Source organism: Ipomoea triloba, chromosome 1, assembly GCF_003576645.1.
Source record: "Ipomoea triloba cultivar NCNSP0323 chromosome 1, ASM357664v1".
NCBI lineage: Eukaryota > Viridiplantae > Streptophyta > Magnoliopsida > Solanales > Convolvulaceae > Ipomoea > Ipomoea triloba.
This window is the reverse complement of record NC_044916.1, coordinates 26,646,406-26,718,494: the sequence shown is the minus strand read 5'-3', so window position 1 is coordinate 26,718,494 and position 72,089 is coordinate 26,646,406. Positions and strand designations below refer to the sequence as shown.

The following is a 72,089-nucleotide window of genomic DNA, read 5'->3' as shown; positions in this document are numbered from 1 at the left end:
GAATGAAAACTGAAAAATTGAAAAACAGAAAACAGAAAACAGTTTTCTGTTAGTAAACAGACCCTAAATCTTCCAATTATATACAATCTATCAATTGGGTACCAACCGAGCTGCCCAACATTTGAGGCAATAGTATTGGTATTGTTGACATCTTGACATTAATAATAATTTACAATAGTGATGTTAAGTGGGTTAGCTTGGTCTAGTTAGACTTGGTATTCTTGAGAGCAAATTGGTATATAAAAATAATACTGTAGGTTTATAAAAATAATATCAATTGATCAATTATTACTAAATATATTACTCTATTTTTTATAAATAAAATTAATATATAAAAAATTATGAAAAATATCTTGGTATCATTTTAATAATTTGTGACTAACCCACAATAATAAATTTACGTATCTGAAAATTTATTTTAAAAATAAATCAATATGAATTTCATTTAAAATATTTTATTTAGTTTTTAATAATATGATTTTTATACATCAATGTTATTTATACAAAAAGAAAAGGATAAAAGGATAAATAAATTTAAATTGAAAGAAATTAAAAAGAAAATATATGATTGCTTTCGGTATGTGTTGGCAAGTTTTACTGGTCTGTGTAGCAGCATGGACCATGAAGTATGTATCATTTTAATTACACTTCAATTTTATTTGATAATATTGTTTTGTTTTGTAATTTTATTTTTCACACACACTAGTTTCATTATAGCAATATATATTAAAGAGTCAATTCCTTTTTTGGTCCTAGACTTATAGTGGCAAAGACAATTTTAGTCATCCATAAAAAATTTTGCCATTTTTTGGACAGACTTATTGTGACGATGACAAATTTGGTCCTCCGTCTGATTTTCCATATTAACTGTTAAATATAAGGGTATTTTTGTCAATCCATGCTATCTTCTTCCCCAATTTTATCTTTTCAGAACTTTTAAAAAGTAAGTGCTCCCACCCTTCATCAACCTTTATGTTTATCTTTTCTCAACTTTATGTTCTACGAATTGAAGGGAAAAAATTAATCTAAAACCTAAATCTTTACAAAATAATTCAGTGGTTGTCCCACCCGGCTGTTGTTCTTGTTCAGCTACCACCCCCGCCATCGCCGCAACAGCAGAAGCAGTTAGAGGACTTCCTCGGCGGCGACATTGGTTCGCTACTCCGACAACCAGACGGAGACTCAAGACTCGTCACTCACCCACATCTCCACCTCTGCAGCCTACTTTAACAACAGGCAAGATCTGTAGTTCATACTTGGAATTCAGGCTTTCTCCACAAACTTCGGCTCCTATGTCGACGACTCCGCCTCAGTCCCCCCCGGACTCAAGTCATCGCCACCGCCAAGTTCACCGGCCGTTCCATCGACTCAAGAACGCCCCACTGAAGCTCTATCTCTGGCTGTTAACACCCAGACAACATAAAATGCTATTGTTTCCGTTGACTCCGACCTCTAAGAAAATCCCCAACAACTTCGAACAACGAACCTAAATCTACAGAGGCACTCGAAATTGGACTCCAATCCTACAAGTTGATGACAAAATTCGAAGAAAATCCAACCATTCGAAGACTTAATTTGTAGAGAAGACCCAATTCGTAGAGAAGAAAGTGAAACCCATTCAATTGAAACCAAATTTGAAGCAAACCCTACGCATTATGAGCGAAGAATAGTCTCGTGCAGTCTCCCAACTCTTTCTCCATGGATGTCAAGTGCCAAGGCTGCTTTAAGTCACTCCCAGACAGCTGTGGTGTGTGGGAACTGCTTGACAATGTTGTGCCAGCCGACTGGTGGGTGTGCTAGGCTCACTGAGGGATGCTCTTCCACGAGAAAGGAGGACTAAATTTTGGTTTAATGGGGAACTGATATGCCTAAATTCTGATAGATTATTTAAGACTCAAGTTTCAGAATTGTGGTGTTTTAAATTATGCATCTGATAGATTATGTTAATTGAATGAAAGATTCATACAGTGAAGTTGTGCTGAAGGAGAATAAGCTGAATTGACACAAATACCCCTCATTTAGACGGTCAATGAACGAGACAATAGACGGAGGACCAATTTTGTCATCGTCACAATAAGTCTGTCCAAAAAATGGCAAAATTTTGTATGAAGGCCTAAAATTGTCTTTGCCACTATAAGTCTAGGACCAAAAAAAGAATTGACTCTATATTAAAGTATCATTTTAATTCTACTACAACTTCATTTGATAAAATATATTATTTTAGTTTTATTTTTACACACACTGATTTCATTGTAACAATATTAAAATATCATTTTTATTCTACGATAATTTCATTTGATGATCATGATCTACACGTGTGGACCCAGTTGTTATACCGTGGACCACGGTCCACAATGCTGCATTGTGGACTGTGGTCACTGATACTATAGTGCATTTCAAAAGATAGTACCTTACATTTGTTTTTATATTATCGAATGAAACTGTAGTTATATCGAAATGTAACTGTAGTTGTGTTGAAATGTAACTGCAGTGTATATGAACTGATACTGAATAACAGTTTCACATTTGTGTTTTATATTATCGAATGAAACTGTAGTTATATTGAAATGTAATTGTAATTGTGTTGAAATGTAACTGCAGTGTATATGAACTGATACGGAATAACAGTTTCACATTTGTGTTTTTATATTATCGAATGAAACTGTAGTTATATCGAAATGTAACTGTAGTTGTGTTGAAATATAACGGCAGTGTATATGAATTGAAAGTGAATGGCGCGGAACGGAGTTAGTTTCATATGTCTGTTTTCATTAATCAAAACGACGTTGTTTTGATGCGCGGTCCACAATCCATTGTGGACCGCGGTCCACGATATAATTTGCGGTGTGGACCATCGTCCATTGTTATATAACAGCGGGTGTATGTTGCTACCCGTTACTATTGTATAGAGGCCCACCCAAAAGGCTGCAAGTTGGCCCACCATATTATTAATTTTTTTATTTTTTACTTTTTAATAAAGAATTACTCCGTACTATTTTGATTTTGTTTCCTATTTTTTTTAAAATCTTTTTGATATTCTAAGACCTTGTTGGTATAGGTAAACATATTTTTATTAGAAAAATCGCACTTTTGTTCCTTTAATTGTTGCCCCGATATGCAACGTGGTCCCTCATTGTCAATTTTATGTAATTGGGTTCCTAATAACCTTAAACCTTAATTAGTCAATGTTGCCCTCTGACTTGTGTGCATAATCCCTTCCAACTTCCCTTTCTCAATGGCAAGTTAGAAATATGGAAATGATTGGTCATGGTGAATCCTTATTCTCATACGTGAAACACCAACTCCATACATCTCTTAAAAGGTTGGATCATAACCAAACAAGAGTCAAAATATTTCCTATTTCCACGATCACATTCATAATAAAAGCAATGAAAAACCTAGATTTAACAATTCAATTCATATAAGCATTCATACATAGCAATTCAATCTAAATCCCTAAAGGATTTAACTACTCATAATGAAATTCAAGATTAAAACAATTGGAATAATAAGCAAGGAATTTAAAGACAAAAGGAAATCAAGAAATTGCAAAAATAAGAAATTGAAACCCTTACTTGAATGAATTTATGAAGGTTGAATCTGAAATTGTAATGAAATTTGCAATTACAAGTGATAAATCTTCTCTAAATCTTCCCTAAAATAATGAATTTGCAATTGATAGATGTCCTAAAGTGTTTGTGGAGAGAAAAACTAAAAGAGGACTTAGAGAATTTGAAAGATAAACTAAAAATAAAGCTTATGTCTATTTATACTTACAGATTTTGACCAGCATCGTGACCAAGGAACAACCTTACAGATTCCAAGAGTCACTCTGCTGGTCATGGCGTGACCAGCAGAATGAGAACTGGAATCCGCAAAGTGGTCAGGGAGGTCACTGTGGAGGTCACGGTGTCAAGTTGCTAGTCACACCGTGACCAACAACTTGACAACTAATCAGAATGTTGTCAACTCCTTGCTCTGTTGCTCCGTTGAACTTTCTTATGATTTTAGCCATTCATTCTTGCACCATTTTGCCTTGAAACCATCCCGATTCGCCTACATTTTACGCTTCAACATGCCTAAGTTCCGGTTTTCAATCCTTGAGCCATAAACACCAGAAATACGTTTTGTTCTTGCACAAACATCTGACATTCACTTAGAAATTAGTACAATTAAAGCATATTTATAAGTTAATTCACGGCTTATGAGTGATTTCGCATTCATAAGGTCATCTTCCGGATACCAGACTGCAAAACACAAGGGTGTAGAGATTCTGAGCAGTGATCTGATTCAATATTTCACTCGAGCTTGGAGTGAAGATGGCAAAACCCAGAAGATTGTTGCATTTCCTATTTATCTTAGGATTGGGAAAGTTGGGATTTTAGATTGAAAGGTTTTTGATCTATGAATTGTTTTCCTTTAACTTTGGCTTTGAATGGCCACATTCATCCTAAGTTTTGATTATTTAGCAATGTAATGTAACAGACTTAATTAGGTGAGATGTCACTGGAAGGATATAATAATAATAATAATAGTAATAAATTTATTATCAATTTCAATTTGCATAAACTTTTATTGAGAAAAATGTTTTGTGTTCTAATTGGCTAACTATCAAGATAAAGAATCCTTTAATTTGATAGTCAGCCAATTAGGCAATTATAATGTATTATACTATACATTTTATCATAATATTACTCTTTTATTGAAATCTAATGTATATAATATAGTTTATAGGGGAAAAGAATATAGTCATGGATCAACCAAGGTTAAGCATTCCTTTGGTTAAATTAGCAGTGTTTTTGTTACCGGGAGAATGCACAACAACAAAGTCGGGATGATTATGATTGGATTGGATTACAAGATTATCAAGTCTCCATTATTAAACAAACTGATTATTAATATATACTCCATTGAGTCTAGTGAAATATTATAATCCCAACTACCCATAATAACATCTTCTTAGATACTCATTTTGAAACATTGCACATTTCAAAATGTTTCATGACAACCATAATTGAGTTGCAAGCTAGGGTAGGGTGGGAACTGAAATACAATTTTTATTTAGGTAATTGAGGTATATATGAGGAGTATTATTATTATAAGTAGAGATTGTGAGGTAATATGGGTTTGACAAGTGCGACGAGTGGGTTTTCAAGAAAGAGATCATGTTTAGCCTCGGTTAAGGATATGCATGGCAAGGTAGGAGGGAGGCTCCAGGTGAAGCCTTGAAGAAGCCTAGCCATCAACATTGTAGTCATCAAAGAGCCTAGCTTAACAGCCGGACATCCTCGTCTCCCAGTACTAAAGGCTAACAAGTTCAACTCCGAATCATTTAAATCCACTTCTCCACCGTTGAGGTGGCGCTCCGGCTTAAACATGAGAGGCTCCTCCCAGGCTTTTGCATTCCGGCCAAGCCCGGCGCGGCTGAGCAGCACTTGACTCCCCTTGGGAATGGAGTAGCCACCCACTGCGGTGTCTGCTAGAGACACGTGGGGGAGGCGGAAGGCCTCTTTAATACACGCCTTGACGTAGTTTAGATTAGGCAAATCGGATTCCTCCACTAGCCTCTCCTTCCCAACCAGGGTGTCTATCTCTTTCACCGATTTTTCCAGTACTTTTGGTTGGTTTATCATCTCCGCCAGTGCCCATTCCACAGCGTTTGATGGATTATCCGTGGTTGCTAGCATCATTTCCTTTGACAAAAAAAAAAACATATTCTTTAGACCACCTCTAGAAAGAATAATAAGTTGGCTAGCATGAAAAATGGTTGCAATAGACTGGTTTTTCATGCATTGAGTGATTATCTCTGGGCCGGATTTTAGGACGTTCAAGATGTGTAACAGCACAAGGCCTCAAAATTTTGAGGGCCTCTAGTCTAACCCTAGTCAAATAGTTAGTATATGTATTTGTGATTATATGGGCTCAAAATTATGTTTTAATGACTTATCTAAATTCTACTACATATTGTTCAAAAAAAATTCTACTCTGTCCCTAATATTCATAGGAATAACTTTTCTTTAATTCACAGTTTATTTATATATACTTTGATAGAGCCTCACTTATTTACCAGCAGAAGACCAGGCCAATCAAAAAACCCGCTCTGATTCATTATCTAATTATATTCTACTTACCAGAACTTGTGTTTTGATCTCTGTATCACTCAACAATGGTTTTCCAGCATTATCCTTGAGCATAACAAGAACATCGAGGATGTCTTCTTCCACAGTTTTTATCCCATCTTTCCACATTTGCACCCTCGTGTCCACTTGGGTATCAAGGTGTTTCCTCATTACGGACATACCTTTCTTGATGATGCTTTTATAGCCGTCGATATCGAATACACTCAACCATGGGATATGATCAGAAACTCCCAATCCGTAGAGAGTTTGAAGAAGATCGAACATGGCCTTAAGGAGCTCTTCTTCTTCTCCGTTTCCAAAGAACCTCATGTTGAATACCATCTTGCTAATCACATTTCCACAGTACTGCCGCGAGACAATCCGCACGTTAACACCACGCATGCAGCATCGAGTGTAGATGTATTTAACGAGGTAATCGGCTTCTTCCGCCCTTTTATCGTGAAGCCAATGGAGTGTCGCCGGTGAAAGCACGTGAGACTGGAGAATTTTTCGCATTTTCGTCCATTTATCGCCGGGAGGGAGAAAGATGGAGGACTGGTATCCGTTGCTGATAAGATCGGCGGACATACAAACGGGCCTGGACGAGAACACCGTGCCTTGCTTCTTAAGGAACTCGCGAGCCAGCTCCGGGGAAGTCACCGGAATCACGTAAGTGGCCCCCAGACGGATGCATGCGATTTCGGTCTTCATTTCATCCATGAAGTTGTGTATCCACCGGAATGCAGGCTTTCCTGATCGGAGAATCTCCGGGAAAGATCCCACTAGGGGCCATGGTTTCGGCCCCGGAGGAATTGGCAGCTTTGACTTATTAGTTAGCCGCCTTTGACTTGTGATTCTAACAACAAGTAGTATTAATAATGGAAGAAAGATTGAACAAAATCTAATGTACTCCATAATACCATAGATGGGTGCCATTAATTAATTTGGTACTATACTGTAAAAGCATATGCAGCTTGCCCTATTTATAGATTCCATGTTGTTGATACGTAAACTTTATCACTCCTTTCTGTAATTATTGCACTTTGAAAATTGTAATACCTAGTAATCCCTCCCTCCGTCCCATTTTATGTGTCTGATTCGATAAAATAGGAAAGAGGGTATCTTTTAAACATCTTTCATATTAAATGTCGGGATTACGATTGATCAGAAAATTAATTATTCTATTAATGTCACCGATTATTATGTATATTGCACTTATGAAATTTTATAGTGATAATATTATGTAGCATTTAAAAATCTTTTACATTAAATGTCAGGGATTACGATTGATCCGAAAATTAATTATTATATTAATATCACCGATTATTATGTCTATTCATTGCACTTATGAAATTTTATAGTGATAATATTATGTAGCATTTAAAAATGATTCACATTAAATGTTATACGATAATTATTAATATTATTAGTTTTTCACGCGCATTGCGCGAATGAGATAATGTCCAATGTTTATTTTTAAATAAGTATTTCAAAGTATATCAATGCAAGATTATATAGGAGATGTTCATGCATATGTAATTGAAAGTTGAATTTGTTTATTTAAATAAAAAATTCAAAGTTTATGGATACAAGATAATATATGAGAGATTAATTATAATTGTCACTAAAATAAATGTTTGCAATTTTGTAAACTCATTGATCTAAATACTTAGTCTAAAAATAATAGTATAAATAAATACTACTTTTTCGTTTTAATTCTCTAAGTCTTTTTAATTCTCTTTCGGGTAGCATTGCCATTGTCGTTATCTTCGGTACTTATTTTTTTTTGTTTTGTTTTTTTTTTAAATTTATTTATTGGTATTTGGTAATGTGTCATGTGCAATTGAGTTATTGTAGTAGTATAGAGGGTAGTGTCATGCAATGAGATTAATTATGATGTAGGAAGTTGTTGATTTGTCTCGTTGTGTTTGTATATATTACTGAGATCTTAGTTGTACTACGAACTCTTGATCTTGCAAGTGCCTATTGCCCTATTGATATTTGACAGTGGTATAGTAGTTTTCCCCCCTATATGTTTCATGTGCTATGAGATGTGTGTCGTACATTCTCATGTGAAAGTATTGAACAAAATATTAATATTTATTATATTTGTAGAAGGCTAATGAGTAGTACATTCTGTTATAGTTTCATAACTTGTTTACTTGATAGTAACAACAATAACTTTGCAGGTAGTCCGAATACTGATGCTGCAATATGTCCAGTTTCATCAACAGTTTATACATCCATTTTGCACATGTTTATTTTGAAGTTCATATTTTTGGAATTAGTATGAATGAGTGTAGTACTTGATTTTTTTTGTGTGTGTCTTATTATTATTATTTTTTGTTGATTTGATACTAATCTTGGAGTACCCACTGATGCCTTTTCATCACAATGCATGCAGTTAAATAGTTTGTCACTTAGCTTTGTACATAAACATTTTTAAACAATGGCTACATCATATATACAAATTATATTTGTTGTCAAGATTGATGTTGATTTTGTCTTTAATCAAAGTAGCTTGATTGTAGAAAATGAAATGAATTGTAAATGTATATTAGTTCTAATATATTTAAAGTTTGCAAAATTAGAGTTGCAAAAATCCCGCCTAGGCGCTAGGCGCCGGTCGACCACCTAGCGTATCACTTTTAAATGGTTGTCTAGGCGGCTGACCGGCTAGGCAACCGACTAGGTCGCTTAAGCGCCGCCTAGACCGCTTAGGTGCTGACCGCCTAGATCTCTTAGGCACCGACTATGCCACCTCGTCAGCTGATTAGCTATTGTTCTTTTTTTTTAATGGATTATTTCACTCAAAACAACATCGTTTTGAGCGAAATAACCCTATATTGTACAAACTCTAGATATTTTTTAGGTTAATATTTAATATTTTAGTATTAACTATTAAAGTATTATATATAGTTTATAATTAAGGAAAATCGCATTTTTGGTCCCTCAATTGTTGCCCGATTTGCAATGTGGTCCCTCACTATCAAATTTATGTAATTGGGTCCCTAATAACCTTAAACTTTAGTCAATATTGCCCTCCGATCAAATTTGGCTCTAACTAGTGTTAAAACTATGGACATTTTGGTAATTTCCACTAAGTTTTACCCCTAATTTCCTCCTTCCTCCTTCATTGGAATAAGCCCTTCCCTTTCGTCCTCTGGTCAGCTTCGCCGACGCCGCAATGCCGAACACTATATGTTCCAACCCTATTTTCTCACTTCTTCATATCCCTATTTCTCTCCCCGTTCCTAATGCCGCATACAGCTCCACCGTGGAGTTGATTTACCGGCGGATAGGCAAGGCGGCGCTATGTCAGTGTGGGAAAACGTCGACATTGCAAGCTATGGAGCTAGAAACCAGCTTGAGAGTATACACCACGTAGGTAGTGGATACAAATAGAATGAGCCACACTATGAATTTGGCCATGGCTCGATTCTGTGACCCAGAAATTGAACGATGCATGCTGGAAGGAGGGTTCTTCATCTGATCCCATATTATTTTCTCAGAATCTTTATCTCTCTGTAACACCTTGATCGGCATTGTCTCAATATAATCGCTCAACCCAAAACCAGTTGGGTTGGAAACGATCGAACTTATAGAGTTACATCACCAATCGAAAACAATGATTTGTCCGGTGAAGATTACGGCAACGGCGGCAAAAATCAAAGCTTTCAAGAAAAAACACGGCAGATCTAAGGATAAGTTTAACACCTCGTTTTTAGGCATTATAGCCTAGAGTTGTAATAAGAACATTTTGTTTGGACCTTAGTTTTAAGATAGGACTGCTTCGGGAACGAAGCTTTCTTTTAAGGAGGGTAGATTGTAATAACCGAGATTTTCTGCTCCCGATGTTACTCCATTTGAACTCCCAATGTTATCTCTGTTCCTTCTTCAGTGTTCATTTGGTCCTTAAGCGATGTTCATTGATCCTATTCCCATGTTCATGTTCATTTGAGCCAAAAACCATATTCATTTGGACCTACTAATACGTATATATAAACATATTGTATACATATAGTATGTATTGTATGTATATGTACATTAGGTGTACGTATTTACATTATATAATTATATATACTTAAGATTTTTATGTATTACATATATGTGTATAATTATAGGTTGGATGTTGCATCTATTATATCATATATTAGGCAAAAACTTATGTGAGACGGGTCGGGTCGGGATGCAAATGTAATACTTATGTGCTCAAATGTAATACTAATTAGAAATAAATTTTTTGTTACTTATAAGGGTAAATGTAATACTTTTAAGAGAAAATACAATACTTTTACATTTCGATTTAAAAGTATTAAATTTTCCCTCAAAAGTATTATATTTTCCCTTATAAGTAAGGAATACTTGTCAACATTACTTATTATGAAAAATGTATTACTTTTTCTCTTATAAGTAACAAAAATTGTATTCTTGATTAGTATTATATTTGAGCATATAAGTATGACATTTGCACATATAAGTATGTCATTTGCATGTTGATTCGACCTGACCCGACCCGTCTCACGAATAAGAATCCATGAGACGGTCTCACACAAGTGTGACCCTATATATTATTATTATATTATTATTATTATTGTTATTAATTATGGAATTCAATTAACCATTCAAATTCTTGAAACCACCCTCACCCTTCATTTCCTTCATTAAGGCCACTAATGGCCATTTTAATGTATAACCTCCCCATCACTCCATCCTTAATCATTTTTAAAGTGGGAGATCAATTCCCCTCCAGCCTCCTTCCAGTTGGCCACCCCAGCGTGTTTTTTTTTCTTTTTAAAGTTTAATTTTTAAAATTTTACTTTTAAATTATATTATTAAAAATTATTTTAAATGTCAATTCATCGTCCACGTAAGCAGGTTACCTGATGAAATGGATGGTAACCTGCTATCAGGTGAAATTGTATGTATTTGGAGTGTTCAGTGGCTTAATTGCATTTTCAGGTTACATTCAGTGGCCAATTTGCACCTTATTCCAAAAAAAAACAAAAAACAAAAAACAAAAAAAAAAAAAACAAATGCCAGAGCATTCTTTTAAAGGTATGTATTGGATAAACTCCTCGGGACAACAAAAAACTCATTCCTTATGCAAATATAATTTCTCCTCTCTCCTCTCTCCTCTCTCTTCTCTCCTATATTCCAAATCACCATCTCTCACTTCCAACTCATCCTAAAAGCCATGAAAAAACTTCTAGTATGGATACTCTTATAGTGGCAAATAATTGTCCACGCTAGGCTCTTGAGTAATACTACACGTACTCCCATATACTATCATATTTTTTACTCGTTGCTTACATGTCACTCTTTGATTCATTCAAAAATATGTAGACCACAATTTTTATTAGTTTCTTTTCATCTTTTTCAATAAAATCAAGACACGTGACAAGAGTTTTACTCCATTGGAGTACCTATATCATTTTCCCTAGCCTCCTCCCGGACACAATGCACATGTCAGAGATTTAGGTGATGTGTATGCTTCTTCTGATCATTAGCTTTTTAAAAGGTTAATAAACCATTGATTCCACGCATGATTTGGGTATACGTACGGTATACTATATTCTTAATCAGATTACACAATCATAGTATGGTTTTGTCTGTGAGGAACAAAATTGTTGATCGGGTTCTTGATTTCATGTTGAAATTAGTGTTCATTTGCGAATTATTAATCTTCCATTTGTGTAAACTTCAATTCTTATCAAAAAATTACTTAAAGAAATCATGCTACACAAATGTTTAAATAACTTATTTTTATACAACAACGTCCTTATAAGAGTTGTTCCAGAAGAGGTTCCACTGAAACTCGTTTGAATTATTTTTATTATGCAAAATGTGAATATTGAAGTAATTTTTTTTAAAAAAAAATCAAAAATCTTTTAATTTTTTAAATCATTATAACTTTTACATAAATTTCAAAAATTAACATTGAACAATGTATTCTGTCTCAATATATTGTATAGATTAGGGATAATACAGTTCATTACTAAAATAATTAACATTTTTCATATTTAATTTAGCTTACTACTAATTGACAGAATATATAACAGAAAAGGTAGGGGCATATGAATCATGTGTTTAGTAAAGTATTGATGCATGGCAGCAACAAAATCATTAAATCAGGCTGATGTTGTGTTGCTCCAACCAAGATAATGACCACATGCCCACCATAAACGTTCAATCCTGGATATATATATATATATATATATATATATATATATATATATATATATATATATATATATATATTTATTTATTTATTTATTTATTTTTCTCCTTACCAATAATTACACAAGACTAATCGACTCATATATATTCTTTTCCAATAAAATTACTTTTTTTTTAAGAGAATAAAGTTACTTTTTAGTTTAATATATTCCAATAACAAAAGAATATAATAATCAGTCTGCAACGTAAGGTAATTTATTCTACGCTAATTTTTTTTTAACTAAATAGACTCATGAACTATTCATGAAAATGCATTTAACCCATCTACTACAAAAGTTTTAGTTAGGCTCTTGAACTTGAAAAAAATAATACAATTAAACCTTTTTATAGAATTTTCAAAAAAAAAAAAAAAAAAGCCTTTTTATAGATTACCCTCAAGTAACTAGTAAAAATTAGTTGACTTGACATGGACAGAAATCCTTAATGATGAAGTGTAATGTATTTAAATAAATACATAATAATATTGTTTTTAATTGTTGGTTGCAATGGCAGCGTTGTTAGTTAAGATGAAAGAGATTTCCCATGGAAGAGGTGATCGAGTGAGTGTGGATTATGATTCTCGTACATAAATAGTTAAAAGTTCAATTCTAATTAACATTCTCTCGAGGTCGAACTTATTGAATAGGGTGATTAGACTCTATCTAGTGCGATTAAACTCAGGAGGTTTACCTAGTGCATACCATTGGACTTATTTCATCTCATCCACACCTCTAAGTTGGTATATTATTATTTTTGCGCGTATTTGACTATTGCGTAAACTTGTTATTCACACATTTTGGTCTCAATCAGTACACATGTAATTAATAAATTAAAAATAAATAATTTCTATTTTTAAATTAAAGTCATATCAAGTAGCATTTTTGTTGGCAAAATAGTTAGTATCAAATGTAACTTTTTAATTTTAGTAAATAGCATCATGACATTTTTTTAGGGTGATAGCACATGTGTTTAATTAATTACATTGCGATGGTGAATCGAACATGCATATAATGAATGTAAAAGAATAAAAATAAAAAATTGTAGGATTTCTTATAAATCACGTAATTTGACAAAAAATTTAATACAAATTAAACACTTAGAGCAATCATCATTTTCCTAATAAGTGTAATTATCATTATGATGAAATCACGTACCCTCCGCATTTACTGTCACTATCAAGTATTCATCAAAAGCTACACGAAAAATCAATATTGCATTGATGGAAATTACGCGAAATTATAATATTTTATTGGCAAAGGTGTCAAATAGTCCCATGTATCACTCGTAAATGTTCAATTAACCTCTTGTTCTAAAATAAGATTTAATTTGGTCATATTATTTACTTTTAATTTACGGAAAAATTTGTAGTCACTATCTAAAAGTACGTTCTGAGTAAAGCTTGTCTTATAACATTAGTCGTTAAATGACTATAAAGAGGTAAACGAGTTTATGTTGTCCATTGGTGACTAGTCCAAATCGAGAAAACCAACATGCATTTTTAATAGAGAATTAAACTTGAAACCTTATAATTACTAAATCAATTGTGTCACTATCTCATTGGGGGTGCCCACCATTTTTGTCCTTACCCTATCAAAAAGTGAGAAGGGAATATACATTTAAAACATCACTGTTTATTGTCTCCTTGAAATAACATTATTTCATCCTTGAATTGTCTCATGCTCCCCATTATCACCTTATCCAAAAATTGAACTAAATGAACTTTTTCTTCCCAATTGCACAAATATGGCTCTCCATAAATAGAAAACAATCATCATTGCCTCCACTATGCGTCTATGCAGTGGCACAAATGTAAAAACACGTGAATTCTAGAATCTAGATACAGACACAAAACTTTAATACGGAGTATTAAAGAATAGAAAAAAAAAAAAAAACTATAAACGTGGCACACTGAATCTGTCTTGAATGGCTAAATAAATCAAATATTGGGAGAAAAATATAGAGTTAATTTCATTTTTAGTTCTAAATTTATAGGCGATAGTCTATTTTTAGTTTTTTTTTTTTTTAATTAGAACATTCATTTTTTGTCCTAATACTCTATAATAAAACAGTTTAATAGTGATTAAACACAATGGCGTTCCGGTCTTCAACTATGATTTTTTTAAAAAAATTAAACATAAAAAATATAGCCGGTCAAGTTTCTTTGTATAAAAACAGATCAAAATGCCATTATATTTAACATATTTCAACAATTTTGTTGTCAATGACCAAAATTGGTCATGTCACAATAATACTAGAACCAAATAAAGTTGTTTTTATTAAAAAAAAAAAGATTAAAAGTGGGCTGTCACCTATAAATTTATGACCAAAAATAGAATTAACTCAAAAATATATTACTTAACATAAAACATTAAAATAAGAAGTAGCAATTTTGATTGAGTAATGCTACACATAACACACCCTTCTTATATCTTAATTTCAATCTTTTCCTCTAGTAGTAACATAATGTAATTTAACTTTTTAATATTTGATGTACTCAAAAAAAAATTTTAATATTTGATTATTAACTAAATTCTTTTTTAACTAATCGTAAAGTTAGCCAATTCATATATATCCAATGGAAGCCAAATCATATATATCCAATTGTATGAAAAAACCAAATCCTCGTTCTAATTTTATTATGTGGCTTGCTATTTGACTCATAAAATAACAAAATTATAAATTTTTATTATTAATGAGAGAATTTTTTTTTGAATAATGAAAATTTAAGGAAAAGAAAATAGAATATATGTTTACTTGCATATTTGAAAAACATAATATAGAGATATAGAGAATGAAAAAGTGAAAAAAGGAAAAAAAAATGTTTACTTGTATATTTAGAAAACATAAAATGTAGAATAAATAATGAAAAATTGAAGAAGAACAAACTAAAAAAATAAAAATAAAAATAAAAATAATTGGAAGTAAATATAGCTAGCCTAAGCTTTAGGCTATCTAGTCTTTTGATAAATTTAGGAAGGGTGGTGGTGGTGATGTTGTGGTTGTATTGTGGTGTGGTGTGGTGGTATTGGTGGTCGTTTGGTGGTTGTGGTGGTAGTAATAATAATAATCCGGAAATTAATTTTAAAAATAAGAGAAGGAAGAGAGATGAAAAATAAACTCTGAAAAATGTCATCCTATTGAAAAATTATAAAGACATTTTCTGTCAAATTGAGCATTTTTTCCATTGACCATAATGCATATTTTTCTTTGGCTTCATTTTTTTTTTTTTTGAGTACCCAAACATTGAAAATTTTGGAAAGTGACTTCCGAAAGTCATTTTTCGGATTTCCAAACAAATCCTAAATTTTACACCCTTCCTAAATTGATCGCATAATATTTATTTAATTTTTGCATTTTGATTATTAAGTAGATTTTTTTATTGAAGAAATTGTTAAATAAGCCTCCAAAGTCGAATAAATAGTGTAATTAAACCTCTTAATTAACAAAAAGTTATGTGTAGACCCCTTGATTGCCAATAAAGTGCAATTGAATTATAATCTTACATGTTCAATAAGTTAATGCTGATTTGGCGATAATTGAACTTCTATATGTGCTTTTATTCAAATATAATGTTGATTTGATATATCCATTGAAAAAAATATTTATGGTATGGTTGGCTAGTTCATGGGTTACATGTGATTATAACAATATAACATGTTTTGATACTATATCTGGAGTTAAATATTAGAAGATAAGTTTAGAAGAAAAAAATAACATTTTCTTATAAAAATTAATATGGGTAAATCACATTTTTTTGTCCCCTAATTATTTTTGAGTCATAAATTTAATACATATGTTTTCATTTTTACAAATTTGATCCTTTTTTTAGTACTACACTCAACCTACTGAAGCACAACGAGTCAACAGTTGACTCCACTGAGGCTCAAACCCACTCCCATCATCCATGTGAAAGTCTTAATCGGGACACCGGATGCCACTTGACCACAAGGTCTTTGGCTACAAATTTGATCCTTTAATTGTTAAATTAGTTGTAAATTTAAACTTGAGCATCAAATTTCATTTGTATTTAAAGTTTTATGATTGCACATTTGTAATTTTCAATCTATTTCCCTTTTTTTAATTTTTTTTTAATAGAACTCAAGATACAAATGGAGTTTAACATTTTACTACTATAAAACAGGTGTTCACTGACATACCTTTTCGGCGTACCAATTATTTTTCGGTAACTAGTGATGTTTAACAATGTGTAGTGATTGAATTCTAGAGAAAAAAAAATCTAACATTATACAAAATACGCCATTAGTTCTTAAAAAAAAAAAGATGCAATATTGATATTAAAAAAAATTGACAAATCAATGTATGTGCTTAATTTAAAATTTATTTTCAAAATAATTGGCAACAATTTTTAAAAAATACCAATGTTTGGTGGTAGACATATCAAATGTCTATAAGATCAAATGTCAACCATGATATCAAATCATTAAAAGTCTATAGTGCTCATCACAAGTTTATAAGAAGAAGAAAAACTTCCATATGTAGTATAACATAAAAATAGAGAAAGTAAACAATGCAAAAAGAAAGAAGAAAAAGATCAAAGGAGATGGTAGGAGGAGAAGAGTTGAAGATTAGAGAAAACGATGAAGAGAATTATCAATTTTTTGGGGTTCGAAGTAAAACTAGGGTGTGTTTGGTTGGTGGGTTTAAGCATAAGGAATGCGTATAAAAGTTAGGGGTGGGCACTTCGGTTCGGTAAAACCGAATCGAACCAAACCGAACTGTACCGAAGTAGTTCGGTTCGGTTCGGTATAAACTGAAAGAACCAAATGGTACTTAATATAGAGAAACAGAACGGTTCGGTTCGGTTTTTTACCGAACCGAAAACCGTTCGGTTTTTTAAATATATATAATAAATAATAATAATTAATATTGATCCATGATGAGGGGATGATGGATGAACAAGATATTACTTTACAACTTGGATTGGTGTGTTAATTTTGTGTTTGAATTGTTTTGTTTTTTTATGTAATATTTATATTTTAGACTTTGGATTATGCGAATATGTATTGTTTGGCAGTGTGTTATTTGGAAAATTAGTAAATGTTGAAAATTGAACATCCTAAACCGAACCGAATTCCGAACCGAAACCGAACCGAACTTTATTGTAAAACCAAATGGTATCATTTTTTGTAATACCGAAATACCGAAACCAAAACCGAAACCGAAAAAAAAAAAAATCGAACCGAATCTCGAAGTGCCCACCCCTAATAAAAGTGATTGTTAGTGGTTGGTTGATAGGTTTTGAAAATGCTACTATGGGTTTGGAATACCCCATAAATGAGAAAACTCATACCCTTATTAAATAAGGGTATCATTTCCCTTCCTCATTTCTTCCCCAACTATTAAAAATCATTCTCATTCCACCCAACTATCAAACATGCTAAATAATTTCATCAAAACTCATTACCCTTACCAAGTATTTGATACACAATTCCGATTCCGATTCCCATGTGCGAACCAAACGCACCCTAAGAGATTTATTTTTGCTAGTGCTCATCACAAGTTTAGCGATGTAATATTTTTTTAACATCGTCAAAACGTCAATAAGTATGTTGATAATGTAATCAGTGACAAAAAATCAAGTTTAGGGCTTATTTCAGTACGTTGGTGATAATTTAATTAGTTGAAGGATTGCATTTATAACTTGTTGAAAAATTAACGACTATATTTATAAAAGTTGTAGAAGAGGCACTAAATTTAAAATTTAGAAAGAATAGAAGTACTAAAAATGCAATTTTTACCTTTTATTAGACTATATATATATTTGGTCTTTGGTCCTTTTCCTATCATGAACTTTACTATTTAATAAACATTTAATTCAATTTACTTTAACTGTCATTTAGTTTCCATTAATGATTATTATGTAATCTAGTGTGTGTATATCTATACTATTCAGAATTATTAATTAATAAATAATATAATATTTGGAGTTTTTTTTTTTTTTTTTGAAAACGAATTTGGAGTTAAATTTAAGAAGAAGAAGAAGAAAAGAAAAACTGGTATAGCTACCTGTGCTGCACACCACTCAAAGAAGACGCTAACGATCCTTACGACTTGCCTACTTTCTCTCTCACCTACGTATGTAGTACACAGAATACAATACGCAAATTGCACGCACTTTCTCTCTAAAACGACAAGGGGAAATGAAGAAAAAGATGTCAATAAAGGGGAGTAGAGAAAAAGGGCAAAGGCCACTGCCTCTTTGTTTTTTCTCAAACTAGGCACCAAAATCCACCAACACCTCTGATCATTTTTGTTACCAAAACCCTAAAGTTTCCATCTTTCTTCTTCTTCTTCTTCATATATACCCTCACTCTCTCTCATCCTTCTCATTTCTTCCCTAGATTGTGTTGTGTGTGTTTATTGTAGCCTTCCTTCTGTATACATTTGGTGTGTGAGAATCCGCATCCGTTTATATTTACTAGCTTCAGGGATCACCCAATTGATCTTTGGTGTCTGTATAGGGTGATAAAGATTGAGTCTTTGGAGGAATTCAGGAGAGGGTGTTTGTCTTGACTGATAAGATATATAGAATTCTTGAATTTTAGAGTCTTTTTTGCATTTTGGGTTTGGTTCAATGGCTGCTGGTGCGGAGGTTTCTGATGAGACAGCACTGGCTAAGGCCCCTGCTGTTGAGAATTCTTCTCCATTGCCCAACACTGCTGCTGATTCCAACAAAATTTCTGATGCTGCTTCTGATCTTAGCACCAATGCCAAATCTGAATCTGTGATGAATGGTGATAAGGAGTCTGATTCTGATACCAACTCCAATTCAGGGTACCAAATGCAGGATATTGTTGATATGCTCAAGACATTGAAGTTGAATCCACTGGCAAAGGAGTTCTTCCCTTCTTCCTATAACCAAGAACAGAAGCTGGTCAATAATTTTGTGGGAGTTAATAAGCGTCAGGGGGCTGATGGTTTGCCTAATAACCGAAGGGTATAAATTCAGTTCTCCATACTGATTGGTTTTCCTTTTCTGTTGGTTGTTGAAATCAGTCATTATTTATTCATTTTTCTTTATTTTTGGCTTTTCTTCCTAGCTTAAAAAATCTCATTTCATTTTTTTTTATCTGTTTAGATTTCCAGGTCTGATACAATTTATTCCTTATAGTTTTATGTGATTAGATTTCCATTTTGATACTTTTAGCAATGAGAACTGAAATTACACTGCATTTTGTACAAAGGATTGGATGCTTTTTGTGAATTTTGTTCATATGCTTTTATGTCTTGTCAGCAACTTCATATTGCTCTTATAAGTGTTGGTTTACATGTAAATTTAACCATTTTTAAAGTGTGGATAATTGAAGAAACTCTGTTTTATGTTCTTTTTTGGTGGGATGGGGAGCGTGATTGTAATTGCATATAATACTTTATCTGATGAATTGTAGTTCTATTGTGTTTGGCTTAGCTGTTTTTATTTTCATGGAAATGATAATTATTCTGAATTTAGCTATCCAACATTGGTCATTTCTATCACAGCAGTATAAATTTTTGTAGCCGAAGTGAATAATAAATTTTTGTAGCTGAAGTGAATAATAAATTTTAGTTATGATATCTTTACTGATATTAAGATTGTATGGATAGGGAAACCTGATTATTGTTGGATTCAGGTTTAGTCTTTTTTGTAATTGTTTTTATATTGCAGACAACCCTTTCTTTGAATTCAGTTTATGGCTATTACTTTTGGTCATCTTTCGTTTCACAATTGCTTTGCTTATACAGAGAGGAAACAACCAGAACCAGGGCAGAAGGAGAATGAATAACAGAGCTTTCAATGCTCAAAGAGAAGATAGCATCAGGCGAACAATTTATGTATCTGACATTGATCAAAATGTAAGTAAGCACGAGGTTTTCCGTTTAACTTTACATGAATATTGCAGTTTGTACTAGTTCTTACGCCTTTTTGACTGTTATTTAGATCACTGAAGAGCAACTGGCTGCACTGTTTAGTGCCTATGGACAAGTAAGTTACTTTGCTCATATAGTGTCAATCTTCTTCATATATAACATTGTAACGTATTAACTTGTGTTATTTTGAACTGTCCCTTTTTTTTTTTTGTCTTAAATAAATATTTTGCCGTTAGTTTTGAAGACTACATGTAAATTGTGGGGAGACACCAATTTGACGGGACTGGGGATGTGAGGCCCTATTTGTATTGTTTTTAAGAAACTTGAGAATACTACAGGTAGAGGTGGCTTAGGTCTTATTTCCCAAAATTGGAACTGAGATTTAAACTGAGGTGGCTAAGACCAGACTCTTATAGAATTGAATATATTTCTATTGAAGGTATTTTGCTTAATATTCTTTAATAGTAATACTTATTTTAAGTTATACTAGTGAAGAAACTTTTCGACCGTGCCTTCTTTTCAGGTTGTTGACTGCCGCATTTGTGGCGATCCTCACTCCCGTCTTCGCTTTGCTTTTGTCGAGTTTGCTGATGAATGTAAGTTGGCTCTACTTTCTCTATCGTCCACTGCTAGAACTTTCCGTCCATTTTTTTTTTTTTTACTCACATCTGTGCCCTCTGAAATAAATTTCAACAGACTCTGCAAGAGGAGCGCTTAATCTCTCTGGTACGATTTTAGGTTTCTCGCCACTGAAGGTCCTGCCTTCGAAAACTGCCATCTTACCTGTGAACCCCACATTCCTTCCGAGGGTATGTGATAGGATTAGTATATAGAGGATTGTGGAAAATATTGGTTTCATTTATTTGTCACCTTTTATTTATGTGGAATTGTTGTTCATTTGAATAATTTATTTTACCTTTTCTTTGTTTTGCTTGTTCCTTGATCGATAGTCTGAGGATGAACGTGAGATGTGTGCTAGGACAGTTTACTGTACCAACATAGATAAAAAGGTATTGGCTTCTATCTTTATGGTGGACCTTTCTGTACTTTACTCGATCATGCTTTTAGTGTAAATGGAAGTCGTAACAGATTAATGCACTCGGTTGAGCAGGTTACTCAAGCTGATGTCAAGAATTTCTTTGAAACAAGATGTGGTGCGGTCAGTATGACGTTTTGATGCTCCGAAATTCAGTGCGTATATGATCTATTTTGCGTATACGCAATGTTCGTTGACATTGAATTTGTATTCAGGTTTCTCGTCTAAGGCTTTTGGGGGATCAGGTGCACTCAACCCGCATTGCTTTTGTTGAGTTTGTCCTGGTATGCTTACTCATATGTCTCCCTACTACTATTTCCGTTGGTTCATGCGTTTTTTTGTTTCTTTCTTCTCCCAAAAGGTTGAATTCTCAACCCCAAGGCATCCCGGCCTGACAAAGTATGTGGGAGGAGATAAATCACGGTAACTCAGTGGCTTAGTAGACGGGGACAAGGCTCCCACACTGTCTGCTGATTTTCGAACCTTGATTTCTTCTCCCAAATACTGCCCCTACTGAACCAGTGAGCTAAGCCCGTGTGGGCTTTTTTGTTTCTTTCTCTCTCACTCAAACATCGCTCCCGTGATTTGTTGGTTGAAAATATAAATCACGAGGCATGTGAGGTATGCTGATAGGCCCTTGATACTAACTAACGTGCAGGCTGATAGTGCGATTCTGGCCTTGGATTGTTGTGGCGAAATATTGGGATCCCAACGCATCAGGTTTCTTGATTCTTTTTCACTTAGAATAATTTTCTCCATATATATGCAACAAGCCCCTAAGCCTTCCAACCGAGCATATGCAAATTTTCTTCTGAAGTGAGTAAAACTTAGCTTGCTAATTAAAACTGTAGGGTGAGTCCTTCGAAGACACCAGTGAGGCCACGGGCACCTCGAGCTGTTATGGCTTAGCGATCTGCAAATGCTCGAGGTCTAGATGAGATATGGCGCAAGCCAGGCAGCCAGCCAGCCCCGCATGGTAGATACTTCTTCAGTACGTTATGGAGGATGGTGATCGAACTTTTGTTCTGTAATTCCCATGTTTTCTTTTTCTGCTAGAAGCACATTCGCTTTTGCAACTGAACTATGACCAGTTTACCTGCTTTAGCTTCACTGCTGAAGTTTCAATGAGAATCTTTCAACTTTTTACTATACTTCTTTTGCCTCATCAATCAATCATTTCCATATACAAATGTATGAATCATATATGGCTTTCGCTAACACTGCCCTTTTACCACTGTTCTCATACTTGTGCTGCTTAATTAATGGTCAGTGGCACAATTCTTATGTTTGATGTTTGTGAAATTTTGTAGTGCCACTGACCAAACTTGTATTAGCCATACTAATTCAGTTAGTGCTGCAGTATGGTCGGGAGGAGGGAATTAGGGTGGAAAAGAATTGTAATTCGGTGAAAAAAGAATAAAGTGTAAATTTAAATTACTTGTTTGGTAGACATGAATATAATGATGGGGAGTTGAAAGGGAATAAGTGAATAAAGACTAAAATGTCCTTATATAATAATATAATAATAATAATAAAAATAAAAATAAGGGTAAAATATTACTTTACCATTGAATTACAATTTCACAAAGTGTGGAATTGCAATTCCTAGGGGAGACCACATGAATTACAATTCCATGAAGTTTGATAGGAATGGAATTATAATTCTATCCTACCAAACACCCTAGAGGAGAGTGTGGCTGATTATGTTTTTGTTTTGTTTTTTGTTTTGTTTTTTTTTGTTTTGTTTTTTTTTTTTTTAGGGAGGGGAAGCCCTGCTAGACCAATTTTGTTTAATTTAATCATGTTTAAATTTTGATTAATTTTTTTAATTGATAAAATTGAGAATGCTTACAAACTCTGTTAGGTAGAGCCATAAAAACATGCTGGGGTTAATGACATGACATTAATTACTTGTCAAAATTTGATCAAAATTCAATTTTATCCATTCTAATAAAAAGTACACATAAAGAATTGATCAAAATTCAAATATAGAGATTAAAGAAAACAAAATTGTAGTGTAGAGATTTTCGGATGTTTTGACCAAATGAAGTTTGTTCCCATGACCACTTGTTTGTGTTAATGATCCTTTCCATACTAGTCATATATTTTGATAATGTCACTTACACATTATGACAACCATATCAATGTATTAAAAAATAAATAAAAAAAATAAAAAGTAGAAAATAAAGGCTTGGTTCCATGTAAGAGGAATTGGTTTTTCACGATTTTGATAACTAAAAAATTGTGTGATTAACTCGTGAAAAATTAATATTTGTTTTCTGTTTTGATTTTTTCGCCTCCCTCTCTGATGGAATGGCATGGGCATGTTTGCTTAGGGCCCACAATTTTTGGGGGCCTAACTGGAAAAAAAAAAAGTAATATATATTAGATGTTGTAGGAAACTAGGAATTGGTAATTTGTGTACAGAATTTTAATTTTGTAATGCAATAAGACAATAATACGTCGAAGATAGTGCAGGAGGAATTTTTATACCTCTTGGAATAATTACATTGAATGATAGTGATTTACAGTAAAATTGATAGTTTGATTTTCTCTTTTACTATTTATTCAACAACATCAATAGCATTTTCAATAGCAACATTAATTCGTACCTAATTTGAAAAATTCATTATGAAAGAAACTCAAGTAGATGAACAAAAAGATGATGTCAATGAAAAATTATTAAATGCTAATGTTTATATAAAAGATCAAGATGACTGTGATGATGAACAAATAAATAAATAATTTTTTATATTAAAATTATTTGTAAGCTAGAGGGTCCAAATAAAAGGTATTGTACATGACCCATATTTTGATTGGAACGGTCCTTATGGCGACCAAAAATATTTTTCAAAAACTCAATTGATGACCTTACTTTTAGTAGAGAAAAATGGTTAATTTATAATGTTGATTATTGTTTTTAATTTTATTAATTAAGATGAAATGGGAAAAAATGACACTTTAGTTCCTGTTTATCTTCATAGTATATAATTTAGTTTATCAGTTATTTCTAGTATATATGGAGTTTCTAAATTTTTAAGGAAGTAACAAATTTAGTAACTCAAGATTTTTTTTTTTTTTTAGTTCTACTGACTGAGGCTCGAACCCACTCCCTTCCAAATGAGAGTGTACACTGGATGCCGCTTGACCACAAGGTCTTTGGCTAGTAACTCAAGATTTAATCAAGTTGAATACAAATAATTGGGTCAAATTAATCAAAATTTTGAGTTGAAAAAGTAAATTAAATAATTGAAATGGTGTGGACATAGAAAAGTCCACGTTGCATGTGTTGGTAGGACTATGCTTAATCTTGTCGTAGAAGCAATGATTGGATTTGAATCCATGTGTATTTTGACTCATAAATTCGTGCCCACAAATGTGACGATTTCAATTTTATGGATTTTCCATTTTTCCAACATATAAGTTTAGGTGGACTGGGTGGAGATTGTAATGTAAAGTATTGATAAATGTTTATTTTTAATATTAAAAATAAATTTTAAATAAATAGTTTTAGTATATACGGAGTAAAAATAAATATCATCAGTGGTTCACATTACAATGTTGATTATAATACATAATATAATACTATAGTGATTGGTAATTAGACTCTTTTGAATTATAATCACTTGGATCAACACGATCATTAACTAAAAAAAATTCACATGTGAACCACATTGTAAAGCTACAATATATATATATATATATATATATATATATATATATATATAGTCCCGTTTAGGTGCGAACTCGAGTTTTCATGCAAACTTATTCAGTAATGCACGGTAAGTTCTACCTACATGAATGCACAATAACTACTCCAATCCATGATTACTAGCGATTACTGCACAAATGCACCACATCTATTACATGAATGCACGGTAAGTTCTACATGAATGTACGGATATTACTACACGTATGCACGGCACAAACCCACACGCGCCATCTAGGCATGTTTGGGAGTTGTATTGTGTATTCATGTAGACCTTATCGTGCATTACTGGAAAAGTTCGCATGGAAACTTGAGTTTGCATTTGAACGCAACTATATATACATATATATATATATATATTCGAAGGTCCCAACACTCCTCCTTCCTTTGTCTTTGGCGAAGCCAGGGGAGAGGGATACTTTGGATTTAATTGTGCAAAATAACATGTTAAGGGAGCTAATTAAATTTTTAAAAAATTTGATGGCATAATTGCATATCTGTGTATAGTTCACTAACTAATTTGACCCTTATTCAACGAAAAACAATACAAAACAAAAATAACCTTAAAACAAGACAAAATAATACTAGCAATTAAAAAAATTATAAGACATAAAATTGTGATTGCTAGCAAAACAAAACTTATAAAATTATTTTGAGGTGAACAAAATTGATATGTAAACATGATTACATCTACCTACCTTGCTAACATTGACTATTCAATGAACTGGAAAATGAACAAGTTTTAGGGGCATTATTGACTAGATGGTCCATTTTGTGTTGACCAAGCAAAGCTTCGATTCACATTAAAATTAAATGACACAACGAATTGAACAAACCACATGATGCAACTTGCCATAGTTTTCGTAGGTTTGTTTTGCTAAATGCCATTTTTGCATGGTGGGTAGCAGTAACTACGAAAGGGAGACGTGGTTGCTGTGCAGCCAAACACCAAAGGTGGATTGATGTGACCGTAACCTTTTTTAGAATTGAATTCAAACATTTTTCTTTGGTCGTGATTCAAAATTGTCCTCATCGTATTTATCGAAGTTTTCATTAATAAACAGCTTCTGATCTTAGAATCTCAGTTGATATTCAAATGTTACTGTTACACACTACATTATTACTTCAGTGCTTTCTAGTTTGCGTGTAAAAGTTTAGATATAAAATGTGTAGTCTTCAAAAACTGTGCGCTAGCTGGTTCAATATTAGAATTGAATTGGTAGTATATCGCCTATTGCGTATGCATGCATGGTACTAATTGCCTAACCAAATAGAATATTAGAGTTAATTCTATTCTTGGTTTTAGTCTACTTTTAATTATTTTTTAAAACATATTTCATTTTAGTTCTAGTATTATTGTGCCATTATCATTTTTTAAAACTCATTTTTTTACTAAAATTTTTGAATATTAATGAATCATAATAGGCGACGGTTGAGATCAAATTTTTTACTTTTTACCCCAGACATATTCTAAATTAAACCAAAAAAAAAAATTCACTGGAGATGGCAACTAGTTTGGTCACCTTCTCCAGCCGGGAGTGACCGGCGCCGACCCGACTCAATCGGCGCCAATGGTTGTAGTTTTGATTTGGTCACCAGAATTTGATCGGAGGTTTGCCGGAATTTTGATTGACCTGCAATCACAGGTCACAAATGAGTTAAATGGTTTATTTGCTCCAAAATAACAGGTTTGAAGACATAATTGTAGTTTTTTGAAGTTGAATGACCTAATTGCACAATACCATATAGTTTGAGGGTCTATTTGACCTTTATCCCTAGAAAAAATGTAATATTCATTTTGTAAATACTTAAAACTTAAAAGTTTAAAACAATTATAAAATTAATCTATTTTTTCTTTTTACTAAAATTTTGAACTAACTATTGACGAATCATGATAAGGGACTGAGATCCATTTTTCACTTTTTACGTAATATCCTGTTCTAAGTATTTTTATAAAAAAAGAAAAACAAATTGATTTCCACGTGGAGGCCTAATCAAACCAATCCAATGCAGTTTCCTATGGCTCGCAAAACCGTGGTCTGACTACATCAACATCTAACAGCCTTTCTAGACTCCTTGTTTGATTCTTAACGCTGGTCAACTCAACTTTTTTTCACTCTCAACTTTCCTGCACGCCACACATCTCTCTCTCTCTCTCTATATATATATCCCCGCCCATACATACAACAACCTGGTAGTTCCTCAACTATATATTTTCCAATCCAAAACACAAGAAAAAACAAAATTATTAAAGGAACATAGTCATTTTCTTGACCCTTTTTAGCAGAAAACTAAAAAATTCTGTGTTTCCGATATAACATTTGATTTGATCGAGGATGTCTAGAGGTGGAAGTAACAATGGCGGCGCAGGAAGGCCTCTGAAGGTGGTGATAATCAACACACAGTACGTGGAGACGGACGCCCGGAGTTTCAAATCCGTGGTTCAGAGGCTAACCGGGAAGGACTCCACGGCGGCCGACATAAAAAAGGAGCACCATTACAGTGGAGGAATGGCGGCGGCGAGTAATCCGCCTCTGTCGAGGGGCCTGTCGTTTAAGGATTTCGATAAGTTGTTTAAGGAGTTGCCTCCTGTTGATGAGCTTTACCGAGCTATATACTGAATACTATATTATATTATATATAAATTATTTCATTCCTGTAAATGTTTATTCTCATCCTTTATTATGTAGTAACTAGCTAGCTAGCATTCATTGATTCTTTACATTTTTTTCGTCATGTATAATGTACCAGCAGAATCAATTTATAAATACAAAATTTATCTTATATTTTGATGCAAATTAAAATAAAGTTTGATGTTGTACGTTCTACTATATTACATACATGGCCTCATGCAAAATATATAACATTTTTTAAAAAATATGTAAGTGCATAATATATATATATATATATATATATATATATATATATATTGTATGTATGTATGTATGTTCATATGCATATATGATACTCCCTCCGCCCATTAAAAAATTAAATAATAAGTAAAGACGAAAGCGTTGTTTTATTAATTAATAATAAACCTGACATGTAAAACGAGACGGGAAGAGCATTTTTTAGTCAAAAACGTTCATCACATCTAATAACTATATTGAGTTATTTATATATACACCATAAGCAAAGCATATCTATTAATATTTACATTTTGATATAATACTATTTAATTAGCTCTTTTTTTCTTATAAATTTATGAGAAGAAAATATATAGTAATTTTATTTTCATTTTAAAGTTTCCAAATTTTAATTTAAACGCATAAAAAATTACATTTTGAGTTGAGGAAAATATGAAAGAATAAAGAGAGGTACAAGTCAATAAAATTAAAAGTTAATTTTCCAAAGGATAAAGGGCACGTTGGCATTGTTGAAATTAAAGTAATGCGTCATTATCTTCAGCGCAAAGATGTAAGAGTTTCAAATATATACACTACTTTGAAAATGATTTAGTTTATTTGAAACTTACTTCCTAAGATATTGTTTGTTAATATATCCGATAATGGATATGAAAGAATTTGTTATTATAAAAAAAATAAAATGGTTAGAATTAAGAATAGCGGTTGCCAAAAAAGGGTTGAATGTAGAAGTTGTTGGGAAATTCATCAGAAGTATCTTCGCGTGAACAATCGGAATATACAATAAAGTAGAGGAAGACATCAATTTTTTATTAATCATTCTTCATTATAATATATACAAAATATACAAAATTATAATATAGCTACAATACTATAAAGGATTAGAGAGGTATAATCATAGTCAAGGTCTGTTTTTAGACTTTTGTGATTTCGTTCTTATAAATAAATAAATGAGATCTTACCAAAAGTATAAGCGCAATCTTTAAAATCAATACTTAAAATATATGATTTTTACTTCAAGTTATCCCTACAGATTCAGGTCGGGCTTGAGACATCATCTGCGCCATGAGGAAATAGAATGATTTTGTCATGCTTAATTAATTAGGTCCTAATTATTAAGAGAGATAAGTGATTTAGGATAAACCTAATTAGGATTAATTGTAGATTTTTTTAAAAAAATAATTAAGTAGTTAGGTCAAAAATAAATATTGTACCCTCTAAAAATTGAGGCTCTATGTTGTTGCCCATCTTGCACGCCCTAAAATCCGGTCAAGATCATAGTATAATACCTTTAGTAATGTCCACATATATTTATTCAAACACTCCCCTTGAACAATACTATATCATAATCATGTCTCGTTAAAAATCTCACTAGAAAAATTCAGTGGGAAAAACATATTTAGTTGAAAAAAAAAAAGAAGAGTACATGATATATGTGTATTCATGTGTTGCATTAGCTGCCTCATTAAAAACATTTAATTAAAAAAATAATATCAAAATTCAATCAAAAGAAAAAGAGTACATATGTTGGTCTTCAGGACCCTTCAAATCCTACACATAAAGACATCTTTCCAAAAATAAGTGTAGCAAGGGGCTTTAAGAACAAATATGCTAGATTGTTTATAGAGCAAATGTTCTGAATAATCTTCTGACTCTTCTAGTCTTCTGGAGCTCATGTAGGTTCAATATTGACTCTATATATGTTTTGTCAAATATTTCATTGCACGCACATTTCTCATTTGTGCTGCACAACCTTTATTGTTCTCATTCAGAACATTGTGGGTAATTCATAGCATAACCGGTTTGGTACTTGACATCATGGGGATCAAACAAAATAACCAACACCCAAGTAGCCCATTAAAATCATATCCTAGGGTGCGTTTGGTTCGCACATGGGAATCGGAATCGGAATGGGTATCAAATACTTGGTAAGGGTAATGGGTTTTGGTGAAAGTATTTAGCATGTTTGGTAGTTGGGTGGAATGAGAATGATTATTAATAGTTAGGGAAGAAATGATGAAGGAAGATGAAACCCTTATTTAATAAGGGTATGGGTTTTGCCATTAATGGGGTATTCCAAACCCATAGTAGCATTCACAAAACCTATCAACCAAACACTAACAATCACTTTGATACCCATACCTTATGCCTAAACCCCCCAACCAAACACACCCCTAGTTTTTTTTTTTTTTTTTTTTGCAAAAAAGGTCAAAACCTTTTGTATGAGTATGAGTTTTATACTTGAAACAAATTAGTAATTGTGTCTTATATTACGAATTTATGTGTCTTGTGTTATGAAATTCTGTGACTTTGTGAAAGTATTTGTGTCTTGTATTGTGATATTTTATGTTTTGTGTTATGAAATTTTGTTGAATTATGTAGCTCGTCATTTTAATAATATTTTAATGTAATTTTTAAATACATAAATTTTGGTAAAAACTTGTGTGAGACCGTCTCACCATGAGTCGGGTCGGGTCAAGATGCAAATGTAACACTTATATGCACAAATGTCATACTTATATGTTCAAATGTAATACTAATCAGGAATAAAATTTTTGTTATATGTTCAAATGTAATACTAATCAGGAATAAAATTTTTGTTACTTATAAGGGTAAATGTAATACTTTGAATAAAATTTTTGTTACTTATAAGGGTAAATGTAATACTTTGAAGGGAAAATACAATACTTTTACATTTCGATTTAAAAGTATTACATTTTTTCTCAAAAGTATTATATTTGTCCTTATAAGTAAGGGGCACTTGTCAACATTACTTATTATGAAAAATGTATTACTTTTTCTCTTATAAGTAACACAAATTGTATTCTTGATTAGTGTTATATTTGAGCATATAAGTATGACATTTGCACATATAAGTATGACATTTACATGGTGTTTTGACCCGACCTGATCCGTCTCACGAATAAAGATCCGTGAGACGGTATCACACAATTGTCACCCATAAATTTTATATTCTAATACTAAATGAAAATTGATTAAAAATAATTTCAATAAAATTTCATTAATCAAATCAGACACATAAAAATGAGACCGAGAGAGGGAGTATACAAAGTTTCAGGGCATTGACCGGAGGACGATTCGTGTTGACCACCTCCCAATAAGCTGAAAGTAACATTTCAGATTTCAGAAGCCACTTGCCAACTTGCCCAACAATAATTTAATGCTTTTTTTTAACAATAATTTAATGCTAGTACATGTCATTCTACCTAACGTTGGTGGGTTTTTTTTTTTTTTTTTTAATACGTAGTAATAATTATTGATTACATGCAAGAGTATTAAAGTATTCTGATAAGGTAATTTATAGGAGAAATAACCTGCATTCATTATTTGATGATATGCATTAGATAAACTCATTCATGTATATAATAGTTCGCAAACCACATTATGAATATCCAAATGATAGGTTCAATCGAGTTAGTGTTGACGAGAATTATGTTCTACTCACTCAACACTAGAAATAATTATTTTCTACCTCTAAATTTCCTCAACTCTGTTTTCCAAATTATAAAATTTAAATGTACAAGTAGACGCATTTTTTTGTTTAATTCTCTTTTCTTTTTTTCTTAAAGAAATTTTTGTAGTTAATTTATAAATTAAACACCAGCCCTAAATATCCTTAAAAAGATTTGACTTAAATGTACACTATACCACACTTGAAAGGATTTTTAGTGAACATAATTAAACTTCTAACTTACGACTTATATAGTTTATTGAAAACAAAATCTATATCTAAAAACATAATAAGTCCCAATCAAGGTTATATCCTTAATTTATGTCTATCTTTTTGGATGCTAATAAATGTGTACATTTTACTTTAAATGGTGTACACTTCAATGTTATTAGACAAAATTGTCCTTACTATATTCTTGCTATACAAAATTACCCTTACACTGTTATAACACCGTTACTTTTAACTCCACCATTATTACCATACACCTATATCTATCATATCTTTTTCCTATTCTTTAATTGTCATTTTATTAAAATTATTATATAATTAATTTAATTGTTGATTATATTTTAATTAAATTTTTATGAATGGTAAATCATATGTGTGTATAAAATACATATATTATTTGTGTATATATAATTTGAATTATACATTTTAATTATTTGTATTTATTAATATTTTAATATTGAGCATACGTTTTCGTGCATCGCGCGTATAAAATACTAATAATATTAATACGAGTAAGAATGCTCCCAAAAAAATTAATACGAGTAACAATTTACTAGGAAGCAATGCTAAATTAAAGTACTAGATGATGTTTTAAGGGGTGTATTCAATCATGACTTTCATAGAATTTTAAAGTTAATCTCTTGTCACATCAAGATTTATCTCGTCCATTAAATCTCTAACGCATGAGCGGTGGATGTTTCGAGGTTGAAATACAATCATTAATATTCTAAAAAGTTCCCTTTCAAAAAAAAAATATTCTAAAAAGTTTGTNGTAATACTAATCAGGAATAAAATTTTTGTTACTTATAAGGGTAAATGTAATACTTTGAAGGGAAAATACAATACTTTTACATTTCGATTTAAAAGTATTACATTTTTTCTCAAAAGTATTATATTTGTCCTTATAAGTAAGGGGCACTTGTCAACATTACTTATTATGAAAAATGTATTACTTTTTCTCTTATAAGTAACACAAATTGTATTCTTGATTAGTGTTATATTTGAGCATATAAGTATGACATTTGCACATATAAGTATGACATTTACATGGTGTTTTGACCCGACCTGATCCGTCTCACGAATAAAGATCCGTGAGACGGTATCACACAATTGTCACCCATAAATTTTATATTCTAATACTAAATGAAAATTGATTAAAAATAATTTCAATAAAATTTCATTAATCAAATCAGACACATAAAAATGAGACCGAGAGAGGGAGTATACAAAGTTTCAGGGCATTGACCGGAGGACGATTCGTGTTGACCACCTCCCAATAAGCTGAAAGTAACATTTCAGATTTCAGAAGCCACTTGCCAACTTGCCCAACAATAATTTAATGCTTTTTTTTAACAATAATTTAATGCTAGTACATGTCATTCTACCTAACGTTGGTGGGTTTTTTTTTTTTTTTTTTAATACGTAGTAATAATTATTGATTACATGCAAGAGTATTAAAGTATTCTGATAAGGTAATTTATAGGAGAAATAACCTGCATTCATTATTTGATGATATGCATTAGATAAACTCATTCATGTATATAATAGTTCGCAAACCACATTATGAATATCCAAATGATAGGTTCAATCGAGTTAGTGTTGACGAGAATTATGTTCTACTCACTCAACACTAGAAATAATTATTTTCTACCTCTAAATTTCCTCAACTCTGTTTTCCAAATTATAAAATTTAAATGTACAAGTAGACGCATTTTTTTGTTTAATTCTCTTTTCTTTTTTTCTTAAAGAAATTTTTGTAGTTAATTTATAAATTAAACACCAGCCCTAAATATCCTTAAAAAGATTTGACTTAAATGTACACTATACCACACTTGAAAGGATTTTTAGTGAACATAATTAAACTTCTAACTTACGACTTATATAGTTTATTGAAAACAAAATCTATATCTAAAAACATAATAAGTCCCAATCAAGGTTATATCCTTAATTTATGTCTATCTTTTTGGATGCTAATAAATGTGTACATTTTACTTTAAATGGTGTACACTTCAATGTTATTAGACAAAATTGTCCTTACTATATTCTTGCTATACAAAATTACCCTTACACTGTTATAACACCGTTACTTTTAACTCCACCATTATTACCATACACCTATATCTATCATATCTTTTTCCTATTCTTTAATTGTCATTTTATTAAAATTATTATATAATTAATTTAATTGTTGATTATATTTTAATTAAATTTTTATGAATGGTAAATCATATGTGTGTATAAAATACATATATTATTTGTGTATATATAATTTGAATTATACATTTTAATTATTTGTATTTATTAATATTTTAATATTGAGCATACGTTTTCGTGCATCGCGCGTATAAAATACTAATAATATTAATACGAGTAAGAATGCTCCCAAAAAAATTAATACGAGTAACAATTTACTAGGAAGCAATGCTAAATTAAAGTACTAGATGATGTTTTAAGGGGTGTATTCAATCATGACTTTCATAGAATTTTAAAGTTAATCTCTTGTCACATCAAGATTTATCTCGTCCATTAAATCTCTAACGCATGAGCGGTGGATGTTTCGAGGTTGAAATACAATCATTAATATTCTAAAAAGTTCCCTTTCAAAAAAAAAATATTCTAAAAAGTTTGTAACCATAAATAACTAGATTGTGACAAGCTGTAGTATGTTTGGTCCATGTCACTGATTGGAATCCAATGACGCGTCATCTAAGAGTCTAAAACTTTCTATTTTTTCTTGAAAAGTACTACAAAGTATGAAAATGACTTAAATATGCTTCCTACAGTTAGAATTTACTCAGGACACCTTTTCTTGGCCTAGCTAAAAAAAAATTCTTATTTCTTTGAGTCAACCTAATAGTCTACGTACCTTGACTGTTGCTAGCTTCATCAATCATCATCCCATTGCTACAGTCAACTCAACTTTGAGTTGCCATTTCTATGCCCTCAAGTTTCCAGCTCACAAACCTCACCTTCCTCTCCTCTCTCCCTATAAATAGGAAACTGGGTTTTCCCATTTCCCTACAAACCCCACTCTCTCTCCTCAACATATTCTGAAAACACCTTTACTTGTCATCAAGTAGTGTGTCTTTTTGGTAGATTATTATCAGTGGGGTTATTGAGAAATTAAAAAAAAAAAAAAAGTATAGAACATTATGTCTGGAGGGTGCTACAGAGAGTGTGTGAAGGTGGTGGTAATCAACACTCAATACATAGAGACAGACGCCCGGAGCTTCAAATCAGTGGTTCAGAGCCTCACCGGCAAGGATTCTCCGGCGGAGTCCACTGTGGCGCCGCCGGGTCTCAACGGTAGTGGTGGTGGTGAAGGAACGGCGGAGATTAGTTCGACTTTGTCGAGGGGTCTGTCGTTTAAGGATTTTGAGAATTTGTTCATGAATTTGCCTCCCTTGGAAGAGCTTTATCAAGCTTTATACTGAATTCCATATATTATTCCAAACATCTATATATGTTATTAATTAATTAGCTTGTTCAGGATGGTTATTCCTTTAATTAAAATTAACATTGGTTTACTCGGAATAAATTAAGCAACTTGTATAACAGGACAACCTCATTGCTTCGTACATGGGGTTGGTGATTAACGCATGCAATAAATTAAAGGCTCTTGCACATGCATGTGGGCAAATTAAATTTAAGTTTGTGAGGCATGTGGGCAATGAGACTGCTTATACAATGGTAGGAGTGTTATTCTGAAGAACCTGAGTGAGTATTCGAGCTATGCTACATCAAGTTGTATTCGTTTTTCTCCAATTAATGAATTTTGTCTATTTTTTATTTTTTATTTTTTAAATAAAGTGTATGTATAACAGGACAACCTCATTACTCACTTCTACCTAGCGGATGCACTTAGGATAATAAGGTTTGATCAAGTCTAATAAACTGCACTCTTGATTGGGAACTAGCTCAAAGTGGATTGTTTCTACTTTGACAATACATTTATATATTTACATTATATTAGCTACATATAATTGTATGATTTGTTCAATATCAACTAAAATTACAATTTAGTACCAAACTAAATAAGTTACTTTTTGTAAAAGGTCTTGTGGTCAAGCGGCATAGCTGTGACCCTCCTAAGTGAGAGGTCACAAGTTCATGCTTTAGTAGGTTGAAAAAGTATGTATGAACGGATACTACATTGTGACAGAGTCAATAGTACTCCAATCCCTATGTGGCGGACATTGGTAACTTAGTTTTTCATGTAAGTCCCAATACAAGTGTCTACCCATAGTATTTTTCTTATTTGAGTTAATAACAATGGGACCCACTTAAATTATTTATTTAACTAATAAACTCAATTACCCTTTGATTTATTAATTAAGTTCCCTATTCCGCCAAAAGCCTTGTGGTCAAGCGGCATGAAGTGATTCTCCCAAGTGGGAAGTCATGGGCTTCAGTAGGTTGAGAAAGTATATGGACAGACCCTGCTAAAAATAAATATTGAAAGTAAACTATTCAAATTATTTGAATTCATCATAATTCAGTGGTTTAATTGTTGTTTTTTGTGTAAAGTTTAAATGTTTATTTGACATTTCTTTTCAATAATATATAATGTTAGAGTATGATTAAAAAAAAAAAGGACAACTTAATTAAACATGATTTTTGGCTTAGATGGTAACAAGTTTAATTATTGCCAACACTTTATTGATCTTTATATATATATTTTTTTTAAGATAACGTAGTAATAAGTTATATTAGAATGGAGAGAGACATAAAGGGCTTGTTTGGTTATCAGCGGTTAGCAGTACAGTTAGCGGTAGCGGATTGTGTTAGCGGTTATCAAATAGCGGATTGTATTAGCAGGTTTGACCAGCGGAATGTATTAGCGACTTGTAAAAAGATGTTTGGTAAAATTAGCTGTTTATATTAGCGGTTAACATGTAAAATGACCAAAAGGGTATATATAATAATAATAATAATAGTGATAATAATAATAATAATAATATATAATAATAATAATATAATAATAATAATAATAATAACAAAAAAAAAAAAAAGAAGCTGTAAAGATGTGGGATCTTTTGATCCCACATCGTCAGTTTTAAAAAAAAAAAGGGCGTTGAGCTCCCTTAAAAGGGAGCTCAACGCCCACATTCTTCTCTTGCCCATCCCACATCGGATGGGCAAGAGAAAGAGAAGCCTCAGGCCTCTCTATTAAAGAAGCCTCAAGCTTCTAAATAGTTTAAATTTTTTTTTTATAATTAATATTAATAAAGGGAGGGTGTTTTGGGGAAGAATACTTTCTTCCCCAAAACGCCAACCCCAAACGCTGTTACTAGCAGTGTTTGGGATTTCAGCGGTTTGGAGCCAATCGCTGTTAATCAAACACTTACTTTGGCGTTTTGACCTGGTCAAAATGTCAAAGTTAGTGGATTCGCCAAAGATTGGTGGATCCGCTATTAACCAAACATGCCCAAAATGTTAAAAGATAATGCCGCACAAGAAAATAATATCCGTGGCAAATTTGTGGACACAAATATAGTGTATGGATATATACAGCCGGTGGTGTTATAGGTAGGAAGTCAAATTTCTGCAATTGAATATTTGAATGTTTGTCTTTAGGAACGTGTCTTTTGAGATGATGATTATTTTCTTTTTCGAAAACCAAAGAACAACGGTAAAGCTGAGAAGAGATTCACGAACCACAGACATACTAGGAATCAGTTGTCCTTGCAAGAGCATGAGTCACTTAATTCGTTGACCTTCTGATATGGCGAACGATTACGTTCTCAATATCTCTAGCACTAACATACGAAAGATCCAAAGTCACCGAATTAAAAGCAAGACAAAAATATTAGGCTTGATCTGCACATTATTATTATTATTATTATGTAGTTAACCCCCCCTCCCCCCCCACACACACATATTATATATATTATTATTATGTAGTTAACCCCCCCCCCTCCACACATATATATATAATATGATAAATTAAGCTTCTATTTCATACTAACTCAACATCTTATAAAAGTTGATAGTATATTTTATATAGTATAAAATGAAATTGATATTAAATTAAAATGAATATAGTTTTGAGAAAATGATCCTTTAATTATAGATATAGGAATCAAATGAGTGGAATAGCCTGAAGCTCTGTTCAAGTCTAATTAGAAGGATACGAAGTATGATAATTTAGAGGCACGTAAATTGGACCCAGGTAGATAATGGGTAGTCCACAAACCCAAACCTATAAACCAGTACATCTAAACTATATTCTTGGGAGGACCATGGCCCAACAAGTCCAATATAATATTGTTTGAGTTCCAAAAAGTAAGGCAAACAAACATAAATATCTTTGTATTACAATTGAAATTTTCTTGATATTGTGGTTGTGGTCTTCAATAGGCTCCAGCTGAACTAATCAAGCACTTGAGCAAAGCAGAAGAAACCTCAATCCTGGATTACAATACAAAACATGTACCTTAAGTAGAAGCATATATAAAATTTAAATATGATTAAGAATGAAGCAAATTAAACTAAGCATAAATCTCAATGTTCCATGAGTTGTTTGTGAAATGGCTAGCTGGTCATGTCTTCTTGTACATTATCTTGAGATCTTCTGAAGCTGAGAATGATGACAGTGTGTTGGTGACTTTGGTCCCAAAATAGTGTTGGAAATGGATGCAACTCTACAAACCCACAACTAATTCATTATATGAAAACCAAAATCTTACTCCACCCCATATATCTAATTTATAAGAAAATTCTAGCCGCACTGATCCAGTCCGCTAGGGTCACATGATGAGGTTTACCTAGTGTACACTTTTAAATATTGACTGTGAATTTCTCTGGTCATTAAAATAAAAGAAGAAAAATGAAAATTCTACAATGTCAATAGTGCTCTAACGGGAAATAAAATTAAAGGTTAAAATGTGTACATACATAAAAGTATTGATTTTTTTTTTCTCTAAAAGTAATATAATCTAATACTTTAATACCTATAGCAAAATCATATTGGAAGTAAATGTGACAATATTGCCCTCCCAATCCAAAAAGGAAACAAAAAATCAAATAAATATATAAAAAGAAGTCTTAAGCAATATGAACCAAACATTCCCTATCTTAAACTCAAACCTGAGATGAAACCATCACCCACAGTTTTGGGTACAAAGTCACCAACAAACTGCCATCTTCTTCACTTTTGCCCTCTCTCTATATAAAATGCTGAATTCATTCTTGCTTTTCTGTGATGTCCCAGCCACAATAGCCCTGAGGTTTTTATACAAAGTTTCTTGGGGTTACATATTTAAATTTTCCTTTTAATCTAGTACACAATTGTAGTACTGCTACCAAGCCTAGTTGTTGTTCTCCATTGTTATCTAAGTCTCCCCGAAGTACTACCTTAGTACTTTGTATAATTTTGCTTTGAGGTTGGAGGATGTACTTCTGTACTACTATTTGTAGTACAAAGGTTTTGGAGTGCCCAATCAATGCAAGCGATGAGTGCAATCATGTGCTTTCGCTTTGGGAAAATTAAACAATATATAATTTGAGTTGAAAAGTCTTGACGCTCCACTAATTTTGGACCAGAATTTTTTTAAATTGTTGGTTACTCAGCCAAGTTCGCTCAAATTTAGTGGATTCATGCATCAAAACGACGCCGTTTTGATTAATAAAAAAAACGACAGAAACGGCTCCGTTTTGCGTCGTTAACTGTGTGTGTTCGGAAAGTATGAGGTGGGGCGGAGGCGGGTTGTGGACGTGGAAATGGATTCACATACAGTTGATTTATTATGCTTTACGTTCAATTTCTTTTAATTCAGCATTTGGATTTATTATTGACAATGTTAAAAAAGTTGCATCCACGATTGATGGTGTACACTTCCATTTTGTTAAGCGATCTGCGAATCGTGTTGCCCACACTGTTGCTTGGGAAGCCGTTTCTTTGTTAGGTTGCGCGGAGTGGTTTGATAACCCTCTTCCTTATCTTGTCAATTGTCTTCTTGATTATTTAATGAATTAAGCCTTTTTCTCCAAAAAAAAAAAAAAAAAACTACTTATATTCATGTTAAATTAATCTATACTATTAATTAAAACAATATCCTTAACTTTAACTTCACGCCCAAAACACTCTGTTAAGGTTTGCGTAATATTTTAAAATATGGTAATACAATTGCTATTCGTAATACAATTGTGAATTAAAATATAGTAATACAATTGCTAATAAAATATATTCTTCCCTATGTTCCTATTCGTAATACAATTCTAAATTAAAATTATTAAATGTAATAATACGATACATATATTTCCCTGGAGTGCAATCTATACTATTAATAAAAACAATATCCTTAAATTTAATTTCACGCCCAAAACACTCTTATACTGTTAAGGTTTGCGTAATATTTTAAAATATAGTAATACAATTGCTATTCATAATACAATTGTGCATTAAAATATGGTAATACAATTGCTTATAAAATATATTCTTCTCTACGTTCCTATTCGTAATACAATTCTGAATTAAAATTACTAAACGTAATAATACAATACATATATTTCCCTACAGTGCAATCTATACTATTAATAAAAACAATATTCTCAATTTTAACTTCCTGCCCAAAACACTCCGATACTGTTAAGGTTTGCGTAATATTTTAAAATATGGTAATACAATTCCTATCCTTTATACAAAGGTATTGTACATTAAAAAATAGTAATACAAGTCCTAATAAAATATATTCTTGTACATTAAAAAATATATTCGTAATACAAGTCCTTTCTCCATTCACATCAGTGTCCTCATGCTTAAGGAACAAGGTGCTGAAGCACCGCGCCAACCATGTTAGTTCTACAAAAAGGTTTTCAATAATATGTAAATACAACCGGTGATATTATGTTTTTTTTTTCAAGATGGAAAATTTGCTATATAGCAATTGTATTACTATATGAATTAGAATAGCAATTGATCCTATAACGGACTACTAGAGAACGAGCATATTTGCCCAATTTATAAAAATCCTAAACAATGATATATAAAATCTCTAAAGTTCAAGCACCGCATGCGTACATTTACACATTAGCTATTAATTAAGCAATTATTTGTCGGAATTCAAACAAGGATAACATCAGAAAACATAATCGATCCAAAACATATTTTCACTTGCACTATATAATATTTGATCTTATAATTTATATAATTATATATCGATCCAAATATTCTTAATATATTATAACAAATTCATTCTGCGCATCCGTGCATCGCACGGGTGAAAATACTAGTTCATAATAATAAAAATAGCCACGAGTTCAATTTTGCTAATTCTTTCTCATTTGAAGCCATTACACCAAGTCTTCTTAATGCGATTTACAAAATTTACATAGTAGACACTATCATGTAGTGTTTGCGATTTCTCTTGTCACATAAAAAACATTAATTATTCAACTATAATAATTCTTGTAAGTTATGGTTTGATAGTTGTACATTGCTTTTAAATTAAATTAATATCACTTAGCACGTTTATTCTGTCATCCAATTTTTTTCCTTTTTGTTTTTCATGAAGAAAAAAGAATTGATGATGGTGGGGTGTTTGAAAAATATATTATCAACCAAAACTTGACTTGTTTAATCAACTTTAACAATATGAAAGGTGAATTACACATTTTTGTATAAATATTACATTTTTAATCTTGACCCGAAATATTTCACAAACAAAAATTCAAAAAACAGTTTCAGACAAAATTTTACCTTTTAAAAATTGGCTAGGAAGAATTAAAAAAAAAAAAAAGGATTACTCTCGCAACGGATTAATTTATCCGTTAAGAGAGAGAGTCCGTGTTCAAAATTTTATACTCTCTCCCTTAAGTCTGCGCCACCGCAGTCACCGCCGATCTCCCTTAAGTCGGTGAGTTCAAAATTTTATATACGGCCTGTCTCTCTAAAACCCCCTCTTCTCAAATTATCACCGTCTCTCTCCCCCAAAACTCCCTCGTATAACAGATACTGTCTTCAATTGTCTTAAGAAGAAGATTTTTTTTTTCGAGGCATATCTGAAAGAATGGCTTCAAGACCCGTGGTTCAACGGCAAAATAGAGGAGGTAATCATAATTTCAAAGATTTTCTTATTACTATGATTCTGTAATCTCGCTCGATTGATGGGTTGATAAAGGTTAATTGGGCGTCTTGATTTTCTTGCTTTTCCAAATTTTGGACTCATTTCACCTAATCCAGGGCTGGGGAGTTGTGTTCTTGAATGCTCATGAACTGTTTGATTTATTTCATACTGGTCTCTTGATTGCGTTTTTTCAATCTTTCTTTTCATGAGTTACTAATATGTTTCTGAGTTGATGTACGGAATTGGTATTAGTTTGGTAATGGTTGGAGCAGCAAACTCGGATTCGGCAAGAATCTCATTTTTTGGTAGTACGAAGGGAAACTAAGATTGTTAGAAGTCAAATTTTATGTAAATTTATTTGATTTGGTGTAATTAGATAAAATTCATAAGAGACTCTTGTCCTTATAGATCAGAAACATTCTGTGTTAAAAGGCTTTTTTTTTGGGTGTTTGTTACTTAATGGAATGCGTTTCTTTCAATTTTTCTTATTTGATGTATGAAAACAAGGAGTGTTAAAAGCCATTTAGTCTGTAAATTTATTTGATTTGGAGTAATTTATAGATCATAACAGAACTATTCTTTGCTAAAAATTCAGATTTTTTGGGTGTTTTTTACTCGTAATGGAATACATTTCTTTTGATTTTTGTCTTCATGATTTACTAAAGTGTTTCTGATTTGATGTATGAAAAAGAGTCTTTCAATTTATTTGATGGAGTAATTAAGATGAAATTTTATAAGAGACATTAGTCTTTGTAGATAAGAAATATTGGGTGTTTTCTTGCCTAAAGTAAATGAATTGAGATTTGCAGTTGAGGGAGTCATTGCTGGGGGAATAAAGCAAATGAACATGGCGACAGAGGGAAGGAACCGCCGGGTACTTGGGGATATTCGCAATATGGTTACCCTTCGAGGGGCTGAAGGCAAGCAGCAGCTTCCTCAGGTGTCTCGCCCCCCTCACAAGGGGTTTTTGTGCACAACTGCTGGCTAATGCACAAGCTGCAGCAGCTGACAAGAACAAGGTTGGTAGCTATAATTTCCATATTCTATAGTGTTAAATGATGCTTAGGACCCATTATTAATTATTGTATGCCATGCCTCCCACCTCATCATCATGCTTTGTTGCTGTAAATCTGAAGTTCTAAAGAACTTGTCCCCTGCCTTATCTCTTTATTTGCTGCAGAAATGTATTGGTGTTGTGAATGTGGATGGAGTTGCTGCTGCAAATGGAGGTGCCTAGAAAGCCTCATTCTCAGAAGAGAGCTACTGTGAAGCCAATCAAGCCTGAAGCTGTGATTATAATCAGCCTTGACACTAAAGAAGAGGTGAAGGAAAAGAACGGCCTCCGCAAAAAGGCAGCAGCTAAAGATTCATCTAGAAAGACTTGGGGGTTGTTTATCAAAATGGAGAAATGGAGGAGTGTGAGAAAACACGGGTGAACAGTGGCATAGTACAGAACGGTCTGCGTTCGAATCTTGCTGTGCACAGTGGTCTGTTATTCTTTTTCTTTGCCTTTTCCTTTCATTGGTCTGTTATTCTTTCTCTTTGCCTTTTCCTTTTCCTCTTCTATTGTCATTGTCATTATCTTTATCATCATTATTATTATTATTATTATTATTATTATTATTATTGTTATTATTTTTCTTTTCCTTCTCTTTGCTTGTTCTTCTCCTTTGCTTTTATTATTATTATTATTATTATCTTTATCTTTATCTTTATTACGGAGTATCTTTATTATTATTAATATTAATAATAATAATAATAATATTATTATTATTATTCTCATCTTTTTTTTTTTTTCTTTTTCCTTTTTCCTTTTATTATTATTATTATTATTATTATTATCTTTATTATTATTATTATTATTATTTTCATTTTCTTTGCTTGTTCTTCTCCTTTTCTTTCGTTCTTATTATTATTATTATTATTATTATCTTTATTAATATTACTATTATTATTATTATCATTATCTTTATTAATATTAATATATTAATATTAATATTTTTTTTCTCATCTTTTTTTTTTTCTGTTTTCCTTATTATTATTATTATTGTTTTTCTTTTCATTTTCTTTGCTTGTTCTTCTCCTTTTCTTTCGTTCTTATTATTATTATTATTATTATTACTACTACTACTACTACTACTACTACTATTATCTTTATTATTATTAATATTAATATTTTTTTTCTTTTTCCCTTTTTTCGTTTATTATTATTACTACTACTACTACTACTATTATATATGGGATGATTGTATTTAATGAATTTTTTTTTTTTTTTGGAGGGGGGGGGGGGGGGGTCTGTTAGTATTCTCTTTAGTTTATTTTATTTTTTATCCACATTTGAATTCCTAAATATGTGATCCCTCTATATGTTTTTCCCTTTCTGAAGGTTTAAGTTAACAGATGCATGCTTTCAAAAAAAAAAAAAGAAGTTAACAAATGCATGAAATCAATGTATTTCGGAATGGTGTCGCATGATTCACAAAAAGCTAACATTTACTATTTTAATGCAATAGTGTACAAGGTGCACTCATATAACCGTAATGGCTTATGTGCATTGGGTTTTATGGATGATCCCTACCCGGTTCGGAATGTTTTTTTCACTGCTAAATCAGGTAATATATTTTCTATTGCTGCTTTTGTAATTTTTGTGAGAGAGGTTTCATTTCATCAAGTGCTGATTTTTATGTGCACTTTTTATATTTATAGGTCGTGGATGAGTACCAAAAAAATTTTGGTGAGACATGGAGATTTGCTCAATCTGATAGTACTCAACAATGGCCTTATTTATTTGAATCTCTAAATAAATTTCAGGTATTCTTATTACCAGATTAATGTCATCAGTGATAACTATTTCATCTTGAACCCTTTGCTTGATTAATTTAGATCACTTGCTGATAAGCTTAAGTTCCTTTCCTTTCTTAAATTTTCAGGATCCTGCAGAAGCTGACAAGCTGTTGAAAATTCAAAGGGAGTTGGATGAAACAAAAATTATTCTTGTAAGTAATGTGCTGTAATTTTACTTTCTTTCTCATTTACAATCTATGTCCTAGTTGATCTGTAATGCTTTCTGTTGGTTTCTTACAAGCTAACTGTTAACCTATCAGTTCTCTGTGATGCTAGGAAGGGCTGACATTAGTTACATTGTGTTCTTTTCTGATTGCCACAGTTATTGTTATTAGAGTGAATTCATGTTACAGAACAACTAGAAATGCTTTTGGTATTTATTAGTTTTCATGGTTATCTAAGTGACTCATATACCAGATCCATGGTTAACTCAGAAAGTTATGGCACCATTATCAAATTACCTAGATTTTTTTTTAATATTAGTTTCCATGGTATGTAAGTGACTCATATACCTTGAGGGAGTTGAGGATTGAGAGTGTGCCTTTTCTTTCTTATGTTTAATTTTGATCTTTTTCTCCCTCTACCTCTCTGTGTGCTTGTATATAATATGTTATGGAGTTTTTCCCTGTTTTCTTTGTAAAAGCCGCCGCCTACTGAAAATCAATGCCAATTCAACAGTGTGTTGCAAAAGAAGAAGAAGAAGAAATAACAGTAACTTTATTACTCAAAAATATTTCCCTGATTTATTGTAACTTTGTGGTATGAATTTCTTGCTGGCAGTGGAGTGTTCTCCATCGATTCCCACAGTTATAATTGGAATGAATGTTTCCCATGGTATTTTCAGGAATTCATTCTTTTCACACAAAAAGTATAAAGTATAACCAGCCTAACACAGTAAGCCACTATTCACTAACTGATTTATTTGAAAAGCTTTTTAATGAGAGAGTTATTTTATTAATTTCAGCTATCTGTTTACCTTTGTGAATTTGTCTCTTTTCTTTTATGCTTTGGAATAAATCTTGAATGCCTGCATGTATATATAGGATTTCACAATTGTTCTGCTTCTTAATTCTGTAATATGGGCACCAATGCACTGGAATTTGCATAATATTTGATTTTTTTGCTTTCTATCTCTTATCCTCATCCACCTTCTTCTTTTTCTTTACTTTATTCTTTTCATTAAGTGTAATGTTAATCTCTCTCTCCGTTTTGACCCTCATTCTTCATATTTTTCTTCTTGCTCTTTCTCCTCGTTTTTTTTAAATCTACTGCTACTCTCATTTTCTTCTCCTTCTTGTCATCATATTCATTCTTCTTCTTCTTCTTCATCATCATCATCCTTCTTTTATCTTCTTTTACTTCATTCCTTATTGCTATCTACCCATCCTTTTCATGTACTTTGATTTTGACAAACTGGCAGAGGCTTAACTTGTTCCATAAGTAATTGCTTCATATCTTTCTTGATGTTATAATTTATAAATTTGACTGTAATGTGTTCCTTCTTATTAGTACAGGTTACTGCAATAGTTACAACGAACCTGAAGAAAATTATTGATGTTAACTTTTATCCCGTCGATACTGCAAAGAACTCTAATTTGTGTCACTGGCCCATTGGGATTGGTGTACAAGGTCTTGCTGACACATTCATTTTACTCGGCATGGCTTTTGATTCACCAGAGGTGAACTACCTAGATGCAACAGTAATTCCTTCTTGTTGATGCATTATTTCTTTTGTTCTGATACATCATCTGATGTGCAGGCCCAGGATCTAAACAAAGAAATATTTGAAACAATATACTACCATGCTCTGAAAGCTTCTTCTGATTTGGCTGCAAAGGAAGGCCCTCTATGAAACCTATGAGGGTCAGGGTAGTCCCATAAGCAAGGTGTATGCTTAGACATTTAAGTGACTAGTACTCTGCAATTTTTTTGCTTTAATCAGAGTAGTCATTGCTAGTTAAATTTGTCAGAGTTTATATATGATTTTGTAATGGTTACACCTATAGATAGGTTTCTGATTAAATTGATTGATTTTATTGTTCAGGGTACCCTCCAGCCAGATATGTGGGTAGTCACCCCCTCAAATCAATGGGATTGGGTTGCTCTTCGAGCAATGATAGAAAAGAATGAAGTAAGGAATTCCCTTCTTGTAGCCAAATTCTTGGAAATAATGAATGCTTTGAGCCATAGACTTCCAACATTTACACCTGCAGAGTTCTAAGGTTTCTTTGCCCACCAGATTCTGATTTCACATTTTAGTTTGCTACCTATCCAATTCTAACAAACATTTACAACTGTTGTATTTTGGCAGTGTTGAATTTGTTGTGGTAAACAAACATCTTCTTCATGACTTAACTGGGATGGGTCTTTGGTCACCACTTAAGTAATGTGCTGTAATTTTACTTTCTTTCTCATTTACAATCTATGTCCTAGTTGATTTGTAATGCTTTCTGTTGGTTTCTTACAAGCTAACTGTTAACCTATAAGTTCTCTGTGATGCTAGGAAGGGCTGACATTAGTTACATTGTGTTCTTTTCTGATTGCCATTAGAGTGAATTCATGTTACAGAACAACTAGTCATGCTTTTGGTATTTATTAGTTTTCATGGTTATCTAAGTGAACTCAGAAAGTTGTGGCACCATTATTAAATTACCTAGATTTTTTTTTAATATTAGTTTCCATGGTTATGTAAGTGACTCATATACCTTGAGGGAGTTGAGGATTGAGAGTGTGCCTTTTCTTTCTTTTGTTTAATTTTGATCTTTTTCTCCCTCTCTCTGTGTGCTTGTATATAATATGTTAATGGAGTTTTTCCCTGTTTTCTTTGTAGCGGCCCAATGGCGAAAATCAATGCCAATTCAACAGTGTATTGCAAAAAAAAAAGAAGAAGAAGAAATAACAGTAACTTTATTACTCAAAAATATTTCCCTGATTTACTGTAACTTGGTGGTATGAATTTCTTGCTGGCAGTGGAGTGTTCTCCATCGATTCCCACAGTTATAATTGGAATGGATGTTTCCCATGGTATTTTCAGGAATTCATTCTTTTCACACAAAAAAGTATAACCAGCCTGTCACAGTAAGCCACTATTCACTAACTGATTTATTTGAAAAGTTTTTTAATGGATAGATAGTTATTTTATTAATTTCAGCTTTCTGTTTACCTTTGTGAATTTGTCTCTTTTCTTTTATGCTTTGAAATAAATCTTGAATGCCTGTATATATAGGATTTCACAATTGTTCTGCTTCTTAATTCTGTAATATGGGCACCAATGCACTGGAATTTGCATAATATTTGATTTTTTTGCTTTCTATCTCTTATCCTCATCCACCTTCTTTTTCTTCTCTTTATTCTTTTCATTACAGTGTAATGTTTATCTCTCTCTCTCGGTTTTGACCCTCATTCTTCATTTTCTATATTCCTTCATCTTCTTTTATTTCCTTGTATTTTTCTTCCTATTTTTCTTCTTGCACTTTCTCCTTGTTTTTTAAATCTACTGCTACTCTCATTTTTTTCTCCTTCTTATCCTCATATTCATTCTCTTTCTTCTTCCTTTTCTTCTTCTTCTTCTCTTTCTCATCGTCATCTCATTTTCTCTCTCTTTTTCTTCTTTTTCCTTCATGTTCTCCATCATTTCCTAAAATAATTCTCATACTTTTTTTTTCCCCTTCATTACTCTAATAATTCTCTCTTTTTATTATTATCCTCATCATCCTTCTTTATCTTCTTTTAGTTCATTCCTTATTGTTATCTACTCATCCTTTTCATAATTTCACTCCTATTGTTTCCTCCCACCTATCTTCCCATTTCATTCTTCTTTATCTACTCTTTCTTGCTCTCCTCTTTCTCTTTTTATTCTGCATTTCTCTCTATATCCTTCCTCTTCTCTCTTATTTTCCTTCTATTTTTTCTTCTTTTCATTTTCCCCTTTTATTGTCTGTTTTGACCTTTTTTCCCTTTTATATATCTTTAATTTTTATCCTCTCCTTTCCTTCTCATTCTCCAAATTCTCTTTGTCTTTTTATTAATCTTCCTCTTCCTCCTCCTTCCATCTCTTATTCGTCTTGCTATTTTTCTGCTTTCTACTCCTTTTCCTCATCTACATTCGCTTCTCATTTGTGCGTGTTTATCTTTCTCATGGTGTGGTATTATTCTTATCCTTCTTGTCCTCATATTCATTCTCTTTCTTCTAGTTCCTTCATTTTCTCCATCCATTCTTAAAATAATTCTCATACTTTTTTTTCCGTTATTACTCTTATAATTCTTATGATTCGTTATTATCCTCATCATCCTTCTTTATCTTCTTTTAGTTTATTCCTTATTAAACTACTCATCCTTTTCATATATTTTGATTTTGACAAACTGGCAGAGGCTTGACTTGTTCCATAAGTAATTGCTTCATGTCTTTCTTGATGTTATAATTTATAAATTTGGCTGAAATGTGTTCCTTCTTATTAGTACAGGTTACTGCAATAGTTACAACGAATCTGAACATAATTATTGATGTTAACTTTCATCCCGTCAAAACTGCTAAGAACTCTAATTTGTGACGGGCCCAATGGGATTGGTGTCCAAGGTCTTGCTGACACATTCATTTTACTCGGCATGGCTTTTGATTCACCAGAGGTGAACTACCTTGATGCAACAGTAATTCCTTCTGGTTGATGCATTATTTCTTTTGTTCTGATACATCATCTGATGTTCAGGCCCAGGATCTAAACAAAGAACCATGCTCTGAATGCTTAAGAACCAGATTATATATGAGGATGGATCTGTGCAGAAAATCCCTGAAATTTCTGACGAGCTTAAATTAATCTACAAGTAATTCTCTCATCCATTTTATTCTTTCATATTCTTCTCTCCATTCATTGGCTAATACAGAGTATAATGTACTCATGTTAGGACTGTTTGGGAGATCAAGCAAAGGACTTTGGTTGATATGGGTGCTGATCGTGATGCTACATAGACCAGAGCCAAAGCCTTATTGCCATCTTCTATTTAATTTCCTTCAACTTACTAATATTGTAATGCTTCCTTGCTTTGCAGTAGTTTGAAATGTAAGTAACCATTTTTATTTTTTTTAATTGTTTTTTCAGGATTTATTGGAGATGAATGTTTCTTTGAGAATGAAACATGTTTTAGAGACCGATAACAATTTGATGAACAAAAGGCTCTTGCTCTACAAGTAGGTTTTGTCACTCTTATTTTTCTTCCTCCTACTTATCTTCCATTTCATTCCTCTTTATCTGCTACTATTTTTTCTTCTCCTTTTTTTCTTTTTCTTTCACATTATTCTATATCCTTCCCCTTTCTTAGTTTTCTCCTATTTTTTCATTCTCTTCTTTTTCCCCTTCTATTCTTTTTTTCACCTTTATCCCTTATAATCTTTAATTTTTATCCTCTACTTTTTTTCTCATTCTCCAAATTTTCTTAATTCTCAACCTTATCGTCCTTTTATTTCTCTTTCCTTTCCTTCTTATTCCATCTCTTATTCTGTCTTGTTATTTTTCTACTTTTTATTTCTCATCCAACTTCCCTTCTCATTTCTGCGTGTTTATCTTTCTTTTATATTTTGAACCTCATTTCTCTTTTTTCCTTTTTCTTCGTCGTCTCTTGTTTTTTTTTTTGTTATTATCTTTTACTTCAAAATTTTCATTCTTCTCTTTTTTTCGTTCTAATATTCATCATGTTCTTTCTTTTTATTCTACCCGTTTATTGCTTTTTAATTTTCTTCTTTTCCCCATCTTTCTTATTCGTTTCTCTTTCTTTCATGTTCTCCATCCTTTCTTATCCACTCTCATTCCCGTTTGTTCCCTTCTCGTTTTTCTTTGTTGACCTTCTCTCTCTCTCTCTCTCTATATATATATATATAGAGAGAGAGAGAGAGAGAGAGAGAGAACTCAGAATCACCCGCCTAGGAAGAACTGAGAACGTTTCGCAGCGCACCACGTGTCTATATGTAGTTGCAGCTAACGTTATAACTAGGTGGCACTTAGTTGCATGAATTATTAACAAGTAGTTACTTGCACTTGTAAGTGTAAATATGTGCAGAAGTGCAAGTAAAATGTATTACAGGTGCAATTAAATTGTACACTGAGCATCAATACTAAGTGCACCTAATATTATAACTAGGTGCACCTAATGTTATAACTAGGTGCACCTAATGTTTTAATTAGGTGCACTTAGGTACATGAATGTTAACAAGGTAAATTACTTGCACATGTAAGTGAAAATAGGTGCACAAGTGCAAGTAAAATGTATTGCATGTGCAAGCCTTTTTTTAGGTGTTTATAGATCAGAAACATTCTGTGTTAGAAAGCCTTTTTTTAGGTTTTTGTTACCTAATGGAATGCGTTTCTTTCAATTTTTCTGATTTGATGTATGAAAATAAGGAGTGTTAAAAGCCAATTAGTCTGTAAATTTATTTGATTTGGAGTAATTTATAGATCAGAAGTCAGAACAGAAGTATTCTTTGCTAAAAATTCGGATTTTTTGGGTGTTTGTTACTCGTAATGGAATACATTTCTTTTTATTTTTGTCTTCGTGATGTTTACTAAAGTGTTTCTGATTTGGTGTATGAAAAAGAGTCTTTCAATTTATTTGACGGAGTAATTAAGATGAAATTTTATAAGAGACATTAGTCTTTGTAGATCAGAAATATTGGGTGTTTTCTTGCCTAACGTAAATGAATTGAGATTTGCAGTTGAGGGAGTCGTTGCTGGGGAATAAAGCAAAAGAACATGGCGGCAGAGGGAAGGAACCGCCCGGTACTTAGGGATATTGGCAATATGGTTACCCTTTGAGGGGCTTAAGGCAATCAGGTGTCTCGCCCCCTCACAAGGGATTTTTGTGCACAACTGCTGGCTAATGCACAAGCTGCAGCAGCTGACAAGAACAAGGTTGGTAGCTATAATTTCCCTATTCAAGCTGGCTAATTATTGTATGCCATGCCTCCCACCTCATCATCATGCTTTGTTGCTGTAAATATGAAGTTCTAAAGAACTTGTCCCCTGCCTTAATCTCTTGATTTGCTGCAGAAATGTATTGGTGCTGTGAATGTGGATGGAGTTACTGCTGCAAATGGAGGTGCCTAGAAAGCCTCATTCTCAGAAGAGAGCTATTGTGAAGCCAATCAAGCCTGAAGCTGTGATTGTAATCAGCCTTGACACTAAAAATGGAGAAATGGAGTACACTCAATCAGCCTCTGCAGAAAGGTAGCAGCTGAAGATTCATCTAGAAAGACTTGGGGGTTGTTTACCAAAATGGAGAAATGGAGGAGTGTGAGAAAACATGGGTGAACAATGGCATAGTACGGAGAGGTTTGGGTTCAAATCTTGCTGTGCACATTGGTGTTATTCTTTTTCTTTGCCTTTTCCTTTTCCTCTTCTTTTGTTATTATTATTATTATTATTATTATTATTATTATTATTATTTTTCTTTTCCTTGTCTTTGCTTCTTCTTCTTATTATTATTATTATTATTTTCTTTATTATTGTTACTATTATTATTATTATCTTTATTACGGAGTATCTTTATTATCTTTATTATTATTAATATTAATAATAATAATAATAATATTATTATTATTATTATTATTATTATTATTCTCATATTTTATCTTTCTTTTTTCTTTTTCCTTTTTTCTTTTATTATTATTATTATTATTATTATTATTATTATTATTATTATTATCTTTGTTATTAATATTATTATTATTTTTTTTCTTTTCATTTTCTTTGCTTGTTCTTCTCTTTTTCTTTCGTTGTTATTATTATTATTATTATTATTATTATTATTATTATTATCTTTATTATTATTATCTTTATTATTATTATTATTATTATTATTAATATTTTTTTTCTCATCTTTTTTCTTTTTTTTTTTTCCTTTTTCCTTTATTATTATTATTATTATTATTATTATTATTATTATCTTTATTAATATTATCTTTATTATTATTTATATTAATATTAATATTAATATTTTTTTCTCATCTTTTTTCTTTTTTCCTTTTTCCTTTTTCCTTTTATTATTATTATTATTATTATTATTATTATTATTATTATTATTATTATTTTTTCTTTTCATTTTCTTTGCTTGTTCTTCTCCTTTTCTTTCGTTCTTCTTTTTCTTTTTATTATTATTATTATTATTATTATTATTATTATTATTATTATTATTATTATTACTATTATTATTATTATCTTTATTATTATTAATATTAATATATCTTTTTTATATGGGGATGATTGTATTTAATGAAAAAATTATAGAAATGAAAAACTGGATGAATAGGGAATGAAAATTAGAAAATTGGAGAAATGGATAACTGGAGGAATGGAGATGGAGAAATGGAAAACTGGAAATGGAAATTGCAACTCTCACTGCTCGAAGCAAGGTTGATTGAGACTCATTCTCTGTTAATCTCATCTCTCTGAATGAATGAAAGTCTTTTGTTTCTGTTGATTGAATAATTGGAGTTTTCTTTGGACTTTTATTGTTTTTGCATAGGCTGCTTGTGGACTGAACATTAAATTACCAAAGGAGAAGATTGAAGATATTGATGCTGGAGATGTGTACAATGAGTTGGCAGTTGTGGAGTATGCAGAAGACACTTACAAGTTCTACAAGGAAGCTGAGGTAAATCACATTCTGTCATTTATACTCTTTGATTAATGAATTTGAGCTTCTCTAAATGTTAGATGTGTTTACTGTATAGCGCAAGATTCTATGTTTGATTGTTCTATTAATTATCATTGGCTATTTTTGAAATTACTGTATAGGGCTGTGTTTACTGTATAGGGCTAAATCAATGTCAATATTCTTTGGGGGGTCTGTTAGTATTCTCTTTAGTTTATTTTATTTTTTATCCACGTTTGAATTCCTAAATATGTGATCCCTCTATCTGTTTTTCCCTTTTCTGAAGGTTTAAGTTAACAGATGCATGAAATCAATGTATTTCGGAATGGTATCGCATGATTCGCAAAAAGCTAGCATTCATTATTTTAATGCAATAGAGTACAAGGTGCATTCATATAACCGTAATGGCTTATGTGCGTTGGGTTTTATGGATGATCCCTACCCGGTTCGAAGTGCTTTTTCAATGCTAAATCAGGTAATATATTTTCTATTGCTGATGTTTGTAATTTTTGTGAGAGAGGTTCCATTTCATCAAGTGCTGATTTTTATGTGCAATTTTTATATTTATAGGTCGTGGATGAGTACCAAAAAAATTTTGGTGAGACATGGAGATTTGCTCAATCTGATAGTACTCAACAATGGTCTTATTTATTTGAAGCTCTAAATAAATTTCAGGTATCTTGTTAGTTCAATTTTCTTATTACCAGATTAATGTCATCAGTGATAACTAATTTCATCTTGAACCCTTTGCTTGATTAATTTAGATCACTTGCTGATAAGCTTAAGTTCATTTCCTTTCTTAATTTTTCAGGATCTTGCGGAAGCTGACAAGCCGTTGTGAGTAATGTGCGGTAATTTTATTCTTTCTCATTTACAATCTATGTCCTAGTTGATCTGTAATGCTTTCTGTTGGTTTCTTACAAGCTAACTGTTAACCTAAGTTCTCTGTGATGCTAGGAAGGGCTGACATTAGTTACATTGTGTTCTTTTCTGATTGCCATTAGAGTGAATTCATGTTACAGAACAACTAGAATGCTTTTGGTATTTATTAGTTTTCATGGTTATCTAAGTGACTCATATACCAGATCCATGGTTAACTCAGAAAGTTGTGGCACCATTATCAAATTACCTAGATTTTTTTTTATTTTTTTTTAATATTAGTTTCCATGGTTATGCAAGTGACTCATATACTTTGAGGGAGTTGAGGATTGAGAGTGTGCCTTTTCTTTCTTATATTTAATTTTGATCTTTTTCTCCTTCTCTCTGTGTGCTTGTATATAATATGTTATGGAGTTTCTTTCCCTGTATTCTTTGTAGCGGCTCAACGGCTACTGAAAATCAATGCCAATTCAACAGTGTGTTGCAAAACAAGAAGAAGAAGAAATAACAGTAACTTTATTACTCAAAAATATTTCCCTGATTTATTGTAACTTGGTGGTATGAATTTCTTGCTGGCAGTGGAGTGTTCTCAATCGATTCCCACAGTTATAATTGGAATGGATGTTTCCCATGGTATTTTCAGGAATTCATTCTTTTCACACAAAAAGTATTAAGTATAACCAGCCTGACACAGTAAGCCACTATTCACTAACTGATTTATTTGAAAAGCTTTTTAATGAGAGATAGTTATTTTATTAATTTCAGCTTTCTGTTTACCTTTGTGAATTTGTCTCTTTTCTTTTATGCTTTGGAATAAATCTTGAATGCCTGCATATATAGGATTTCACAATTGTTCTGCTTAATTTTGTAATATGGGCACCAATGCACTGGAATTTGCATAAATATTTGATTTTTTTGCTTTCTATCTCTTATCCTCATCCACCTTCTTCTTTTTCTTCTCTTTATTCTTTTCATTAAAGTGTAATGTTTATCTCTCTCTCCGTTTTGACCCTCATTCTTCATTTTCTATATTCCTTCATATTCTCTTTTTTCCTTGTCTTTTGCTTCCTATTTTTCTTCTTGCTCTTTCTCCTGGTTTTATAAATCTACTGCTACTCTCATTTTTTCTCCTTCTTATCCTCATATTCATTCTCTTTCTCATCGTCATCTCATTTTCTCTCTCTTTTTCTTCTTTTTTCCTTCTTTTTCCTTCATGTTCTCCATCCTTTCCTAAAATAATTCTCATACTTTTTTTTTTCCCTTCATTACTCTAATAATTCTCTACTTTTATTATTATCCTCATCATCCTTCTCTATCTTCTTTTAGTTCATTCCTTATTGTTATTTACTCATCCTTTTCATAATTTCACTCCTATTGTTTCCTCCTACCTATCTTCCCATTTCATTCTTCTTTATCTACTCTTTCTTGTTCTCCTCTTTCTCTTTTTATTCTGCATTTCTCTCTATACCCTTCCTCTTCTTTCTTATTTTCCTTCTATTTTTTCTTCTTTTCATTTTCCCCTTTTATTTGTCTGTTTTGACCTTTTTTCCCTTTTATATATCTTTAATTTTTATCCTCTCCTTTCCTTCGCATTCTCCAAATTCTCTTTGTCTTCTTATTAATCTTCCTCTTCCTTCTCCTTCCATCTCTTATTTGTCTTGTTATTTTTCTGTTTTCTACCCCTTTTCCTCATCTACATTCCCTTCTTATTTGTGCGTGTTTGTCTTTCTCATGGTGTGTGGTATTATTCTTATCCTTTCTTGTCCTCATATTCATTCTCTTTCTTCTTGTTCCTTCATTTTCTCCATCCATTCCTAAAATAATTCTCATACTTATTTTTCTGTCATTACTCTTATAATTCTTATGATTCCTTATTATCCTCATCATCCTTCTTCATCTTCTTTTAGTTTATTCCTTATTAAACTACTCATCCTTTTTCATATATTTTGATTTTGATAAACTGGCAGAGGCTTGACTTGTTCCATAAGTAATTGCTTCATATCTTTCTTGATGTTATAATTTATAAATTTGGCTGAAATGTGTTCCTTCTTATTAGTACAGGTTACTGCAATAACGAACCTGTACATAATTATTGATGTTAACTTTTATCCCGTTGAAACTGTAAAGAACTCTAATTTGTGACAGGCCCATTAGGATTGGTGTCCAAGGTCTTGCTGACACATTTATTTTACTCCGCATGGCTTTTGATTAACCAGAGGTGAACTACCTAGATGCAACAGTAATTCCTTCTTGTTGGTGCATTATTTCTTTTGTTCTGATACATCATCTGATGTGCAGGCCCAGGATCTAAACAAAGAACCATGCTCTGAAAGCTTAAGAACCAGATTATATATGAGGATGGATCTGTGCAGAAAATCCCTGAAATTCCTGACGAGCTTAAATTAATCTACAAGGAATTCTCTCATCCATTTTATTCTTTCATATTCTTCTCTCCATTCATTGGCTAATACAGAGTATAATGTACTCATGTTAGGACTGTGGGAGATCAAGCAAAGGACTTTTGTTGATATGGCTGCTGATCGTGATGCTACATAGACCAGAGCCAAAACCTTAACATCCATATGGACCAACCCAATTTTGGAAAGCTTACTTCCATGCATTTTTATGCTTGGTCTAGGGTATGTTATCTGAGTTCATATCACTCCATATCTCCGACTGATTCGTCTGATCTCAGTGTTTTGATCGACGACGTTATTTACACGGACACGCAGGGTCTGAAAACTGGAATGTATTGGCTGATGGTATCAAGTTCACTGTTGATACTTCCATGCTCAAAGTGGCCCCCCATTGCTGCTATCATTTCCTCTTATTGCCATCTTCTATTTAATCTCCTTCAACTTACTAATATTGTAATGCTTCCTTGCTTTGCAGGAGTTTTGAAATGTAAGTAACAATTTTTATTTTTTTTAATTGTTTTTTCAGGATTTATTGGAGATGAATGTTTCTTTGAGAATGAAACATGTTCTAGAGACCGATAACAATTTGATGAACAAAAGGCTCTTGCTCTGCAAGTAGGTTTTGTCACTCTTATTTTTCTTCCTCCTACTTATCTTCCATTTCATTCCTCTTTATCTGCCACTATTTTTTCTTCTCCTCTTTTTCTTTTTCTTTCACATTATTCTATATCCTTCCCCTTTCTTATTTTTCTCCTATTTTTCATTCTTTTCTTTTTCCCCTTCTATTCTTTTTTCACCTTTTTCCCTTATAATCTTTAATTTTTATCCTCTACTTTTTTTTCTCATTCTCCAAATTTTCTTAATTCTCAACCTTATCCTCGTTTTATTTTTCTTTCCTTTCCTTCTTATTCCATCTCTTATTCCGTCTTGTTATTTTTCTGTTTTTTATTCCTCATCCAACTTCCCTTCTCATTTCTGCGTGTTTATCTTTCTTTTATATTTTGAACCTCATTTCTCTTTTTCCCTTTTTCTTCATCGTCTCTTGTTTTTTTTTTTTTTTTGTTATTATCTTTTACTTCAAAATTCTTCTCTTTTTCGTTCTAATATTCATCATGTTCTTTCTTTTTATTCTATCCGTTTATTGCTTTTTAATAATTTTCTTCTTTTCCCCATCTTTCTTATTTGTTTCTCTTTTTTCTTTTTCTTTCATGTTCTCCATCCTTTCTTATCCACTCTCATTCCCATTTGTTCAGGTGAGAATCACCCGCCCAGGAGAGAACTGAGAATGTTTCGCAGCGCACCATGTGTCCATATGTAGTTGCACCTAACGTTATAACTAGGTGGCACTTAGTTGCATGAATGTTAACAAGTAATTACTTGCACTTGTAAGTGTAAATATGTGCAGAAGTGTAAGTAAAATGTATTACATGTGCAATTAAATTGTACACTGAGCATCAATACTAAGTGCACCTAATATTATAATTAGGTGCATCTAATGTTATAATTAGGTGCACTTAGGTACATGAATGGTAACAAGGTAAATTACTTGCACTTGTAAGTGAAATAGGTGCGCAAGGGCAAGTAAAATGTATTACATGTGCAAGTAAAATGTACGCTGAGCTCAATACTAAGTGTATTTAATGTTATAACTAGTTGCACATAACGTACTAAGTAGGTGCACCTATGCATGAATGTTAACAAGACAAATTATTTGAACTTGTAAGTGAAACTAGGTACACTTATAACACAATTACTTGCACCAAAATTCGAGTTATTTATGAATATGCGACCACGTCGTTTTTTAAAAATTACATCTGATTCGTTGATTTTGACATGTGACCGGTTGTGAAGCGTTCTCAATTCTCTCTTGGGCGACGGTTCCCACCAGAGCGCGCCTATATATATATATATAATTTTTATCATCTCTTTTCTTTTTTATTCTCCAACCTCTCCACTTCTCATCTCTCGTCTTTTTGTTTCTCTTCCCCTTCTTTCTCCTTTGGTCCTCATCTTTTCGCTTTGTTTTATTCCCATCCACCTTCTTCTTTTTCTTCTCTTTATTCTTTTCGTTCATCTTTCTCTCCATTTTCACCATCATTCTTCATTTTCCATTTTCCTTCATTTTCAGTTTTGTTCCTTTTTTTCTTTTTCCTATTTATCTTCTTGCTATTTCTTCTCATTTTTTAGTATACTGCTACTCTCTCTCTTTTTTGCTCCTTCTTGTCCTCATATTCATTCTCTTTCTTCTTAATATAAACCCCCTCTTTCTCTTTTTTTTTTTTTGAGTACTATTGACCCCGTCTCTTCTTTCTTTCTTTCTTCTTCATTTTCTTTTTCTCATCTTCCTCTCTTTTCTCTTATTTTTTCCTTTATGATCTTCATCCTTTCCTAAAATAACTCTTATGCTTTTTTTCTTTTGGAGCTTCTCGACGCGTTGAGCTAATTCGGAGTGAAATCGGGGTAATTAGTGAAATCGGGGTAATTTTGCCTCTTCCCGATGCATCGAGAATCCTCTTGCGACACATATCTTATTTGTAGGCTTATTTTGATCATTTTCCCTTCTGATATGGACTTTGATGTCTTCATAAGAGTTTGTATCCATTTAGATCTTCTCTTCAATGGCGCAAGAATCACCTCATTAAGATATTCTTAGGCTAAGATATGGTCCAAATACGAATAGCGATCAATTTGTGCGAGAATTTTAATTTCTTACTCTTTCGTTCCACTTTTGCCTTGGTTTGTCCAAGTGATCAAAACTATTGAAGACACCACTCTTTAGTTCCCTTTAAAGTATTTTAGTCACCTCTTTAACTTCATCTTAGCTCTTATTGACTCGAGAATCATTCAAAATGCCATGAAAGAGGCATACAATTGTCTTTCAGTTTTACAATTTATACACCTAAGAATATAAACAAATTAATTAAGGTACATTTTGCATAAAGTCAACATAAATACACTTATCAACATCTGACAGATTAGGTGGATGTCGCAGTCGACGATCGGCACCTTGGTAAAGTCGGCAATCTCGTTAAACAGCGAAGTAAGCAGTTCTGGGCTTCTAGGTTCTCTATTCTTGCGTCGCAACAAGGGAAGAGAGGTTTTGACGTTAATTGAAATTTTAGGTTTTGACTCTTTTTTAATCTGACGATCTGGCTTGACAGTCTGATGGGTTAGCCCAACTCAACCCAATAGCTTTATATGGCTAGTTCAATTAGCTTGCTTTTTATTGGGTTGATTTTTTTTGGGTTTTAACCCTATAACTTTTAGAGCTTATTGGGCCAGCCTTTTGGTTTTGGGATAAATAGCATCCTTATAAAAAATACTTTTTTTTTTATATCAGAATCACTCATAATATTGTTACTAAACATTTTTTTACAATCTGCTGGTCAAACCTGCTAATACAATCCGCTATCTGATAAGCGCTAACGCTGATTGCCAAACAAGCCCATATAGTATGAATATGTTAGAGTGTTTAAAAAAATTCAATATATCAGCCAATGTAATTGCTGACTCTCTTACTAGAGCTTCTTGCTCGTATATTGGTCAGGAGGTGTAGGACGCAGATATTCCTCATTGTATTCGTGATTTGATTTCGCAGTAATAGTTCACTTTGATAGTTGTTTTTTTTTTTTTAATCTAATATAAAATTTAACATGAACTTTGGTCAATTAATTAGATTCACGTATTAGGTATTGATGAAATGGTACACCAAATTTACAATATATATTCAACATATATGAGAAACTATGCCTATTATTGTCCTTTTGAAGGAGGATTTGGTTTTGTTTTTGAATGTGCACTACGCCAAGGCACTAAAATTGCAATGAAGGACACTAGGAGACTAGATCGAATCAATAATTCATTTTTTGTGGAATTGGTAATAAGAGGAAGTATGGATCACGCCAATTAATAGGGTTATTTTTTTTTTTGAAAGAACCAATTAATAGGGTTCTGTGTTGCAAAAACTAGGGTGCTTCCCTCTAAAACTATTATTGCACCAGTTAGCCCAACATTTCTACCACATGTCATAGTTATGCATTCTTGAAATATTTATTTTTATGAAAAATTTGATAACCTTGCATTGATATATGTCAGGATACATAATGATACATTGATAAACTCTGAAACACTAATTTAAAAATACATATTTGACATTGGACTATTTGCGCAATGAGCGCGTGATAGCTAATAGAACAAATAAATTTATAAGGCCTACATATTTTTATGAAAGAAATAAATATGTTTGGTAAGTTTGGTAAGTGGAGTTGTGGAGGTGAGGAAATTCATAAATGAAAATGATGATAAGTATAAGGGATACTCATTTATTTTGATGACGACATTTTCTATCTACGGTGTCGGCTCTAAATTCATTCAATGCATAATGGAGAAATGTTTCATACGAGAAAATAATTAATCGAAAAGCATATTCTCTCCCTAATCCATATGTTTTCCATATTCGAAGAAAGTAGTGTTAATTTTTTAGTGACAATTTTTTAAAGTTAAAAAATTATAATTGAGATAAATTTTTATGGGAATATTAAACTTAGAACATCTCCAATAGTTGTATTTTTTGAAAAGTTTTTGCATGGGTAACTAGGAAAGGAAAAAAGGGAGAAAAAAAAAGCAAAACAAAATCTGAAAAGATATCGCATTAACGCGCATAACCGTCTACACGTCCGATTTGGCACTTCGGGTGCGTCTCACGCGCACTAAATAGATTTATTATGTTTTTAGATGAGTCCACAATTGAGATAAAAAAAAAATCAATTCTCCTGCAAAATTCAAAATTTTCTCTCCTTTCACTCCGACCCGGGATACAATGCCTCAAAACTCTCCTAAAAATCATGCCTAAAACACAGATGGATGCACTTAATCATTTTTGTCATTGAGTCTTTATGTGTTTGATTTCTTTCCAAATGCATTAGACTAGCAACACACCTGTAATTGGAGGCAATTGCAAGATGCTGTATCATTTTTCACTTTCTTATTCATTTTTTTAAAAAATATTTATACGATGATGTGTTTTACCCTGCTTGCAAAATTTGTAAGCATTGCAAACAAATGTACACTGCAGAGAGAAATACTAGGTTTTCAAGTTTCAATTTGGCTTTATTAATTAATTAAAATATTATTATATATTACTCACTTCGTCTCATTTTATGTGTTTGGTTGCGTTAACGAGGTTTGACTGAATTATTTTTAATTCAATTTTTTTATAATACTAAATTTAGTGTTAGTATATAAAATTTATATATTTAGAAACTACATTAAAGGTACTATTAAACATAAAAAAAATTAAAATATTTTAAAATACTATAAAGAAAATAAGCAAAAAGAAAGATTTGGTTTGACTAGTAAATACTCCCCGTCCCATTTTGTTTGTCTGGTTCAGTTAACAATGTTTGACTGGAATTATTTTTAAATTTAATTTTTTATAATATTATGTTTAGTATTAATTTATAAAATTTATATATTTAAAAACTATATTAAAAGTACTATTAAACACAAAAAATTAAATTTAAAATAATTAAAAATTATTTTAAAAAATAAGCAATAAAGAAAGGGTTGGTTTGACCAATAAATAGTAAACAAGACATACAAAAATGAGACAGAGAGAGTAGTAAATATGACGGGTAAAATGTGATAAATGGAGTATTATTATATTATATTTCGAGAGTGAGTTAAAATTGTAGGAATACAGAGAATATATTGGGCGAATTACAAATATGATAATAGGAGGTACTATTAAAATTACGAGAATATTAAGATGTGAATAATGTTTGTAATAATTTTTTATGACAGAGTCACTTTGCCAACATTTGTATAGTTTGATTGCATTCTTTCTGATGGCATATTGGAATAAAAAATCAAAAAGAGAGTTTGCGGAGGCCATCCATATCAATGCATATTGTGGAGTTCATGTCAGTTTATTATCTTGATGGTGCAAAGCTGAACTGATGTGGAGGCCAAATAAAAATGAAATAAGTTCTCAATTCATGTCAGAAAAGGGAAGAACTAAAAAAAAAAAAATGCCGCCCAAACTCAGCTCGTTGTGCGCAACATTGCGCCCCAGCGGGCGCGTGGGGCGCATCAGAGTGGCCACCAGCTGGCGGCCCTGACTAAAGCCAACCTTTTTATTTTTTTATTTTTTTTTGTTTGATTTTATTTTTTTATTTTTTCTTTTTTTCATTTTCTTCTTCGCACTTTCTCTTTCCTAATCACACTTACAAAAACTCCTCAATTACCGCGAAAAAACTCCAGCTCTTATGTAGTTGTTGAAATAAAGAGGCCAATCACCATTCACCAATGCCGAGTTGCCAAGTGTGAGAATTTAATAAGGAAGAAACCTGTCCTTTCAATCAATATTTTTTTGAAGGCGATGATTGGACTAAAGAGGACCAAGTGCATTTGTCTTTGCACAATTGCACTTTCACGTGGTTTGGTTTCCGGAGCAAATTAAGGTAGGAATAAAATAGAAATTTAAATTTTATTGTTTGAAAAGTAATACTGTAAATTTCAATTAGTGTGGTATATATGAAAATTAAAAGGGAATAAATAGTATAAAAATTAAGAAAAAGTGTTAAATACATCATTGAACTTTTACACTTTGTGCAATTGAGTTATCGAACAAAACAAGTGTGCAATTGGACCATTAAACACATAAAAATTGTGCAAATAACTATTTTTTACAGGTTACTTCTAAGTTTCTGATAAATATGATGTCATTATGTTAATATATATATATATATATATATATATATATATATATATAAATATAATTTTAATTATTATTTCTAAAAATTAAAAGAAAAAAAACAATTTTTAAAAAAATTTCAAAAGAAGGTAGAGGCTCTGTGGTCAACAGCAAGTTCCAGTTCGACGTTCGTCTGCAGCAAATTAACATTATGACATCATATTTTACCAGAAACTTAGAAGTAACTTGTAAAAAATATTGTTTGCACAGTTTTTATGTGTTTAATGGTCCAATTGCACACTTTTTGTGTTCGGTGGTTCAATTACACAAAGTGTAAAAGTTCAATGGTCTATTTGACACTTTTTCCTAAAAACTAAAGTACTCGTAATAGTAATTCCTATGAAAAGATGTAGAATTATTCGATAAAGTAATTTGGTCATCAGACTCCAAACTTTCTTGTTATGTATTATTGAATTACAATTCCTCAAAATTGAGAAATTGTAATTTCATAAAATTACAAATCCTTCCAATCAAACTCTAAAATTTTCTATTTCTTTTCAAAAATGGTAGGAAAGAAATTTCAATTCTTCTCTATCAAACACCCCATCAATGTTAATGCTAAATTACTCTCGATTATAGTTCAATGATTATTGCTATATTAAGTTTATAGATAAGAGCACATAATATTACCTTTTCAAAAATTTTATGAAATATTAGACATCAAATATATGACATTTTATTAAAAATCACAAATTTGTCACTTGATTGCATTGTAAAATTTTAAATACGAATTTAATACTAAGAAAAAAATCAAATAAACATTCAAATTATTTTTGAACGTTCAATTGCATTTATTTTTATAATATTAGAAAAAATTTCATACAAACACCCAAACTACTAAAAATAAAAGAAGTTACAATTAGTACTTTTAGCTATTGAGTTGCCATCAACATATATGTCAAAGTTGATGTATCATTTTTTAAAAAATTTTGAATTTGTTGAGTAATGTAATTTCTTTTTCAAAAAATAAATATGACATTTATTCTTGTCCTAGATCTAAACGAGGATAACATATATGGCTACCCATGGCAACGATACAAGATAAGAGTTATGGACAAGTTGGGGACCCTAATCTTCGTTCAGGATGAAAGATCATCTACTATAGATAAGGATGAAGGTTCCTTCCTTTTAAAAAATAAAAAATAAAAATTACATAAATAAATTCATCTAGATTTTTAAAAATCGTCTCATTAGATCTAGCAATAAGTGAATGTCATGCCAATTCAACAAGTTGCTTGCTAAAATTGTAAATTGCACTCTTCTTTTTTTTTTTTTTTTTAAAAGAAGCATTTATATAAAACTTTTTCCAATTCAATAGTACAATTAAATGTGAGCCACAAGGAAAACCACATATAAGAAGAAAATTGCACTAAAAAGATAATGTGTAACAGACTCGATTAAAAAAATCTTAATAATAATCAAATTTATAATTATTTAAATACAAAAATTATACTCCACTCTCATAGGCCACTCCTTCGATCTAGAGGTATCATCAATTTTAAATAGTTGTTTAGATGGGTACTTGCAACAATAAATATGAATTGGGACCAGCCGACCAGTACAGAAAATAGAAAATGATGCTCCCAACCAATCATAGAACCTCGCAAAAAAACACATGACAAAATTGCTCCAATTCAACTTAGTCTAGTTAGCATATCAATCAATGATAATATATAGCCTATAGACAAGGTAAAGTTAATTGATTTCTGATAAAGACATAATAATATCTCTGTCTTGTTTCATATGCTTTTATTAATTATTTATTAATCAAATTAACTATTTATTTTTAACGTATTTATTTAAATATTTATTATAATTTTTAAAATCAAAATTTTGTATTAAAAAATATTTTTAGGTATATCAATGTATTAACTAATACTCTATATTAAATTAAGTCAAAAAATCTAGTTATAAGTAAGTAATATTTTATTTATTTATTTACTTACTTACTTATAACTAGATCTTTTTGACTTAATTTAATATTAGTTAATACATTGATATACCTAAAAATGAGCGGGGTCATTTTTACAAATATTACAAAATTTTGTTTCTTTCAACCGTTAGATTTAATAGATCAATGGTTTGGATTTGTCCTTACGTTCTCACCTGGAACATGGTTCTCACCTGATTAGGGACCTCGTATATCAGTTTGGGCATATAGGATTTTTTTAGTTGAGTTTAAAATTCTCGACCCTAACCCTAAACCTCAGATTGTCGAGCTCATCAAGCGGGCTCAACTAAAATTTTTGACATTTTCAAATTAACATTTTGAACTTTCAATCTTGATAAGCTATAAATTAGCACATTACACTAATAAATATAAAGCTATGTATCATTAAATCAATATAAATCTCCATTTTAAATTTAAACTAAAAATAATTAATATATTTAAACTATAATGTAATAATAATGATAAGTTTTTTTTCATTATTTATTTTCATAAAAAATATTTTATTTCGTAATAAACATATTAAAGTTTTGTTTAAAAATTTAATAAAAATTACTAAATATGAGTTTACATATAAATTCCCTATATATTATGTATTTATGTTTCACATCACTTGTGAAATAAATAATAACCTTAAGTGACTCGGGGTATCTGGTCAGTTCACTAAATTTTGGGCTAACCAATTCGGGCTATCTGTCTTATCAATTTTAGGTTTATCGAGTTAAATTTCTTGATTTTTAACTTTAAAATTTTCAAACTTATGAGATCAACTCATCAATTTCGAACTAAGATTTACATCGTTAATGTATATCCACTTCCAAAGTCGATTTAATTATTATTGGGATATCTCTCTGCAATTCTTTACGTGATTCATACCGCAGTTGCCTTCCATTTATATGAAAAATGAAATGGATAAAGATTGAAATAATTCAATTTAATTAAATTAATATTTCATAGAATTAATTGTTTTTCAGTATTTTAAAAAATAAAACTTATTGTGTAGTATATTACCACTTTGCCCTGGCTTTTTGTTCAATTCACCGTGCTAAATGAATGAATAAACTTGAACAACACTTCTGGTTCAGAAAATGAGTTTTAATAGAATAGAAATTATATTTTATCAGTTTTTACATAAACAAGCACTAAAAAAATGTGGCAATAGTGACAGATTTAGCGGCGGATAATTTTCGTTGTTAATTTAGCGACGGAATAGTAACAAATTAGTTACAGATTTTAACTTTTTTGTTAAATTAATATTTAGCGACGGATTTATGATGGATATTGCGACAAAATATTCATGTCGTTAAATATGTATCTAATTTTAGCAGTAAATTTTAGCACAAAAATTAGAGACAAATTGGCAATGGATTTGCTACGAGTTTTCACTGACTTATTTTATAATTTTAATTGCTACAAATTAGCAACGGATATATGAATCCGTCGCTACATATTCAATAAGATCTTTTTTGAGTCTAAAATTTAGCGACAGATCTAAATATCCGTCGCTATATAGCGACGAATTTGAGAATCTGTCACTGCATTCGTAAAGCTGGCTTTTTTCTTTTAAAAAATCACTTTAGTGATTGAGTTTCACTTCCGTTGCTAAACTTAAAAAAGGGATTTTCTAAGCTAAATTCTTAAAGATTTTAGAGACATATTTTAGCATTCGGAGTTATATAGCGACATATTTAAAAAATTCCTCACAAATTTCGTCATTAAATCGTCGTCGAGAGGAAAAATAGCGAGGATAAAAAATTGCGTCGCTAAGCTCTAGCAACGGACAAATTCCATCGCTATTCTATTTAGCGATGGATTTTCTCTATTTTGCGATGGAAGCTACTTACGCGATTTTTTTATTTTTATTTTTTGTAGTGAAGAAATAGAATAAGAATTCAATTTTCATGTTTTGTCACTATATGTGTCACTTGTGGATAAGGTATGATTTGGTTTTAATGTCTACAAGTGTAGAACGAGAAATAAAGATAATTTATGAATTCAAGTGAAAATTAGTCTATTATAGTTTGTCACCCTAATGTGTTCCCAGGAAATATAAATATCATGTTTATATTTGTAGCTAGGTATCTATTAGGAGTGAAATGGAGAATCGGGGAAGGTACTAATTAAATGGCATTGATTAATTCGCGCAAAACGTTTGTTGAGTGACTTTATATGTTTGGATGGTTAATGGCACAATGATGTTGGTGTCATAAATTCAAAAATGTTTGTTGAGTGACTTTATATGTTTGGATGGTTAACTACTTAACCTTGACCTTCTTCACCCTGCTTGTCGGTTCCACTTTTTATCTTCTTGTAGTGATAATTAATCATGTATTTATCTAAATGTGGCATCTCATATCCCATCAATAATGATTGTGTCCTACATTTCAAAGAAATTCTCAAAAAAAAATTTCAGCTTTTAAATACAAATAAACATTGGAACATCTAAATTAGCTCAAATCAACCTGAACTTACGTTTAAACAATTTTATTAAACTTTTTCCAAATTGAAGTATTTATTCATTTATTTTTCAATTCGATTATCTAATTATATATTTTAAAATAATTGGAGAGGTCATTTTTACCCTATCCCTAAAAAAAATATTAAGAGTGTGTACGCATCAACTCAATTATAACTTTCCCGTGAAGTGTAAAAACATATATTCAAATAAGTAGGTTAAAAGTAAAGTTTTCTTAGTTAACACAATTAATTAAATAATATTTTAATGTTGACATCTGTCTACTTTTAAATTTTTAATTCAACTTCTTGTTTAATTTTATTAGCAACATGCGTACTGACACCGACACATACTCCGTCTCCAAGTGTTTATTTTTTATTTGTATTTTTATGTCAACTTAACTTGAGTCATTCAACTTTTTTTTTTTGGTAAAAAAAAAAAATAATAAAGTCATGCAACTTTTTAGGCCCCAATATCAATTAAGTGAATTAACTCATGAAGCCCACCCTCTCACCCAATTATCTTTCGGGACAAGATTCATCGCTCCATTAATACATATATACAGTGAAATTTTAAAATTATATACATATATGTTAGCGTCCGCCTGTAGATTCGAGATGTGATATTGTGACTTACTATGGAGGAATGTGATTAAATGATTAATGTGCACATATTTATCAACAATTTGCTTTAAGTAAGATAAGACAACCAAATAGCCAATAAACTCTGTTGTTAAGCGTGCTTGACTTACAACAGTTACAAGATAGATGTCCAACTAGGAAGTAAGCATAGTGCAAGGTCAAACAATTGGTATTAGAGTTGAGGTCACGTGTTCGAATCGATGATTTTAAGTAGGATATGTCAATCAGATATATAGCCAATGAACTCTGTGCTTAAGCGTGCTTAACTTACCGTAGTTACAAAATGGTTGACCCACTGGGAAGTAAGCATAATGCAACTCCCCCCCTCCCCCCTCTCCCCCTTATAAAAATTGAGGTTTTTAGTAAAAACAAATGCGAGGTAAATTTTATAATTATTGTGAACTTTTGAGTTTGGAATATTTTTAAAGTTAATTCTGCTTGCTAAAGACCTTGTGGTCTAGTGGCACCTGGTGTCCCAATTTACACTCCACATGGATGATGGGAGTGGGTTCCAGCCTCAGTTGGTGCAATTGTTGACTCTTTGTGCTTCAGTGGCTCTTTTTCATCTTATTTTAAGCAACCATCACCAATTGATCTATACAAATGGATGGATCAGATCAGTCCTAACTTTTTACATTAGCCCTCACTTGAGATAACCTTGAGTAAAGTGGTCAGAATTCTTGCGAGCTAGAATTCATCCCCCCCGCCTCTTAATGGCCACTCAGCCTCTCAATGCTTGGTTGCTCGACTATTCCATGATAAGAAAAAGTGGTCACATAGCTCTCATTCAAGATAGCCTTGAGTGAAGTGGTCGGAATTCTAGCGAAAATGAATTGGCTTCAAAGTGTGCTCAAACTTAGAGTTTGTCTTTTACTTTCTTACGTCGTCAACTTCGCAAGTTGTAAGAAAGTGAGGACTAGATGATAAATGAGATACTAAGACTTGGGTGGTTAACCCTTGAGTGGTCTACCAATTAGATTCGAACAGAGTATTCGATAGACGACACAAAAGGCCCAAGAACGAGAAAGGGCCAAAATATGATTTGGTCTGTGGAATTGGCTTAGTCAAAGATATTAGGGAATAACGATGTCAACAATCAAGTATTAATGAAAGTAATTAAATGGCAATTGCGTTATTATGAAAGGACAATAAAATAATCTAAATTAGCTTATACTCTCTAAAATATCATTTTTTTAGTAAATCATTTGGAACTGGTCCTGCCTCGAGCATCATCCAAATAATCACTCTTTCAGTGATGCCTATTGGCTACCTCTCACCACAATTAAAAAAAAATCAACATTTAATTGTTTATTTTTAATTAAAATATTTTATATCACAATAAAATTAATTAATTCCAAACCAAAGATAAAAGAAGGAAATTACTGAAAATATAAATATTCTCTAGAAACAAAAAAGAAATTTTTTAAACATTTAAACATTATATCTGAATTAAAATGTTAAATAAATAAGTATTCTACATACAGAGAAATATATCAAGATATATCGTCTAGTTATAAGAAAAATAAATCTTCCTTCTTTTTTATTTGATCATACTATTTATAAAATGGCAAAAACTTGTGTGAGACCGTCTCACCATGAGACGGGTCGGGTCAAGATGCAAGTGTAACACTTATATGAACAAATGTCATACTTATATGCTCAAATATAATACTAATCATGAATAAAATTTGTGTTACTTATAAGGGTAAATGTAATACTTTTAAGAGAAAATACAATACTTTTACATTTCGAGTTAAAAGTATTACATTTTTCCACAAAAGTATTATATTTGCCCTTATAAGTAAGGAGCACTTGTCAACATTACTTATTATGAAAAATGTATTACTTTTTCTCTTATAAGTAACAAAATTATATTCTTGATTAATGTTATATTTGAGCACATAAGTATGACATTTGCATGGTGCGTTGACCCGACCCGACCCGTCTCACGAATAAGGATCCATGAGACGGTCTCACACAAGTGTGACGCTTATAAAATTAAATATAAGCAATTTTCTTTCAATATAATTCATACATAAATAAATTAGTTATTATTTTAATCGCCTTTTAAACTTATATTATACAAAATTATTTAAATTAGAAAAATATAACCAAATAAGAAAAACATCGAAAATGGTTTTTTTTTTTTTTTTTTTTTTTTTTGTTGTTGAAAACGTAGAAAATGGGTATTAATAAACGGATTTTCTAAATTTAGAAAGTAGAAAAATAAGAGAAGAACCAACACTGCACTAACAAAAGTTACCTTTTTATCCATATTGACGATGGCTATGCATTGCAAAATTTTTAATAGAAACTTTTTAACAAGTCAGAACCACCACAGTTTGACACTAAGTGATAGCGTAAATGTAAACGGGTCTACGATTACGCTACGAATACGTGTGTTACGTGTGGTGAAGGATGCCGCTCGGCCGGTCAATCGGTCGCTCTACCGGTTGATGACTGAGCGGTAAGAAGCTATGTCGCTCTACGGGTGACGAACAGTAACAAGGAGAGAGCAAGAGTGACGAATGAGCAAATCACAGGTGTATTAGTGTAGTACTGATGAGTTTTCTCTTTTTTCCCCCCACTAGTGAGGGGAATGACCCCTATATTTATACAAAGTGGATTCACTATGCACATGGTGTCTGATATGCAAGTGGATGGCATATTTGCATGGACTGAACAGTCACTCCGCAAAATGCGCATTGGTTTGCTCGAAGTGGTTGAGTCACTCGAGGTGATGAAAACATGGATCCCTTGTTCCCGAAAAGTTTTCGGTTCGTCACATCAAACAACTGTTGCGCTCGTGAGCCTCAAATCCACAAGGTGTGTTGCTTCCATTCATGCGGACGGATCGGCCGTCGACGGACCGATTGGGTGACCGTTGATGGACATGTTGGTAACCGTTGACGGACAGGTGATTTACGGACCGACTAGTACATGTGCATATTTACCCATCACAAGTCCCCCACTTCTTGAATCTGCGAGAGTCGTCAGGTTCGAGAAGTAGAATGTGCTCCAGGCGTCTAACTTGTTGCGAGCAAAGTCTCCCTGGTTTGAATGCCTTGATAGTCCGTGATGAACCCCTCAAGTTTGAGTTGAGCAGGAGGGGCGTGATTTACGCGGGTTGCCTCGTTAAAAACCTTAGACTAAGAAAAACCCTATGGGAAAAAACCTAACTAAGGGAAAAAGAGTACAACCGAAAGCATAATCATTAAAGACGGGTTTGTCCTGTTTGTTTCCGGTCGTCGAGCAATGGATCATTTAGCGGATTTGTTCACATCTTTTCCATGGTTTGGAGATGGGTCTTGGTGATACCTCGGTCAAGTAATAGTTGATAGACCAATCAAGTTCTCCACGGCTGAGGATGAGGAAGGTAGCACATACGAATCACCGAGTGGTTGACTTGACCAGGCGCATCCAGACCAAATGGGGTGATTGTTATCGGTCAGCTGAGTGATTTTGATGATCCGACCACCTGCGTGTATATTTCCTCCAGTTTGACATTTTGGACTTGCCAAGAACAATGTTCCCACCAGTAGTCTTCCAAGCTACTTTGCTTCTTACATGACCCATTAGCCTTTTTGGATCAACCCAATTTCTCAAAAAACCCAAATTTTTTGTATAAATATCCTCCTACCATCTTCACCTCACAATCAAGACATCTACCATCTTCACATCACAATCAAGATATTCCTAAGCTCTCAAAGCTGTCAAGTATATCACCAATCACCTCGAAAGCTACCAAGACCAAGCAACTGAAGCAAGTACAGCATTATAACACACTCTCTCTCTCTTCTTTTTTTTTTTTTAGATCTGGAAAATTCCAGATCTAATCTCCGCTCCAGTCGCCGGCGNACGTAGAAAATGGGTATTAATAAACGGATTTTCTAAATTTAGAAAGTAGAAAAATAAGAGAAGAACCAAC

The 72,089-nt window shown here is 32.0% G+C and overlaps 5 protein-coding genes and 1 long non-coding RNA gene across 33 annotated transcripts; 4 read left to right on the top strand and 2 right to left on the bottom strand.

Moving 5' to 3' along the window:
* Positions 1 to 5,090: 5,090 nt before the first annotated feature.
* LOC116011392 (phenylalanine N-monooxygenase-like) lies at positions 5,091 to 9,665 on the bottom strand. The gene is made up of 4 exons (XM_031250958.1): positions 9,483 to 9,665; positions 9,344 to 9,432; positions 6,132 to 6,975; positions 5,091 to 5,693 (listed from the first exon to the last, which is right to left on the bottom strand). Exons 1-4 carry the CDS (start codon positions 9,663 to 9,665, stop codon positions 5,097 to 5,099), a joined length of 1,713 nt encoding a protein of 570 aa, XP_031106818.1. The 3' UTR covers positions 5,091 to 5,096.
* Positions 9,666 to 18,404: 8,739 nt separating this feature from the next.
* Positions 18,405 to 22,394, top strand: LOC115999963 (polyadenylate-binding protein-interacting protein 8-like). Its single transcript, XM_031239946.1, has 10 exons — positions 18,405 to 19,296; positions 20,082 to 20,192; positions 20,278 to 20,322; positions 20,731 to 20,803; positions 20,904 to 21,016; positions 21,158 to 21,217; positions 21,319 to 21,366; positions 21,459 to 21,527; positions 21,902 to 21,963; positions 22,095 to 22,394. Exons 1-10 carry the CDS (start codon positions 18,934 to 18,936, stop codon positions 22,150 to 22,152), a joined length of 1,002 nt encoding a protein of 333 aa, XP_031095806.1. The 5' UTR covers positions 18,405 to 18,933; the 3' UTR covers positions 22,153 to 22,394.
* A 4,782-nt stretch (positions 22,395 to 27,176) lies between these two features.
* LOC116001308 (VQ motif-containing protein 1-like) lies at positions 27,177 to 27,736 on the top strand. The gene has a single exon (XM_031241196.1). The coding sequence runs from the start codon at positions 27,289 to 27,291 to the stop codon at positions 27,571 to 27,573; it is 285 nt and encodes a 94-aa protein (XP_031097056.1). The 5' UTR covers positions 27,177 to 27,288; the 3' UTR covers positions 27,574 to 27,736.
* A 6,932-nt stretch (positions 27,737 to 34,668) lies between these two features.
* On the top strand, positions 34,669 to 34,950 carry LOC116011384 (VQ motif-containing protein 1-like). The gene has a single exon (XM_031250947.1). It carries the CDS (start codon positions 34,669 to 34,671, stop codon positions 34,948 to 34,950), a length of 282 nt encoding a protein of 93 aa, XP_031106807.1.
* Positions 34,951 to 37,603: 2,653 nt separating this feature from the next.
* On the bottom strand, positions 37,604 to 38,858 carry LOC116015929. Its single transcript, XR_004097692.1, has 2 exons — positions 38,606 to 38,858; positions 37,604 to 38,160 (listed from the first exon to the last, which is right to left on the bottom strand). It is a non-coding gene; the product is annotated as an uncharacterized LOC116015929 (long non-coding RNA).
* Positions 38,859 to 41,297: 2,439 nt separating this feature from the next.
* Positions 41,298 to 59,665, top strand: LOC116014661 (ribonucleoside-diphosphate reductase large subunit-like). Of its 28 annotated transcripts, none has more exons than XR_004097455.1 (19): positions 46,299 to 46,313; positions 46,472 to 46,649; positions 46,739 to 46,810; positions 47,258 to 47,505; positions 48,886 to 49,053; positions 49,134 to 49,248; positions 49,330 to 49,612; positions 51,131 to 51,326; positions 51,465 to 51,746; positions 52,939 to 53,067; positions 53,354 to 53,542; positions 53,638 to 53,742; positions 53,879 to 53,918; positions 54,385 to 54,639; positions 56,092 to 56,164; positions 56,245 to 56,585; positions 56,679 to 56,816; positions 56,890 to 56,978; positions 59,338 to 59,665. XR_004097455.1 is itself a non-coding variant. In XM_031254617.1 (9 exons), the coding sequence occupies exons 4-8, from the start codon at positions 44,124 to 44,126 to the stop codon at positions 46,277 to 46,279; spliced, it is 501 nt and encodes a 166-aa protein (XP_031110477.1). In that variant the 5' UTR covers positions 41,298 to 41,566; positions 42,393 to 42,602; positions 42,764 to 43,070; positions 44,097 to 44,123; the 3' UTR covers positions 46,280 to 46,313; positions 46,472 to 46,551. The 28 variants fall into 28 exon arrangements, 1 of the variants encoding a protein (XP_031110477.1); XR_004097454.1 differs by lacking the exon at positions 59,338 to 59,665 and adding an exon at positions 58,786 to 59,088; XR_004097464.1 differs by lacking the exon at positions 59,338 to 59,665 and adding an exon at positions 57,617 to 57,803 and having other exon boundaries at positions 47,258 to 47,376; positions 47,462 to 47,505; positions 48,891 to 49,053; positions 56,679 to 56,978.
* The last annotated feature ends 12,424 nt before the right edge of the window (positions 59,666 to 72,089 follow it).

What these genes read in the sequence shown, in the direction of transcription:
- LOC116011384 (XM_031250947.1), top strand. Translation starts at nt 34,669, where the DNA reads ATGTCTGGAGGGTGCTACAGAGAGTGTGTGAAGGTGGTGGTAATCAAC.
- LOC115999963 (XM_031239946.1), top strand. Translation starts at nt 18,934, where the DNA reads ATGGCTGCTGGTGCGGAGGTTTCTGATGAGACAGCACTGGCTAAGGCC. An exon ending in TGTTTAGTGCCTATGGACAA is followed by an intron (nt 20,323 to 20,730) that starts GTAAGTTACTTT and finishes CCTTCTTTTCAG; the next exon opens with GTTGTTGACTGCCGCATTTG. An exon ending in GTACCAACATAGATAAAAAG is followed by an intron (nt 21,218 to 21,318) that starts GTATTGGCTTCT and finishes TCGGTTGAGCAG; the next exon opens with GTTACTCAAGCTGATGTCAA.
- LOC116011392 (XM_031250958.1), bottom strand. Translation starts at nt 9,665, where the DNA reads ATGCCGATCAAGGTGTTACAGAGAGATAAAGATTCTGAGAAAATAATA. An exon ending in AGAAATAGGGATATGAAGAA is followed by an intron (nt 6,976 to 9,343) that starts GTGAGAAAATAG and finishes ACTTGTTGTTAG; the next exon opens with AATCACAAGTCAAAGGCGGC. An exon ending in AGATCAAAACACAAGTTCTG is followed by an intron (nt 5,694 to 6,131) that starts GTAAGTAGAATA and finishes TTTTTGTCAAAG; the next exon opens with GAAATGATGCTAGCAACCAC.
- LOC116001308 (XM_031241196.1), top strand. Translation starts at nt 27,289, where the DNA reads ATGTCTAGAGGTGGAAGTAACAATGGCGGCGCAGGAAGGCCTCTGAAG.
- LOC116014661 (XM_031254617.1), top strand. Translation starts at nt 44,124, where the DNA reads ATGGCTTATGTGCATTGGGTTTTATGGATGATCCCTACCCGGTTCGGA. An exon ending in AATCTCTAAATAAATTTCAG is followed by an intron (nt 44,395 to 44,513) that starts GTATTCTTATTA and finishes TTAAATTTTCAG; the next exon opens with GATCCTGCAGAAGCTGACAA. An exon ending in ATGAAACAAAAATTATTCTT is followed by an intron (nt 44,580 to 45,941) that starts GTAAGTAATGTG and finishes TTATTAGTACAG; the next exon opens with GTTACTGCAATAGTTACAAC.